This window comes from Calidris pugnax, unplaced genomic scaffold, assembly GCF_001431845.1.
Source record: "Calidris pugnax isolate Ruff unplaced genomic scaffold, ASM143184v1 scaffold63, whole genome shotgun sequence".
In the NCBI taxonomy this organism is placed as follows: Eukaryota; Metazoa; Chordata; class Aves; order Charadriiformes; family Scolopacidae; genus Calidris; species Calidris pugnax.
In genome coordinates, this window is record NW_015090852.1 from 3,172,842 (window position 1) to 3,242,149 (window position 69,308).

Consider the following 69,308-nt stretch of genomic DNA (forward strand, 5'->3'; position numbering starts at 1 on the left):
CACCCCATCTTCTCATGCTTCCCCAAAATGCCTTTTACTCACCTCTTAGGTCGAGGTATCCAGAGAGATTGGGCTGTAGGATGGGCAAAGTGGATCCAGTGGGCCAGGAGCCAGGTCCATCACCAGCAGAAGGTGACCTCTCCCCGGGTAGATGGTTTCAGGGGCATCCCGGCTCTGTCTCAGGGAGCATCCCATCCTGGTGAGCTTGATCGAGATCTTCCCTGCTCCTACTCTCACGCCGTCATCATTTTAAGACCAGGGAGGCCAAGGCGGTGGGTTTTTTATGCGATTAGCTGCTGAGATGAACGTTAATTAGTTTTCAATTTCCATAAAGTACCCCACTGACAGAAAGATTAGTTAAACCTGCTCACGGCTGCAGAGGATCACTCAGAAATTGGGAAGGAGCAGAGGAGAGGAGAGAGGGGGCAGGTAAAGGGGGGGAGAGAATGGAAAAGGGGGGGGCGAATGGCATCACCAAGGCTTGCAGGGGGGGAAAGGCAGTGGGACTCCGCCAGCTTCTCACGTGCAATGTGAGGGATACAGATATATGATGAGAGGAGGGGCAAAATAAAATCCAGGGATATTTCTGGGCCCAGATCCCACAGAAAAGGTGTGTTGCTCTGCCAGGACTCTGCTGAGCCCCCCTTGCCCCTGAGCTGGACGGGTTGGGGGGGACTGAGACAACTTAACCGGCGACAGCACCCATGATAAACAGAGTCCCCGAGCTCTGGGGATGGGGCAGTCACATTTCAATGCTTTTGTGCGTTTTCCCCCTTCCCAAAACCCCCTCTGAAGTAACACCACCCCCCGTGTGAGGCCGTGCAACCCCGGGGTGCTGCGGATCTGCCACGTGACAGCCATGGAAGTGAATTGCAAATGACATTTCATTAACAGCTTGAATAAAGCTGTTTTCCCTCTTTTCCGCTATGCCCAAAAGCGAGGTTAATCTTTTGCGCAAAGTGTTCTTCAAACTCCAAACCAACCCAACCAAGCTGGGAGGGGGGAATGTGGGGGGGCCTTTTCTGGCAGGGGTTCTGCCCCCTGCATCGCATCCTCTCCCCATCAATGCCTGGATTTCGGGATGGAACGATGCTCCTTGCAAAGGGGAGGAAAATAGCAGGTGAAAAGTGGCAGACACCCAAAGAGGGGGAGTGTGTTCCCCAGAGAGGGGCAGGAGGATGCCCAAAAGCTTTTGGGGCAGCTTTGGGCTCCCAGAAGGAAGGGAGAGCAGCTCACCTTGGGAAAAGGTGTTCTGTGCTCGGGGTAAAACACCACAGAGGAGCAGCCACGTGCTGTCGGGTCGCACGCCTGGGATGTTCAGCACATGTTTGATGCTGGAGCCTGAGCACAGCAGAGCGGGGATTCCAGGGCATCAGCAAACCCAGCCAGGACCACAGCATCCCTCTTCCCCACTGCTGGGGAGGAGAAGAGGGAGCTCGATGGGAAGCAGTAAGCACCAGTGGTTCCCAGGCTGCCTGGCCCTTTGCCGGGGCCGTGCCTGGCCGGCCGGGGGGTGTCGGGGGGTGGGAGGGAGGGAGGGAAGGAGGGATGCTGTGCCCTTGGAGAGCACGATGCACAGCTGGGCATCGTGCGGCCTCCCCACCACAGACCCTTCCAGAGCCAGCTGAGACCCCGGGCGCCTGCTCGCACGCTGCAGCGGGGGGAGCGCTGCCCCAGCCGGCCTCTCACCAGCCAAAGCACCCCCCCAAACACCCAGGATGGGGGTCCCTAAAGCCACCAGTGTGATTTCCACCCCCCCTCTCCGTGCGGCTGCAGGGACCCTACTCTACAACCCACAAGGCCAGGCGGGGGCCAGGGTCCCTGTCAGGGTGAGCAGCTCCCGTCCCCGCTCCCGCCCGTTGACGTTATTCGGCTGGACAGAGGGATGTCTGGGCGAATCATTTTCAACGCTCTTCCATATTCATAATGGGCTAAATATAGGGGAGCAAAGTGGGACCTGGCGGGCAAAGCCCTCCCCATGGTCAGAGCCGATGACTTCTCCGCCGAGATGAAATGCCGGCGTCAGCCCCGCCGCGGCCCCGGGGGGCACGGGGAACCGTACCCCGCCAGCCCCCCGACCAAGGCGCAGTTGTTCAGGGTTGGTTTTGTTGGTTTGTTTTTTTTTTTTTAAGCTCCCGGTGGCCAAATTCAAAATCACGTTTTTCAGCCGGTTGAGGGAGTCAGCAGAGCAGCCCGGGAGGGGGTCTGCCGGCCCCAGCACCCCCCCCACACCCTCCTCCCGGTCCTCTTCTTCATTAAGCGAGAAGGTTAATGATTTCAATTAGGGCGAAGGCAAGCAGCTAAATGAGTATAAATAAAGCTTTTTCTGAGACGCGGCAGGGAATAGGCAGGAAGGGTGTGGGGGGGGGAGCAAGGGCTTAAGCGAGAAGGTTAATGATTTCAATTAGGGCGAAGGCAAGCAGCTAAATGAGTATAAATAAAGCTTTTTCTGAGACGCGGCAGGGAATAGGCAGGAAGGGTGTGTGGGGGGGGAGCAAGGGCTCGTGGGGCCCGTGTGGGGCTCTCACAGGAAAATACCCACAGCAGGAGAAAGTGCTGCCCGTCCTCCCAGCCCCAGGCTAACGTGCTTACAAAAAATACTAATAAAGTGATGGCTTTTGCCCCCCTGCGCCTCCCCTCCTGCTGTTTCCCAAAGAATAAATTCTCCATCAGTGGGACCCTGGATTTCATCCAGCCCTGGCAGAGTCCCCTTTCGCTCGCTGGCCCGAGCAGTCCTGAGCTGTGCCCTTGGCTGGAGCCATCCTCAGCTTGATTCACACTCACTCGCTGGCCCGAGCAGTCCTGAGCTGTGCCCTTGGCTGGAGCCATCCTCAGCTTGATTCACGCTGCGAAAAATTACTGCAGAAAGTTAAAACCAGCTCCACGCCACGGAAAAAGGTACCACCAGCTCCCTGCAGTTTCACAGGGCCCTTGCAGCTCCAGCAAAACTGGCGCCTGCTGCACACAGAAACAACCCTGAATAATACTGAGCTCGGCAAATAGTATTTGTAGTATTATGGATAACTTCTAAAAAAAGTTTTTTCGCAAGTAAATCTGCTGCTCTCTTTTCACCAAGGTGTCCCTGCCAGTTTGTGGTGAGGCGTGGAAAGGTGACCCCTGGGCAGAGCATCACAGAGGGGGGTCCCACTGTGGGAGCCCTGGGGGCTCCTCCTCCTTGTCCCCACCGTGTTAAACACCGTCACCAATTTTTGGGTTAGACAGCAGCTCCCATGCTGGGGTTTTTCCAGCAGGTACCCACAAACCTGCAACATCTGGTTGGTGCGATGGCTCCTGGGGACAGAGAGAAAGCCCAGGTTTCAGCGAAGGTGGGCAGAAAAGTCCTAGTGTCCTGCTGTGAATTTGCAATTCGGTGTGAGACGAAGTGAGAAAAAAAAATTTAAAAATGGAGGACGTTTCTGTTCTGGGGTTTAAATTAACATAATTTGGGGCATCTGGTGTTCAACTAGCAAAGTGTGTCCCTTCCAGCACATCTAGATCAGCTCCTGCACTGAGCTGGCTTAGCAGAAATTCAGAGCTTATGCTTAATAAGAGCAGTTTCACTGAATGCAAATCAAGAAAGGTAGAGGAGATTGTGTGTGTGTGTGTCTCCTTCATGCCACAGCACAGAAACCCAGGCACAAATGCCCAAACCTGCTAGAAAGCCCACCAGTCCCTTGAGAAGTCTGGTGCAAGTAGGTTTGCTGGTGCCTCCAGGATCCCAGAGCATCTCTGCCTTCTTTTACCCAACCAGCACTCACCAGCAGCAGATGGGTCCTGGTTTAAGAGTGAGGAAAATCCCAGACTTGGCTCACTGTCAGGGGTGGAAATGGGCAGTCAGGCTGGCATCAGCCACCAAGGCTTTTGCAAGGCCAAGGGATGGCAGCAGCAGGAGGACAACCGGGCTGCTCGGCTGCTGTGGTGACAAGTCATGCCCTTGGTGTCCTCCAGTGGGGGGGGAGCAAGGGCTCGTGGGGCCCGTGTGGGGCTCTCACTGGAAAATACCCACAGCAGGAGAAAGTGCTGCGGGCCAAGGGACGGTGGCAGCAGGAGGACAACTGGGCTGCTCGGCTGCTGCGGTGACAAGTCATGCCCTTGGTGTCCTCCAGCACATTTTCCCCTTGTGAGAAACTCAGCAGTATCTTTTCCCTGAAAAAAAAAAAATGTATTCTGTGACTCATGGAAAAGGCAAGATGAAGTGCAGCCCCCCACGCACTTGAATAGATAATGTGGCTATTTTAATAGATGAGGTAATAAATAAACCTGGTAGAGATTTTTCAAGTTTTCATTCATTTTTGATAGAGAGAAATGATTCCTTTTCTTCCATAAATATAAAAAAAGTTCCCACCTAGAGAGCTGGGAGCTTCCAGCACAATTTCCAGGACCCCCAGCTCCACCCCTTGGCACCCAAAATGTCTTTTAAAGCCCCAGCTCCAGGAACTGAGGGCTTGGGTGAGAATAACTTGAATTAGAAACCAACCACAACAAAGTTTCCAGCTGCCTGGTGGGAGAAGAAAGCCAAGCACCCTAAATGCCCCCAACCCTGGGAGGATTTATTTTAATTAGGTTGATTCATTAACAGCATGCAGTCTGTAAAAATAAGCATTTTAAGCCAATTTCCTGATTTCGGAAAGGCTGAGCTCGGCAGCACGGGGTGGCCATGCCTGTCTCCTCTTTTAACTGTCAAACTAAGAGGCATCTCGAGAGGCTCGGGGAAAGCAGCTCTCTTCTCCACTGCCCTGCTAGCAAGAACCTTCTCAGTGTTGGCCACAGCACGGCAAAGTCCTGAAACTCATCCCTGAACCTCCAAAATGCCTTTCAGTTCACCTTTGAGATACATTTAGTAACTCGCCTTAATATTGATGCCCTCCATACGCATCGCCGCAGAAGGACTCTCGGCCTTGGCCAGCGTAATTATATGTTCAATATTAACAGTCTTCATCTGTCAGAGCTCACCAGTGTGTGCCCGTCCTCGTCCTGCAGGGCTGGGTGAGCTCTCCACCACTCCCAAACACCACCCACCAGCCCTCAACAAACCCTCTGGAGAAGAAGCTGAGCATGGTTTTGAGACCATCTTCCAGCTCTGGTTTAGGGATTAGACCAGAACAGGAAGGTGCCAACCCCTCATTCAGAAATGCTCATTTCTCTTGATTCTCTAGCCTCCTCCCACCTGACGGACCTAGGAAGCACCAAGGTGGCCAGACCAAATGAGACTGACACAATGGCTAGAAGACCCGACCAAAGAGGATGATGCAGCTAAGGACCTGGAGCCATATCTCAAGTGGCAACAGGAAGAGGCAAGGAGCCCTTCTTGATGTGGCATGCTGCAGGCTTGGGAGACCTCTGAATAGCTGCAGATGGCCCCAGCCATGCAATCCAAATTTATTCTTCCCCAAAACCTCCAGCTCCACAAGACCTCCCTTGTTTTGAGACAAACTTGCTGAGCTCATGCAAGGACTGAGCAGCGTGGTGGCCACAGAGAGGAGCCCAAGGGCTCCTCCATCCAATACGTGAGTCCCTTGCATTCACAGAGCTGTGCCAGTGACCTTGTCAGGGGAAGTCACACCATCACCAGATCATGGGCAGACTGGTGGCACAAACACCCCCTGCACCAGCTGGGACCCTGACCCACTGCAGAGGGTCCAGCACAGGCTTGGGGTGGGGGCTGCAGTTCCTGGCACGGCAGTCTCCATGGGGATGGCGAAGCAAGATTAAAAAGGTTTTTTTCCAGCTGATCCTTTATGCTATTAGGGCCTTTTCCTCTGGGTAAGCGTGAAGTCTGCCTCTTTCCTGGCTGTTATTAAAAGTCAGCGCTAAAATCCCTTTGGGAGCGGGGAAGGCAGATAATCCCTGCTCCTCCTGACCTTCTTTCCCTCCTCGCTTTGCAAGGTTATTGCAACTCCCCAGGAGTAGCTGTTCTACATGATATACTCCTATCCCCTCCAAAAAAACCCCATCGCATTTGCACCCTGGGAGCCCTTCAGCCAGAGCCGACTGCCCCCCGAGCGCCCCATCACCCATCCAGCCCCTATGGTTATTCCTCACCCCTCCGTAAAGAGCAGCTACTGAGTCAGCTGGCAATATACATCCTAAACCTGCTAGAAAGGCAAAAGAGGAGGAAAAAAAAAAATAAGAAAAAAAAAAATCGCCTTAAACCACCAAACTTCTATCCTCTTCCTCCTCTGCAGAATAAATAGCTAAAAGCGGTTTACTCTTCTCTTCTCCAGTGTCGCAGACATCTGTCCCCAAGGCTGCGAAGCCGCACGATGAATTCCAGCAGCAAAGGGAATTTTCCCCTCTGCTTTTAAAAAGCCCCCAAACTACGGAGTTTACACCAAGAAAGCGCTGACGCAGCCTTCGCCGCCGCAGCTCTCGTGGCGCGGGGGATGCGGGGATGCAGGGAAGGGAGAGCTGTGGACGAACAACCTCCTGCGTTGGGATATACGCCTTTAATGGCAGGCTAATCACTTCTATCGATGCTGATTTAGGGCTGGGGATGTGGAAATCCCAGGGCTGTTGGGCGGGTTGTGCGTGGCTCCAGCTACCTCTAGTGGAAAGCGGACAGAAGCGTCCACCCTCGGCTGCACAACTTCCACATCAAGGGCTTAATTTACTCCAAGGGGCTTCTCATCCACCTACTTGGAAGTCTTACTGCAGTATTTAGCTGCGAGAAACACTTCGACCCATCACTCTCAGCCCAAACATAGATGTATACAACTAAGTCTAACAACTGTTTTGATTTTGGGTGGCTTTTCTCTTCTGAAGAGGCCAGGACCTGCTTATCCTGCATGGTTAGGCTGGGTGTAGAAGCTCCATATTGTTTAAGACCTCAGCAAGCTGTTCCTGACGGCCACAGCATCTTGGGCATCCCCTCAGCAGAGCAGCCAGGGGTTTTTGCAAGACCACATTTTCGCAGTATGTGGCATGGCTGGGAGGATTTATTTTAATTAGGTTGATTCATTAACAGCATGCAGTCTGTAAAAATAAGCATTTTAAGCCAATTTCCTGATTTCGGAAAGGCTGAGCTCGGCAGCACGGGGTGGCCATGCCTGTCTCCTCTTTTAACTGTCAAACTAAGAGGCATCTCGAGAGGCTCGGGGAAAGCAGCTCTCTTCTCCACTGCCCTGCTAGCAAGAACCTTCTCAGTGTTGGCCACAGCACGGCAAAGTCCTGAAACTCATCCCTGAACCTCCAAAATGCCTTTCAGTTCACCTTTGAGATACATTTAGTAACTCGCCTTAATATTGATGCCCTCCATACGCATCGCCGCAGAAGGACTCTCGGCCTTGGCCAGCGTAATTATATGTTCAATATTAACAGTCTTCATCTGTCAGAGCTCACCAGTGTGTGCCCGTCCTCGTCCTGCAGGGCTGGGTGAGCTCTCCACCACTCCCAAACACCACCCACCAGCCCTCAACAAACCCTCTGGAGAAGAAGCTGAGCATGGTTTTGAGACCATCTTCCAGCTCTGGTTTAGGGATTAGACCAGAACAGGAAGGTGCCAACCCCTCATTCAGAAATGCTCATTTCTCTTGATTCTCTAGCCTCCTCCCACCTGACGGACCTAGGAAGCACCAAGGTGGCCAGACCAAATGAGACTGACACAATGGCTAGAAGACCCGACCAAAGAGGATGATGCAGCTAAGGACCTGGAGCCATATCTCAAGTGGCAACAGGAAGAGGCAAGGAGCCCTTCTTGATGTGGCATGCTGCAGGCTTGAGAGACTTCTGAAGAGCTGCAGATAGCCCCAGCCATGCAATCCAAATTTATTCTTCCCCAAAACCTCCAGCTCCACAAGACCTCCCTTGTTTTGAGACAAACTTGCTGAGCTCATGCAAGGACTGAGCAGCGTGGTGGCCACAGAGAGGAGCCCAAGGGCTCTCCCTCCATCCCATACGTGAGTCCCTTGCATTCACAGAGCTGTGCCAGTGACCTTGTCGGGGGAAGTCACACCATCACCAGATCATGGGCAGACTGGTGGCACAAACACCCCCTGCACCAGCTGGGACCCTGACCCACTGCAGAGGGTCCAGCACAGGCTTGGGGTGGGGGCTGCAGTTCCTGGCACGGCAGTCTCCATGGGGATGGCGAAGCAAGATTAAAAAGGTTTTTTTCCAGCTGATCCTTTATGCTATTAGGGCCTTTTCCTCTGGGTAAGCGTGAAGTCTGCCTCTTTCCTGGCTGTTATTAAAAGTCAGCGCTAAAATCCCTTTGGGAGCGGGGAAGGCAGATAATCCCTGCTCCTCCTGACCTTCTTTCCCTCCTCGCTTTGCAAGGTTATTGCAACTCCCCAGGAGTAGCTGTTCTACATGATATACTCCTATCCCCTCCAAAAAAACCCCATCGCATTTGCACCCTGGGAGCCCTTCAGCCAGAGCCGACTGCCCCCCGAGCGCCCCATCACCCATCCAGCCCCTATGGTTATTCCTCACCCCTCCGTAAAGAGCAGCTACTGAGTCAGCTGGCAATATACATCCTAAACCTGCTAGAAAGGCAAAAGAGGAGGAAAAAAAAATAAGAAAAAAAAAATATCGCCTTAAACCACCAAACTTCTATCCTCTTCCTCCTCCGCAGAATAAATAGCTAAAAGCAGTTTACTCTTCTCTTCTCCAGCATCGCAGACATCTGTCCCCAAGGCTGAGAAGCTGCACGATGAATTCCAGCAGCAAAGGGAATTTTCCCCTCTGCTTTTAAAAAGCCCCCAAACTACGGAGTTTACACCAAGAAAGCGCTGACGCAGCCTTCGCCGCCGCAGCTCTCGTGGCGCGGGGGATGCGGGGATGCAGGGAAGGGAGAGCTGTGGACGAACAACCTCCTGCGTTGGGATATACGCCTTTAATGGCAGGCTAATCACTTCTATCGATGCTGATTTAGGGCTGGGGATGTGGAAATCCCAGGGCTGTTGGGCGGGTTGTGCGTGGCTCCAGCTACCTCTAGTGGAAAGCGGACAGAAGCGTCCACCCTCGGCTGCACAACTTCCACATCAAGGGCTTAATTTACTCCAAGGGGCTTCTCATCCACCTACTTGGAAGTCTTACTGCAGTATTTAGCTGCGAGAAACACTTCGACCCATCACTCTCAGCCCAAACATAGATGTATACAACTAAGTCTAACAACTGTTTTGATTTTGGGTGGCTTTTCTCTTCTGAAGAGGCCAGGACCTGCTTATCCTGCATGGTTAGGCTGGGTGTAGAAGCTCCATATTGTTTAAGACCTCAGCAAGCTGTTCCTGACGGCCACAGCATCTTGGGCATCCCCTCAGCAGAGCAGCCAGGGGTTTTTGCAAGACCACATTTTCGCAGTATGTGGCATGGCTGACTCAGTCCCTTGAGGTCCGGCAGGGCTCCGTGACCTCCCTGTAGGGACACCCAACAAGGCTGGACACAGAAGTTTCTCCTCGACCAGTCACTGAGACACATTCTCAATTAGCATGGAGAAGGAAGCCCTTCTACTGGATTTTCTATGTGTGACCCCACAGGAGACCAAACCAGCTTATTGCTCCCTTCCACCCTCAAAACCTATTGTGTTTTCCTCATGCACTTCTGCTGCCACAAGGACTAAGGTGATTTTTATTTCAAAAAAGCAAGCAAAATTCCTCACGTCAATCCAGGAGCTGGTGTTTTCCAAAAGGTCCCCAAATAGACTGCCCTTAAAAACAACAAAGCAGCAAGAGGAGGCGACAGCTACAGTCCCAGCAGGGCCCCCACTCCTTGGCTGTCTAACACAGCACTCCTGCACGCAGCAACAGCTATTATAAGGTACACACTGCCTGCCTAATTATGGCTATCACCCATAAAGTAACAGAAATTTTTTTTCAGTACCTCCAGTGAGCTCTGGCCTCCCAGCCTTGGGATCTGCTGGGAGAGACCTCTTGCGACAAACCTGGGGCATGCAGATAGAAAGAGCAGCAGCTAGTTGCACCCAGACCAAACCTCACTTTTTCATACTCTTCTTTGCACCATCACCCAAATGCACGGGGAGGAAGCAGTGCCATCTCCCCCCAGTTTCAGAAGTCCCTGAAAACACTTGCAAAAAATGGTTAACAAGCTCCAAGTGTCAGGGACAAGTGGGGCTGATGGGAAGGATTAGACATTAATGAGAGCCATCTTCCAAAGCATCCATCACTCCCCTTTCATGAGTTTCTTAATGTGGTGGGAACTCTGCCATGGCTGGATTCCTTTTATTTAAAGCAGAGATAAAAAGCTGGAGAGGTATTAATATTAATTAAGAGACAGACATTTGCAGAAACTTTCTTTACCCCACGTCACACCCAGCTCTCAGTCCCACTTCAGGGAACAACCAGATTTTTTCCAGAAAGTACTAAATTGTTCTGCAGAATTTATGAGCCTTTGTCACTTCTTCTGGGACTTTTATCCCAAAGGGCAGGAAGCAAAAGCTGCACCAGATGAAAGCTGCTCAGAACCCAATTCTCTGTCCTGGGGCTTGTTGCAAATGTTTCCATTTTTCTTGAAATTCCCTGTGGAATTTCTGAACTGGGAAAAAAAAAAAATCCTACCCTGATGCTGAAATAAGGTCTTAAATTTTGAAAAGCAAGAAAACAAAAAAAGTTGGAGGGAAGTGCCTTTGGTTTGGGGGCTTACCTGGGGAGATGCAGTGAGGAGGAGCTCCAGGTGTGGGGCAGGTGCTGCAGGACTGAGCCCTGAAGTAGTGGTGGGGCCATGGCTGGTGGGACCTCCACCTTGGGAGAATTCCCATCGGGACGTGGTGCTTGGCTTGTTGCAAGTCACCCCATGTCCCCCATAGTCCTCACCAGATGTGGAAGGGTTAATCCCCAAGACCCCCAGGACACCAGGGTTTTAACTGATGGGTGGCAGCCTTGCCCAGCCCTGGTCAGCAGCAGGCTTCGCTTTTCGCTGCCGTTTGTCTCTTTCGCTTTTTGTCAAACTTTGTCCTTGATCTGTGCAAAAACGGACTTCTCAGCCAAGCGCTGTCTCAGGCAGCCATCTCCAGATGACAGCGGGCAAAGTGATGAGCTGCAGCTGGGAATTGTTTAAATGAAATGACGCCGCGGAAGCACCTGGGCAGACGCGCCCGTACCTGCGCCAGTGACAACAGATGGGGGAAGTGAGAACCAGGAGAAGCTGCTTCTCCAGGAGAGCACCACGAGACCCGGGTTACCCCTCCTGATTTTCTGTATCCAGCTTAAAAGAAGAAGGAAAGCAGAAGGCAAATGCTGAGGTTAGCATAGTGTCCACAGGGCCACATGGGTGTCCTCTACCTAATCAGGTTTGCCAAACCTGGAGCCAAGCCCCACAAAATCCATCACAGGGGAGAATTAGACTAGAAAGTGGGTAGCATCATGGTCTCCTTCCCCTGCGAGTGTGGTCAGACAGACACTCCTGTTTGGTGTGACCCATCCTGACAGCCACTGAGGTTGCCCAACGCTGTCCCCAAGGCCAGCGCAAATCAGCCCCGAGAGGGTCACACAGCGCAGATGGCCAAGCCAGGAACAAGCTGCTCTACAAAATCTGCCCCATTGCTTTAAAAAAATAAAAGAGAAAAAGCTAGACAATTCATTATTTACATGAGCTGATGATTTTAGGTGAAAAAACTGCTAGATACTGTAAGGCAGATCTAGTCCCTGTATTAAGTAAAGGGGTTAGAATAGGCTGGGGGAGAAGTAAAGGGAGAACAAGGTCATGTGAAATGGGGAAACTGAGGCACACAGGCCTGGCTCACCCTGACGCTAACAGGGTCAGCATCCCACACCCTGCTCACGTCCACATTTAAGGGATTAGAGAGCAGGGAAGCAAACGTTGCAAGAGATTTGGATGTTAAACATGATGTGCAAATCCTCACTCCATTCCTGATGGCCCCAGCAAGGTCCAGCAGAGCCTGAGGGGACAGGGACAAGTTGCTTTTTGCTGGTGGAGGTCCCCTGTCTCCTCCAGTCCCTCAGCCAGGGATCACACACCCCAGGGAGCAGGGAGAGGACTGGTGATGCACCGCTGCCTAATTTTACCCCAGTACCTCCTCGGTTGCCTTGAGTCCAGCTTCAGAAATAAAAATTGGAGGGGAAAAAAAAAAGAAAAAAAAATCTTTATAACCTTCTGGAAAAGTTTTGACTGCCAAAATAATACAAACACAAAAGAGATAAAGAAATAACAGGGTGGGGGGCGGGCAGGGCTCGAAGAATTTTCGGTGAGGGAAAGCTAATTTTAGGGTCAGTGATGAAGAAAAGGGCTGTGGGTCAGTGCGGGTCCTGCCGCAGCCCCCGAGGGGAGGACACGTCCCCGGTCCCCGTCCCGCAGCCCGTCTGTCGTGCGGGACTCGGCCACGAGGGGGAGGCTTCTGCCCGCGTAGAGGAACCGGGGCCACCCCGCAAAGGTCCCAGGCCAGTGGTGGGGTCCCCATCCCCTGTCCCCCATCGCTTGGGGACACGCCGGGGCTGCTGGGGCACTGCATTGGGACGTGGCATCCGAGCATCCCCGAAGGTGACTGCGATATCCGTGTCCTCTGTCCCCAAAGCCAGGCCAACACCAGGATTTGCTGCAAAAAATCTATTTGTTTGACTTCGCGGAAAGCTGGAGGAGGCAGATAAGAAGTGTAGTCTTCCCCCCTTCCCCAGCGCCGTTGCCTTCCCTGAGGGCAGGCTGGGCAGGCAAAAGGGGGTTGGTGTGGCTGACCTCCCCACGAGATGCTCCTGGCTGGAGCAAAGTTGCCAGGAAATAAGGTCTTAAATTTTGAAAAGCAAGAAAACAAAAAAAGTTGGAGGGAAGTGCCTTTGGTTTGGGGGCTTACCTGGGGAGATGCAGTGAGGAGGAGCTCCAGGTGTGGGGCAGGTGCTGCAGGACTGAGCCCTGAAGTAGTGGTGGGGCCATGGCTGGTGGGACCTCCACCTTGGGAGAATTCCCATCGGGACGTGGTGCTTGGCTTGTTGCAAGTCACCCCATGTCCCCCATAGTCCTCACCAGATGTGGAAGGGTTAATCCCCAAGACCCCCAGGACACCAGGGTTTTAACTGATGGGTGGCAGCCTTGCCCAGCCCTGGTCAGCAGCAGGCTTCGCTTTTCGCTGCCGTTTGTCTCTTTCGCTTTTTGTCAAACTTTGTCCTTGATCTGTGCAAAAACGGACTTCTCAGCCAAGCGCTGTCTCAGGCAGCCATCTCCAGATGACAGCGGGCAAAGTGATGAGCTGCGGCTGGGAATTGTTTAAATGAAATGACGCCGCGGAAGCACCTGGGCAGACGCGCCCGTACCTGCGCCAGTGACAACAGATGGGGGAAGTGAGAACCAGGAGAAGCTGCTTCTCCAGGAGAGCACCACGAGACCCGGGTTACCCCTCCTGATTTTCTGTATCCAGCTTAAAAGAAGAAGGAAAGCAGAAGGCAAATGCTGAGGTTAGCATAGTGTCCACAGGGCCACATGGGTGTCCTCTACCTAATCAGGTTTGCCAAACCTGGAGCCAAGCCCCACAAAATCCATCACAGGGGAGAATTAGACTAGAAAGTGGGTAGCATCATGGTCTCCTTCCCCTGCGAGTGTGGTCAGACAGACACTCCTGTTTGGTGTGACCCATCCTGACAGCCACTGAGGTTGCCCAACGCTGTCCCCAAGGCCAGCGCAAATCAGCCCCGAGAGGGTCACACAGCGCAGATGGCCAAGCCAGGAACAAGCTGCTCTACAAAATCTGCCCCATTGCTTTAAAAAAATAAAAGAGAAAAAGCTAGACAATTCATTATTTACATGAGCTGATGATTTTAGGTGAAAAAACTGCTAGATACTGTAAGGCAGATCTAGTCCCTGTATTAAGTAAAGGGGTTAGAATAGGCTGGGGGAGAAGTAAAGGGAGAACAAGGTCATGTGAAATGGGGAAACTGAGGCACACAGGCCTGGCTCACCCTGACGCTAACAGGGTCAGCATCCCACACCCTGCTCACGTTCACATTTAAGGGATTAGAGAGCAGGGAAGCAAACGTTGCAAGAGATTTGGATGTTAAACATGATGTGCAAATCCTCACTCCATTCCTGATGGCCCCAGCAAGGTCCAGCAGAGCCTGAGGGGACAGGGACAAGTTGCTTTTTGCTGGTGGAGGTCCCCTGTCTCCTCCAGTCCCTCAGCCAGGGATCACACACCCCAGGGAGCAGGGAGAGGACTGGTGATGCACCGCTGCCTAATTTTACCCCAGTACCTCCTCGGTTGCCTTGAGTCCAGCTTCAGAAATAAAAATTGGAGGGGAAAAAAAAGAAAAAAATCTTTATAACCTTCTGGAAAAGTTAAAAAAAAAAAGAAAAAAAAATCTTTATAACCTTCTGGAAAAGTTTTGACTGCCAAGATAATACAAAAACTCAAGAGCAAAAGAAGGAACAGGGCGGGGGGCGGGCAGGGCTCGACGAATTTGCGGTGAGGGAAAGCTAATTTTAGGGTCAGTGATGAAGGAAAGGTCTGTGGGTCAGTGCGGGTCCTGCCGCAGCCCCCGAGGGGAGGACACGTCCCCGGTCCCCGTCCCGCAGCCCGTCTGTCGTGCGGGACTCGGCCACGAGGGGGAGGCTTCTGCCCGCGTAGAGGAACCGGGGCCACCCCGCAAAGGTCCCAGGCCAGTGGTGGGGTCCCCATCCCCTGTCCCCCATCGCTTGGGGACACGCCGGGGCTGCTGGGGCACTGCATTGGGACGTGGCATCCGAGCATCCCCGAAGGTGACTGCGATATCCGTGTCCTCTGTCCCCAAAGCCAGGCCAACACCAGGATTTGCTGCAAAAAATCTATTTGTTTGACTTCGCGGAAAGCTGGAGGAGGCAGATAAGTGTAGTCTTCCCCCCTTCCCCAGCGCCGTTGCCTTCCCTGAGGGCAGGCTGGGCAGGCAAAAGGGGGTTGGTGTGGCTGACCTCCCCACGAGATGCTCCTGGCTGGAGCAAAGTTGCCAGGAATTTCAATGAGACATTCACAGCAAAAAGAAAAAAAAAAAAAAAAATCAGGTTTCAGCAAAATTGTGACTCTCTCCACTCGGGACTTTTTTCAGCTGGCTAGCAGGGAAAATAGGAAAAAGCAATCTGGGTGGGTGCCTGCTATTCCTGGGGCTCTTGGGTGAGCAGAATTGGAGCAGCAACGCCTGGTTTCTGCCACAAGTGATAGAGCAAACAGGAAAATACCCCTAAAGTCCCTTTTTAACCAACATTTTCTGCTCGCTCTATTATTTAGAAGTTGCAGGTCTTCCCCTGGGGACCCCTTTCCATGTCTGTCCAAACCCCTTCCAGCTGCAAGCACAGGGACCATGCATCTTCTTGTCTCCCAGGGTGCAGGTGAGGTGCCCAAGTCTCAGGGTTCCCCATTTCCCATGGGGTGCTCAAGCTGGGGTGGTGCTGAGGAGAGATCTCATCGATTTATAGGGCAGTGATGTCTCTGCAAGGGGTGACAAAGCAGCACCCTGCCTCTCCAACCTCTTTTTTGCAGACGCCAAAACCCAACAACATTGAAACATCCTGGTGGAGTCACCCACCATCCCATGGATGGGATTATGTGGCTCAAAGGGACAGCAGAGGGACAAACACCCATCACCACCCTGGCAGGGCCACCGCACCCCTCGCGTGGGGGAAGGTGCCATCCTGGCTGTGGGGTGGAGGTGATTAATTAGCGGCATGGCGGCAGCAAACATGTGTCGGCCTCCACATCTGCCCCTCGACAGCAGGGTGCCATAAGCGAGGTGTCACCGTTTTCCTGCTCACCTTCTTCCTCGACGTAATTGGCTGCGACATCCACACCAGCTGCTCCGAGGCACGAAAAAGCCGGCCAGTCCCTGCCCAGCACCTCAACCACAGGCAGATCCTGCCACAGCACTTACGTGGGTGCCTGGAAGTGGGTCCCCGTGGTCAGCTGTGGGGTCAGGGGCAGCCAGCAGTGACACCTACGTGTCCCTCTCAGTGGGTCCCTTACACCAAGGCAGGAGGGGAGCAGAGCCAGGTGAGCAGCAGCCATTCCACAGCCCAGTTTGCAAACCTTTGGAGGTCAGAGGAGTTCGGTAATACACTGGTTTCTCTTGCTGCATTAGGGATTAATACAAATGTTAATGGCATGCTGGGGCTGATTGGCTCTGCAAAGCAGTTTGCAGCTGCTGTTGGATGAGGTGGGACAATGAAAAGTGCCTTTCAGCCAGTGGTCTGGTGGTGCTGGTGGGACAAGCCCTGCCTTCATTATCCCCTCGCGAGCTCCTCCATCAGATGTACTGGGATGTCACCACTCCTGGGCATACCCTGTGAAATCCCATCCTTCCCCCAGCAGAACCAAAGTGGGAAAACCCCCAGTTAAGCATCATTATCCAATTTCCTGAGTTCAATCTCAGGAAGGGCTTCCCATGAGCTCTCTAAGCAAGGCAGCCACCATTCCCTGGCTCAGACTCCCCATCAGGAGCCTTTCCCACCGCAGAAGCCCTCATCACATCCCTCTCCTTTGCCTGCCTGCTTTCACAAAACTTGTAGGAACTTAATTATCTTTGAGACTTCTCCCCCTGTCAAACCAGGCTGCAACGGGCCAGAAACGTTCAAGAGATAATAAAGGGGACGGACAGGTGGTGAGCATGGGAGCACTGTCTCCTCTGCAAGGAAGGTCAAAACCGTACCACCCTCCCACCGAAGCCCTGGGCCAAACCCAAGCGTGAGGTTGGGGCGATCCCTTCCTCCCTGACTCACTGCTCCCGTAGCCACAAGTGGGAATTGGGAGGACGAAGAGGCGGGAGATGCTGGTGCCGGCCATCAAGCAGCAGGCCAGTAATAACCTCATTATGAGGCTGGAGATGCCGGAGGCCGGGAGGGGGGCGGGGGGGGGGCAGATGCCGTCCTTCTGCCGCCCGCGTGCCACCAGCAGCTTGTGGAGCCAGTAAGTTGTCAGCCTGTCTCCTGCCTCTCACCTTGCTTCTCATTAGCTCCCCGCCGCGCTGCCGTGCAGGCAGATGGGGCAGGTCCTGCGTCCGCCTGCCGCCGCAATGCCGGGGAGGCAGCAGGGGAAGGGGGGGGAGGCCAGGAAGCACCAGCTTCTGCACCACTCCCTGCCATGTCCCCTCGGTCTCTGCTGCAGGCCAGAGATGCTCTTCCAGGAGCTGGGTGGGGGCACGGCTGGTCCACATAGTGTTTCCCAGGTTGCAGACGGGTGGCTGCGCTTGCCAGCTGCCCGGCCGAGTCAACTCCACTGCATCCCGGCGTGTGATCCCTCTGCCGGGAGGGCGAGCTGGAAGCAGGAAAGCTCTCACGACTCCATGCTCAGTGGTCCTCGCAGGGCCAAGATGCTCAAAGTGCCTGGGCAGCTTCACCCAGCATCAGGCAGCCAGGCTCACACCCTAGGACGAGGGGACATCCCACTGCAAAACAGCCTGGTGCTGTGTTTTGGGTGCCCAGGGTGTTGAGTGCAAGTCACCTTGGGGACCAAAGGTGCTCTTGGGCAGTCCAAGCCCTTACCACATACAGGAGGTGTTCCCTGCCAGAGCAAGGCAGAGACATCCTCCAGCTATAGCAGCCAGAGCTCTGGGATACAGCCTGCACAGCCTCAAAGGCAGGAGAGGGACCAAAAGAAACATGAGCCAAAGCCAGGAGTCACCAGCAAGGACCAAGCCAGGAAGGACACACACATTCAGAGGGAAAGGGCTGTTTGGCCAGTTGATCATTTCCTTCTAAATCCCATCTCCAGAAAAGGGGCTCCTGCACACCCACCCCAGTGTCCCACACACCCCACACCTTTCCAGGGCAGGAGACACAGCTCATGGAGACACAAGCCTGTGCTTTCCACAAGAACAAGAACTACACTTGTCTGTAATGAGCAACACTTCCAAGCTGGATGGATATTCCCAGCCAGAGGTGTGTTATCCAACAGCATAGCGTTCTCTTGAGGACAAGGAGTCTCCCATTTATTATCTCAGTATCAAATTGCTTAAGCATCACTAGTTATGATGGTTTCTGCTCCCCTCTTCCTACAAGGCAAAGGGCTCCTGATACCGTGCCATGACCCACTGCAGCCATTCTGCCAAGGTGACAGTGTAAGACCCCCCAGACCCACAAGCCATGGGAACAAGAACCTGCAGAAAGCACAGATGTTCTGCCCAAGCCTAAGCTCCCCATGGTGCTTCTTCACTGTCGTTGAGGACTTGCCCCAATGAATGGAAGGAAAAGCACTGAGCAGATCCTGGGTGGGAGGGAGCTGCAGAAAGGTGATAGTGGAGCCATGTCACCAAGGGAAGAGATGGTCCCATACATTCTTCTTATCTACATGCCCACAGCCTGAGCAAATTTATCATGTTCAGGATATCCAGCCATACTGACACCATCTTTTGTCTTGGCTACCCAGAACCACTGGGATCAGAAGCACCAAAATATTGAATCAAGGTGTTGATAGAAGGGCAGGGAGCACCCCTCCACACCTCTGCTGGCCTTCCCACCTTCTCCTGTGCCCAGCTTTTTCTGCCACAGTCCAAACCAGAGACATCCAGCACTCTTCCTAACCGTAACAATTTATTTCTCTCCATGGAAGATTTGTGTGCTGCTCCCACAGCAGTGACCCACACACCCCAGCACCGCTTCCATGGGTTCTTGCATCCCTCCCAGCCTTGCGAGGGCTGGCTCTGCTCTTGCTGCAACCATATCGGTGTCTCTGCTGAGAGTAGTGGCATAAAACAGGGATCCTCAAGCTAATACCTGCTAAAGCAACATACAAGCTTCACCACAGATGAGCCCTGTCAGTTGTCCTAAAGCAAACTGGGACATCTCCACACCAAAACTGCACTGGCCCCAAGAGCAGCCATCTGCCAAGCTGTGGCTGTTCACATCAGGGGAGAACCTAGCCATGGAAATTGGATTTATTTATTTTTTTCTGATGTTAACATGCACCTGGATGAAGCCAGGTAGCCATTTTTTGGAGGAGAAGCGCAAATTCCCCTTTGGTGCCTTCCAGTTCCCACACATGCAGCCTGCAAAGCTAACTCAGCCCTGCTGGCCCCTCACCTCCCAACAGGCCACCACAGGGATGTTCCAACCACCAGCAGAGCTGAGAAAACACCTCTGCCCCAGAGCCACCACATTTACTGAGGTCCTCAACCCCACAGAGTGGGGGGGCAATGAGCCCTGACTCAGTCCAAGGGCCAGACCCCCAAACAAGCAGCATTTCCACACTAATTGGGGCAAAACAGGGCTTTATTTCAACTCCTTTTGTCCACTCGGGCTGCGATGCAAAGGAAGGAGCTTTAAAGGCATGTGGTACCTGCACGAAGCGGAGGGGGTAGGGGTGTGTGTGCAAGCGTACAGAGCTATTAATTAAAATTGCTCAGTCAGATGCTATAGAGAGATTAGTTGTCACATTGTGTTAATGGCAAGCTTGGCAACGCCGCAAGAAGGGGCAGGACTGCCCGCCGTCCCCTCAGCTGTTCAAGTGCCACGTTTATACCCAGCCAGAATGACTAATTGGCAGGTTTTGTCGAACAGAAGCCCCCTTGTTATTGGGAAGAGATCAGTGCCTTAATGAAGGAGAGGGAGGAAGGGGACACGTGGGTACCGAGCTGCCACAGTCACCTCTGAGATGGAGATCCCAAGGGGAGGGACAGCTGCAGCCCCATCCTCACAGCAAAGGGGGCACGGAAAGCCCAGGGCCACTGGGCAGCTCAGCACCAAGGTCTTCACCAGTGCTGCAAACCCCTGGTCATTCCCCAAAGCCAGACCCCAGTGAAGAGGTGGAAACATCCTCCTGGACCCACCAGCCACAGGGAATGAGCACAAGGCAGGACCCCTCAGCTCTGCAGTTCATCCTCCTTGTCAGGGAAGCAGATCATCTCTCCTTGGATTTTCTCCCTGCCTCCCTTTTTCTGCTACAAGGAGAAAGGAAGCACAGAGAAAATCTTGGGGAAGCTCCCTAGTGGCAGCTCCAGGAGAGCATGGCAGTCTTGGGTCTCTGGAGGATACTCAGTACAGGCTAGGAAGAGCAGAGTCCACCCTGCCTTGCATCAGGGCAGAGGGTATGAGGCCCCCAGTACCTGCTCTATCATTTCTCCCCTTCTTCCCCACTGGAGTCCCCTTCCAAATTTCTAACCCACAAAATTTACTCCTCTATGACATGGGCAGAGCTCCTGGTCTGGGCCCTCTGTCCCTTCCCCACCAGCTATAGATAAGTGCTGAGCTCCATGCCTGGGCACAGCCCCTGGCAGAGGTTTTTGATGAACACAGATGGTGAAGCAGGAAATCCCAGAGATGTTTGGTATTAGTACCACAGACTTCAAAAGACTCAGCTGCAGTGGACAATGCTTCTGCCTTTTGATGGACTGCCCTACACCAAAGGAGTAGTTGTCACCAGAGGAAAACACCCTTTTTTCCACTTTACAGAGGAAGGAAACTCAGATATGGAACCACAAAGCTATATAGGTGTCCAGCACATTCAGATCCTACAAGATTTATGCACCTTCAGATCTTGTCCTCGTTGATCTGACAAAGTATCCCTTGGAAAACTGAGGTACAGCATGACTGTGCTACCAACCCCAGGGACTTGCATGAGGTTCAAGCATATTGTGTGCCCAGCAAAACTGCAATTGCTGCCTAGTAGTTATTTTACTCTAAAGCTAAGTTTGACATGAATTGAACTTAAAACCAGAGCCAGGTTGAGTCATTTCAGCCCAAATCTGAGCTCTGTGCTGCTGTACCTGTTTATTGCTACCCAGCTAGGCTCTCCTGAAGTTGGCTCAATTATATCTACCCTCCAGCCATCAGGAACCTCAGCTGTGTTTCACAACCATGACTGCAACCTGACCATTTCACCCAGCCTCTAAGCTGTCTGTGTATGAAGATGAGGCAGAGGTCACCATCAACACCATTCGCTTCCTCAGGCCCAGAGGCCAGATTTGGGTAGGGTGATATGGTAGCTGGAGATGCAAAAGCGCCCTCGGCACTGGTGTTGTTCACACCTTCAAACAGCCTGGCTCTAAACAGTTTTTGGGTTGTCACTGCAGAATGCCTATGCAGTCCTGCAAGTCATTTTCCTTGGCTCCAGGGTCTACTTGCAGATGACCAATCAGCCTGGTGCATATTCCTTAGCACTGCTCCAAGACAGTTCACAAACAGAATGCATACCTTCTCCATATACTTCCCCCTACTGCTAGTTTCCTGTTATTTCACTTTTTTCTAACTTCACCATTCCAAAAGTTCTAAGCAAATTTCTTCAAGTTACTCATTATCCATCAGCAGAGACAGTAAGGGAATGCGTCCTGAAGACTTTGCTTCCTTTGCAACCGAGACTTCTGCAAACCTATACTTCATCTTTTGTTCCCAAGATGTCATACTGACCTGAATAGATGCAAGCAAGAAAAGCATTGCTGAAAAAACCACCAAAACCCCAAAGTGCTGGAGCCAAACTATTGTTCTCTGGTTTTGACCACTTTAAGTCATTCACTGCCGTCTCCTGCACAGCCGTTACCTGTCACAGAAGACATTTTGTTCATGTATTTGAGGCCAAGTTCTAATCACCAAATGTAATAGGGCAAGATGAGTGACAGATTGACACAATTAATTTTCATGTTCCCACTAGTAACATTGATTTTAGGGCACTCAGTCTTTACAAGTCACTGAATGCAAGGGAAAACTTGGCTCTGATCTTTTCAGTAAAGGTCAAAAGGGTGCTCAGATCTTCATATGGGACCTCAACTGTTCAAATGCCCTTCAGGATTTTGAAGGCTGCCCCACTCACGTGAATATAGGAACTGCTGCTCTGATTGCATTTGCTCAGGGAGGACCCACTGAGAAGGTCGTATGGACACATCTGTGGTAGTACTTGAACACTCAAAATTTACTTGAGCCTGTCTACAGAGTACACGTAGGGCTTGAGTTGATCACTGGCTGTTGATCTTCTAAAGACAGGTTCTAGCACTAAATCCTTTTCAATCTTGACCTAACCAGGGACTGATGGTGACCAGCCCTCTGATTTGTTCCTGCAGTAATAGCCCTTTCACCACACCAGCAGCTCTCACTAGCAGGATATCTGTCTACCCTTACCATCCCAAAACAACTGAAAGGACACAGGTCCCACACTGCTGGAAGATGCTCAGAAATGAACCAGTCAGGAGGAGTCTACTCTAGCTCTGCTTATGGGAACACTGGTTGTGTCCTGGCTTATGGTTTGGGGCTTCCAGTTTAGGACCTGGCCTGATTTTTCTCCAGGCAGAGAACTCCACAGTCCCATGGTGTTCAGTGAGAGACCAGAGAATGTAAAATGTTACTAAAGCAGCCTATGAGGACTGGTTTCATGGTTCACATCAGGTAAGTATATCTCAGCTTCAAAGAAACTGAGGACAGAGAAATAACAGCCTAAGCCCTTCTGAGGTGAACTTTGATATCTGACATACCCTCCTCAAGCGCACAGTCTTCATGACCTGTATTTCTCCAACCCTTCTTTCCATGAGCCCAGCATGGAGACCTGTTAGGACAGCCCCAATCCCAAACACATGACTCACCAGCTCCTAATTTCCCAAATCGCCATCTATTTTCTGAGCCCAATTGCCCTCTTAGCCTGCTGACTGTGTGCCTTATTGACAGCTATTTCCCACATCTCATTTTCTACACAAATCCATCATATATCTCTTTTGAGACAGAACAGCTTCGCAAAGATCTACTTTCTTCTTAGTGTAGACATGCATGCAGATGTTCTCCCTCCAACACACCTTTCTGAAAGCAAGGACCCCAGGTGAGGAGACCAGAGTGTTTTAGATACACAAGCAGGGTGAGTCCAGTAACAAATAGAGAAGCAGATTATTTTCAAATCCAGCCTGGTTCCCTTCTTGGAGCATCCAACACAAGGTGCTGGGCTCACCAACCTGCTGGCCAGGGATGCTCCCTGACTCTGTATCCCCCCATGCATCCATCCCTGAGGATGCTCCCTGACTCCATATCTCCACAGAACTTTCTCTGTCCCCAAACCGCCCTGTCCTGGCCCCATCCTTTCCTCTCCACCCTTCCTCTGTACCCTGCTGTTAAACAATGCCCATCCTAAGAAAACCACCCCACAAGCAGGTGAGCGACCGCAACAAAGCAGCCCTGCTATGCGCGGCATCCCTGCTCGTGAGCCAAGCTGGGAGATTCACCTGTGCGGCCCAGACAGTGAAGAATTGTTTGGAGCAAAACACTGTGCAATCAAGTGGAGATAGCAGAGGCAATGGGGTCAGGCAGGCTGCCTGGGGCATCTTTCATCTCTGACTTGGGGAGGTGGGGTGTAAAGTGCACGCTGGCCAGGCCCGAGGCAGGCTCAAAGGCAGCCTTGTTCTGCCAGCTATCTGCCATCTCTCTGATGTCACACGTTTCATTTGGGCAGCTCACTTCAAAGGCCCCCTTCTCGTGCTCCCTCCCTCCCCTCACCCTTTTCTCTCCTCTCTGGGTTTGGATTTTGCTATTGGAGGGATAATAGCCCAGCTTTCCAAAAACTCTTTTGCTGTGTGATAAAAAAAAAAAACAACAAAAAAATCAAAGATGTTTAAAGAGCAGCTGCCCAAGTTAACCCAGTTCAAGGAGGGCAGGGCTGGGATAGCCACCGAGAAACCAAGGTCTCTCACTCTCCTTCCCTATCATGCTCAAGCTCTCTATAAGCAGCAACAAATCTGGGCCTATCCTGGCTTCTCCAGCACCCCAAATCCTCCTCAGTTGAGTAAGGGGGGTCCCCCCCGTATCTGCATCCACCATACATGTGCTGTGGGCACCTCTGCGTCATGGCTCCTGCCCCAAGCAGAGGTCCAGTTGTGGCCAGAGTTTCTAGGCTAACTGTAGACCTTCACCTTGACCCATACCAAACACCACCTTGGCATACTCAAGGCAGCAGGGTACACAACACCCAGCTCCACAGCACTTGCTGGGTGCCTTGAGGCACATCCTGGAGGCAGGAGGCCAAAATATCAGCCATGATGTGCTTGCCATGCCAAGACAAGACATCTTGCTCAGCTGCAGCCTCTTGTTGAACAACTGTATCTCTGCCAAGCTACACAAACTTGTCCAACGCCGCACAAGAGAAAAATGGCATTTCAAAAGGCTAATAAGGCTCTGGATGCAAGTTGCCTACTGGGAGAACGTGCATCCCAGTAAGTGAAACCTAAAGAGCAGAACGTATCCAGATAGAGTCAGAAAGAGCCTGGCCAAAAACCATTTCCAGTTTTTGTCTTAAGCATGCAAAAAAAATCATATGCCCTCAATTACATAGTAGGTGACTTCTGGTTTCTGAGTTTTGGGAGTTCATCAAAGGCAGTTTCAAGCTTTTTTTCCACAGCTGGAAGCTATCCAGTGTAGCAAATATCTTCCTGCACATACCATGCTTCCAGAAGCTGGGGATTTAGAAGTTGAAAAGAAAGCTGCAGGAGGAAAAGGGAGTGAGAAGTGTGCTGGTACCCAGCAGGGCCCAGGGATCCTGGAGAGAAGCTGTTGAAGTTGCACCACCATACAGTCACCCACATCAGAACACCCACTGTGGGTGTAGATAGAAAGTCAGGACACCAGCATTTCCTTTTTGCCCTGCCACTGCTGCATGCTGCTCTTGCCATGTGAAACCCATTTCTCATCCCTGCCTTTGCTGTGCTCCTCCACGGACTATTCCCATTTCACCATGGGGCTAAGGAAGCAGCACCCACTACAAGCTGTCACCACCTTCTGCCATGTACCACCCCCTTCACATGGCAACCACTTCACCACATGGACATTTGGTGGCTATTCCTTGGCTCATGACTAGACTCATGTTATTATTTCAGTTTTGGTGACAGTAATAGGAAAAGGTGCATCAAAATTCAAATAGAAAGATGTGAAATTCAGTCTAAGGAAGAAGAAACACACCCACTCCAGACCCACCAGACCCTTGCTCAGGGCGCATGGACCACAGGCCATGACTTCTCTAGATCAAACCAAGCCTGCCTGAAGGGCAGCTAACAGCTTGTCTCCCATGGGTGATGCTCTGATCCTAGCCATCAGACTGCACAGGCAGCAACCCCTGAGGGTCGCTCCCCAAATCACCCTGGCTTCACACCCCAACACCCACCCCCCGGCCAGGCAGGAGATGAGATGTGCTGCTGCCCCTCCTCCAGCCCCAAGCCCCATCTCAGCAGCACCTCACCCCATGGGAAGAGGGCATGCAATTCGCATCAAGGGAGCCGTTTTGAGGCCTTGGGGAACAGAATGTCAGAAATCCCTAGAGGTCATTTCTTAATGCTGACAGCTCGGGGAGAGGCGGAGGTACCCTGAATACCAGCCGTGTAAGCAGCAGCCTTTTGCTCCCCAACCCAAGCATCCGCAGGAGGATTTAAGGGACTCGCAGAACTTACTGGCAGGTATTAAAAGTTCACTGGGGCTGTAATAGCAATCTGTCAGCGTGCTGCTAATCCATCTTGACAGAAACTTTATAAGAAGTTGAAGCGTGTTAAATAGTCCCGGAGTTTAAGCAGAGCAAATGCAAGGAGGGTGGTTTAAAGTGAAGGCTGTTTTCCTTGGACCCCTGACCAAAAGCCCAAGGGCCAGCTGAGGGTTTGACTCTCTAAGTGGCTTCTCTCCCGGAGGAGGAAAAGGAGAGACACTTTTAGAAAGCCCCATCACCCAGACAGCACGGAGCAACACCATGAGCACCCGGTGGGCTGTCCCTGGGGCAGCCGGTGCGTGGGGAGCCATGCACAATAGCAGCTCTGTGCGCTCCCCCGGCCGCCCGCGCCGCAGGAGGTGGGGGACAGCGCGCCAGAGGGGTGCTCACAGGGACCATCAGATGCACCTGCGCTCACCTTGGAGTCAAGAATGCAAATAATTCACATCTGCAAATCCTGGGAAACCCATTAGCGCTGAAACTGGATCCATCCACCCTGCCAGGGAAGTTTGCCCAAGCCCAAGCGCATCACGGCGGTTTCGAGGACGGTTTTATGGGCTGGTTATCACAGAGCCCTCAGTCTGGGCTGCGTCACACAGGTGGTGTGTCGAGAGCGGTGTTTTGTGTCCTCCAATCCATGGATGTTAACAGACAGGACAACCAGGTGCAGCCTCCTGGGAAAAGCAGCTCAGAGGGTCTCTCCCAGGACGAGCGTGGCACACCAGTTACCCACCAGTACACAGCCCACCAAAGCCCACAGCTCAGACTAATGGGACTGCAACCTGCCCAGCACTGAAGGACAGCTTCCCACTGCTCTCCAACAGGGAGGTGAGGTTTCCAAGTGCACTGTAGGTTTTATTAGGGACCAGCAGCTGAGATGCCACATCCAGTGGGTTCCCACTGAAGGGCAGCTAACAGCTTGTCTCCCATGGGTGATGCTCTGATCCTAGCCATCAGACTGCACAGGCAGCAACCCCTGAGGGTCGCTCCCCAAATCACCCTGGCTTCACACCCCAACACCCACCCCCCGGCCAGGCAGGAGATGAGATGTGCTGCTGCCCCTCCTCCAGCCCCAAGCCCCATCTCAGCAGCACCTCACCCCATGGGGAGAGGGCATGCAATTCGCATCAAGGGAGCCGTTTTGAGGCCTTGGGGAACAGAATGTCAGAAATCCCTAGAGGTCATTTCTTAATGCTGACAGCTCGGGGAGAGGCGGAGGTACCCTGAATACCAGCCGTGTAAGCAGCAGCCTTTTGCTCCCCAACCCAAGCATCCGCAGGAGGATTTAAGGGACTCGCAGAACTTACTGGCAGGTATTAAAAGTTCACTGGGGCTGCAATAGCAATCTGTCAGCGTGCTGCTAATCCATCTTGACAGAAACTTTATAAGAAGTTGAAGCGTGTTAAATAGTCCCGGAGTTTAAGCAGAGCAAATGCAAGGAGGGTGGTTTAAAGTGAAGGCTGTTTTCCTTGGACCCCTGACCAAAAGCCCAAGGGCCAGCTGAGGGTTTGACTCTCTAAGTGGCTTCTCTCCCGGAGGAGGAAAAGGAGAGACACTTTTAGAAAGCCCCATCACCCAGACAGCACGGAGCAACACCATGAGCACCCGGTGGGCTGTCCCTGGGGCAGCCGGTGCGTGGGGAGCCATGCACAATAGCAGCTCTGTGTGCTCCCCCGGCCGCCCGCGCCGCAGGAGGTGGGGGACAGCGCGCCAGAGGGGTGCTCACAGGGACCATCAGATGCACCTGCGCTCACCTTGGAGTCAAGAATGCAAATAATTCACATCTGCAAATCCTGGGAAACCCATTAGCGCTGAAACTGGATCCATCCACCCTGCCAGGGAAGTTTGCCCAAGCCCAAGCGCATCACGGCGGTTTCGAGGACGGTTTTATGGGCTGGTTATCACAGAGCCCTCAGTCTGGGCTGCGTCACACAGGTGGTGTGTCGAGAGCGGTGTTTTGTGTCCTCCAATCCATGGATGTTAACAGACAGGACAACCAGGTGCAGCCTCCTGGGAAAAGCAGCTCAGAGGGTCTCTCCCAGGACAAGCGTGGCACACCAGTTACCCACCAGTACGCAGCCCACAGCTCAGACTAATGGGACTGCAACCTGCCCAGCACTGAAGGACAGCTTCCCACTGCTCTCCAACAGGGAGGTGAGGTTTCCAAGTGCACTGTAGGTTTTATTAGGGACCAGCAGCTGAGATGCCACATCCAGTGGGTTCCCACACCAGCAGGACGGCAAACACATTGCAGGAACAAGTTTGTGTGTGTTGGCACCACTCTGAATATTCCCCGCAGTCAGTTCGCTCCAGAGCAGATGGCAAAGTTTCATCACCATCTCTGTATTTCACTGCTCTATTTCCAATGAACTTCCCAAGCCTTTTGCCTTTTAGCTGAGGGTTTTGCTTCCTCACCGAAGCATCCTACACAGCAGAAAGCCCCACCAGGAACAGTTATCACTAGAGAAACTCCAGACATCTACAAAGATTTGCTTCCTCACTGAAGCATCCCACACAGCAGAAAGCCCCACCAGGAACACAGTTATCACTAGAGAAACTCCAGACATCTACAAAGAAAGAAGCTTGCACGCTGTTAAACTCTCAGTGAGAGCCTCCAGAGGAGTCCTTCAGCCTCACACTCACTAAAGCTCACTGCCAAAAGAGGGATGGAGAGCACAACCTTTAGCTAGAAAGAAGACTGAAGAACTTTCTCTTATGACCCTGCCAAGACCCCAGCCACCTGGATCAGTGGCTGATAAACAGCAGCATATGCCTGACCCATTTTGGCTAGGTCTCCCAACAGAGGGAAGGAATGAGACAGTAGCAGTAATTCATCTCCACCACCACCCCAATACATCACGTGTACTCACAGGTCTCATCTCAGCTAAGGAAAACTCATGGGGTTTCTCAGGCAGAGAAACCTGTTGGCCAGAAAGACTGAGTAGCAGCCCTGCTACTGGGAAGCCTGACCTCCCATGGCTTTCTGCATCCCTTTGGTGGGCAGCCGTGAGCCCTGCCTCACATCTCAGCTGCAGGTGTGACACAGGGAACACTGTTCACCAATGCAATGTCTGAAGTCCTGCAAGGGCTGTGCTGGACCACAGTCTCCCCCATGGAGGGGGAGGGAAATAAGGGACAGATCTATGAACCTCTTCAGCATCCCTTTACACAAGACCCACAGAAACCTTTTTTTTTAACTTGCCAAAATTGGCAGAAATTAGACAACAGCCCCAAAAATTATTTTGGCAAGGAGATGACAGGCCACATAATTGCATAAGCCTTGTCAGAGCAAAAAATCAAGGTAGAAACATTTACTGGGAAGGAAAGAAGAGCCACCACCAACCTTGTTGCAAATGCAGAGCGGGACCTGTAATAACAGCTAAAAAGGACACAGCAAGTATCCAGGGCTGGGGCTGTGGTATAGCACAGCACACTCAACGCAACATTGAAGATGTCAGCAAGAGCAGGTAGATGGCAGAACAGGTAATCCACTACACAGCCCTTGCATGCAGGTCCTTAGGAAGCACCTTGAAACAATCCCGGAGGAATTCACAAACTGGCATTGTCTTTTTGTTGTGTTTTTTTTTGCCCCCCCCAAGCCTTGCTTCCCCCCAGCACATTGTCATCGTCTTCCCCAGAAGCAGAGTTGCTCCCAAGTAACCAGATCCCCCTCCCCAGCCACAAAGCGCCTACTGTATTCACCCTGATGCTATCAGGAGGGGCTACCCGGGTGCAGGCGAATAAGGGACAGATCTATGAACCTCTTCAGCATCCCTTTACACAAGACCCACAGAAACCTTTTTTTTTAACTTGCCAAAATTGGCAGAAATTAGACAACAGCCCCAAAAATTATTTTGGCAAGGAGATGACAGGCCACATAATTGCATAAGCCTTGTCAGAGCAAAAAATCAAGGTAGAAACATTTACTGGGAAGGAAAGAAGAGCCACCACCAACCTTGTTGCAAATGCAGAGCGGGACCTGTAATAACAGCTAAAAAGGACACAGCAAGTATCCAGGGCTGGGGCTGTGGTATAGCACAGCACACTCAACGCAACATTGAAGATGTCAGCAAGAGCAGGTAGATGGCAGAACAGGTAATCTGCTACACAGCCCTTGCATGCAGGTCCTTAGGAAGCACCTTGAAACAATCCCGGAGGAATTCACAAACTGGCATTGTCTTTTTGTTGTGTTTTTTTTTGCCCCCCCCAAGCCTTGCTTCCCCCCAGCACATTGTCATCGTCTTCCCCAGAGACAGAGTTGCTCCCAAGTAACCAGATCCCCCTCCCCAGCCACAAAGCGCCTACTGTATTCACCCTGATGCTATCAGGAGGGGCTACCCGGGTGCAGGCGGTCAGGCAGCACCTAAGCTCGGGTGGCCCAGGGCTGTGGGATGAAACAGGACTCTTCTTCCTTCCCCCAGCACACCACAGCTTTAAGGCCATCCTGGGGAGGGCTGAAAACTTAGCATCTCCTCTGCTTATTTGTATACAGTGGGGAAGCTCTTTCCCACCAGCTCCAGCCCTGGCTAATACACTCTCCACCAGGTGCTTTGTGAAAAGCCAGTGCTGCCACAACCATTTGTTAGCTCCTCACGAGCTCCTGGCTGGAGGTGAGCTGGTCACACCAACAGCAGATTTTTATTTCGAGAAAAGGAAAACACAAGCAAGTCAGGGAAACAGCTGTTAAACTGCAGGAATAATCAATTAGAAGGCAATTTCATCATCTTGAGGAACCTTGCTTGCACTTAAAAGCTTTCTGAAGCAAGTGATTAGCCTCTAATTGATGGGAACTGGAAAGCCCAGGAAAGAGGCAAAGCAGCTCAGTTTGTACAACGATCTCTGGGGCACAGCAGAATGCAACGCAGCGCCCTTGAGGACAGCATCTGCCTTCGTGCAACTTCATGGGTCCAACTCCTTGCCAAAGACTCACTAATACTTTTCTCTGAATTCAGCATCCCCTCCCTATGTCATGCTCCCAGGTAACCCAGCTTGTGGTGGCAAAGACACTGGTCAAACACCAACCATGCTGCTCCCCTTCCCTGCAGAAGCCTGGCCACACTCAGCAGACTGGTGCTGAGAATTGGCCCATTTCTCATACCTTAACTTTGAGGCTCAAAACAGGTTTTCAGACAGTCACAGTGTCTCTTTATGCCTCCTGGTCACCCATGGCAGGGCTGCTCCTTTTGTCCTAACAAGGAAGTGACAGCCCCATCCTCCCCAACCATCCTGGTCCCACCTGCAGCTAACATCCTCTCTTTTAGATGAGCTGCTCTACCACATTTGCCACTGTCCTTTAACCACTGTGTCCTGTCTGAGCTTCTCACTCTATCTCCAGCTCTCCCACCCCAAAATTTGTTGAAGAGCTCCTGGCAAAGGCAGTCTTTGGCCCATGGGATGAGGCTTCACATGCCCCAGGCCCCCAGGTCTTCTACTGGCAGTGCTGGGATGTCACCACTCCTTCCTCACCCCTCCACCCACTCCAGGAGGAGATAGAGCAGCCAACAGTCGGTTATAGCTTCTGGCAAGCTCCAGCTAATCCTTTTGGAAGAGTTTCACCAGTCTCCTCTTCCCAAACTCCTCAGGGGCTCTCCAGTTACTTCCCAAATACCTACATGCACTCAGCTGCAGAGCCAAACCCTCCAACCCTGGGACACCAGCTCAGGGTTGTCAGGACAACATAATCAGCCATCCAAGGCACAGGCATTGCGCTACATCTCTAGTTCCATGATCTCATGCTATATTTTCCATACGGTCCCTGCCTCGTTCAGCGAAAGGGGTGGTTGCTCACTGTTTCCCATCTCCTCCTCACTTTCTGTGTGCAGCCTCGGGGCCCTCCATGCTCACATATTATTTTGAGCTTGTGTTGAGCACAGACTTGTTTCTTTGCTGATACTCTTGGGAAAGCACAGAGAAGCCTGAGGCTCCATGGATACCTCCTGTCACAACCTCTCCTCTCCAAAGCAGATATTATTGCACCCGTACCACAAGGAGCAGAGGTAAGAGAGGAGAGCCAGAGCTGCTGGTGGTCAGCCAGTTTCAGAACACCAAAGCTCAGCTCTCCAGAATGCTAATCCTGTCTGGGCTCTTTAAGAGTCCTAAGTAAGATTGGTCAAAAAGGATCATTAGTTCTTTGCCCCACTTGAAGCCACCATATTGATAAGGATCCCAGGGCACTTCTTGCTGGAGTACACCAGCAGCTCCCCATCTCTGTGCCACAGGGTCTGCCTGCCTCCTGCCACAGATTTACTTTGCCCTGAGACCATTATTCAATCCACCAAGCATCCCTCTGAATGAGCCCCCTGTTCTCAGGGTCATCAGAGGAGAAATCTGATCTCCTCTCTGAAGCAGCAGCTCAGAGGGCCCGAGGCGGTGGGAATCTGCTGTTCTTCACCGAAAGTGCTGTCGGTATTTGATCACTTGGAGTGTTTTGACATGGTTTGCAGTTGGATACGTTCGTCCTCAGCCTGTGAACTTATACATGTCAACCAGCAAGTACATGTCAGCCTCCACATCAGTATCTAGGAGGTCTACAGCTGACAAGGTAACCTTTTCATGACCAACACATTGCCACTCAGAGGAACAGAGACAAGAATTTGGTCTGATCTCCAACCAGATAAGGAGCTATTATTCACCCTTTTACACCTGAATAGGTTCTAACCTTTTTCCTGCCTTTCCATTGCAAGTCTTTGCCATTTCACAAAGCTTTTCTTAAAATGAACTTTCCACACAGATGATGAGCAGTGGAAGAAAAGACTTAGTAAATGCAAGTCACAGATTTGGACAGCTGGTGTTACCTGGGATCTTGCTCACAGACCTACCATAAGGCCAAGGCACTCATCCTCAGTGGTTTGAGCCCTATCATGTGTCACAAGACAAGCGATTTCTAATGATGGGTGACATTTTGTGCTCAGAACAGCATCAGTGTAGATATCGGACATCTGGCAAATTATTTCACTCTGGAAAGGCGACAGAAGCAATCAAAGCTTTGGTCTTTTCCCACCAGAAAAGCTACATTTGCTACCTCACATATCCACTTCCAGGGAAAGACCCTGCCTGTGGCTTCCCTGAGATTCATGCCCTCTCCACCTCAGATATGTAGAAAGACAACCCAACTCATGTGAGTACACAAGAAACTCTCCTGCAGGCTCCTTTTGTATATGAGTTCATGCCCACATCACACAAGAAAGCAGCCCTCACCCTGCCAGACCCTGTGCAGCAAGGGGTTGGGGAGATGGCTGTGCACCGAGGTTCACACATGGGCCTCCTCACTGCACCAAGCTCCTCTCTGCTGGGAAGCTGTCTGCTTAGGTGTCTCTTAGTGGCCACATCTCAGCTGGCAGAAGCCAGCACAGTTCCACTGACTTCAGTTGAGCCAGGCCATTTTGAGCAAGGCAAGGATCCAACTCTTCAACTGGAGGTAATTTTCCTAGACAGCATCTGCTACCAAGGTGACATGCTTCCAGGAAGGTTGCTTCTTCCTGTGTCTGTGCACTACAAGAATTCCCACAAATACCATCAAAGTTTGTATCTCCAAATAAAAACCCAGGCAGACTTGGCCAATACCATTTTGAGTTTCACTCCAGTCTGCATCTGCCGCAAGCTCCTATACCATCCATTCACAAAGAGCAAGTTAATTAACATAATATCACTCAGAGCTAGCTCTTTCCTGGCTATCAGTATCATCTAATCAGTGTCCTCAACTGAAAAGTAATCTCTGACTTGATCTTTCCTTGGCCACCAAGCAGTGCCTGAACAGAGGGGGCTTTGTTTTGAGTCACTAGAGACATGAAGGTCAGCTCCCAACCCTTTCCTGGCATTGCCCTTGTCTTGGAGAGCAAGGTAGAGCCTGTTTTCATATCAGACCTTGTTCTTTTCTTCCTGGCTTTGACAAGAAGGTATCATTTGTCCCAGGGAGTTGCTCCCCAGGCCGAGTGGGCTCAGACATGGACCACAATATGGCAGAGCAGCACCATGAAAGTACATCCCAGGGCAGGGGGGGGCAGTCCTGAACCCACCACCCACCCAGAGACATAAAACAATCCACCCAGCCTGACAAGGAGTCATCTGCCATGCAGTGACTCCACCACCTGCAGAAGATAAGGCCCAGCCAGCTTTTGCTTTGGCAGGATCCATCCACACCCTGAAATAAGCCACAACAGAATATGAAATCCAGATGACAAGAGGATCCACATCTGCTCCTGCATTGCACAATTGCAAGCTGGACTTGTGTTTGGGTTGTACCAAGCACACAGGCCAACTTGCAGGAGGAGGACAGCTTTTAAGACCATGAATTCTGCTGATTCTACGAGATAAGATCTACCCCCTTCCACAACACTCATCCTTCCCCCAAATTATATACTATATTTAATAATTTCATACATATATACACACACATACTTTGAGACACTGTTATTATAGCATGTCATTACATTTTCGCAAGATTTTAAAAGTAGGCAATCAGTCTGTATGACATGGTTTTTATGGGGGCTTTATTCTGGGGGAAGTAATTTGGTAAGTGTAAATTGATAGTTAGGCTGATGAAAAGCCAGACTGATGTAGGTGAACATTTTTCAAATAGGAGATAGCTGTGGGTGGGGAAGACAAGCCTTTTATCTTTAACCAATTTTATTTTATTTTTTTTAAATTTAAACACAACGTTTTAAGAAGTATCCAAGTGAGGGGAATTTTAAAGGCAATTTTAATAACAACTAATGAAAACATCCATTTTTCTATTGCAAGCCTGGGCAGTGTTAACCCAGCTATTACCTACAGCTGGATCCTACAAATCAGACTCAGGCTGGCTTCATGGGTCACAGCTGCTCCTCCACACCACATGGACTCCACCTCCCCAACTCTGCCCCCTTTCCACAAGCAAAGCTCATCACCACCTCCAGCCCCCAGCGACCATCAACCTCACCCCTCCACTCCACTAGCACCAGCCAGCATTTCTCTAAGACCACCAAGCCCAGTGACAGAAAAATCCCAAGACATAATTTCCCCAACAGGTCCAACCCTTTTCTTTGCTGCTGTGGAGCCCTCCTGTGCCAAAATCCTAAACTGAAAGATAGGATTTTGCCTTTCTGTGTTACCCATCCCAAAGCTGGGTTTGGAGACAGCCAGCTAAAAACCTATGCTTAGCCACCATTTTAAAATGCCAGCACTTACAACAGGTATCAGTGTTGTGCTTTGCCAGAGAAAAGTAAACAAACCCCAAAGTCTCCACAAAGAAATCCCCCAACAAATAATTCTCTTAGAAAGAGCAAAGGCTTTAGAAACACAGCAAATTTTGCACACAAGCACCTACCCTGCTGTCCTTCACAAGATCATCTCAAATCAGGCCAGGCAGCTTCCTAGGGCATGTCTTCCCACCTCCTCCCAAACCCAGGCAACCTGTGAATCCTGCTTATATAGGGCTTTACCCTCCCTCCTGCAACACCTTCACCTGGTGACTAATTACATCCCTAATGAGCAAGCAGGCACAGGTGAAACTACTTCTACCGGAAGAGAAGACCTTGCAGCTTAATATAGCTTATTTAATTCTGCATGGAAAGCCTTCTCCTACATCTGAGGCAACAGAGACAAAATAAAGGCTCAGAGAGGTTTTGTAATCAAAATATTATTGTTGAGAGAAAACAGAGCCTGTTCAGCGTCTAAAAATAAGTCCTTATTTTGGGGATCAAGAGGAAAAGCTGGGCTGCAGGGTGACCAAGAACACAATCCCAAGTAGTTTGGGCCAGGCAGGCTGCCCAGCACCCTGTCCCAAGATGTGATTCAGTGACTGGAACAAACAGGACGCTGCTGGGCTGGGGCTGCTGCAGGGCTTTGCAGCAGTTGCCATTCATAGGGTCAGGTGCCACGCTCTTCTGTCCTGAAATAGAGCAAAATCCCAAACCAATCCAAGAAATCCAGGCTGTTCCTGGGGAACTACAACTTGCAAAATAAAAATCACATGTTTTCTTCACACTATTTTAGAATATTTTTTTCTGCAGGTTGGACTTGGAAAACATTTTTACAGCGCAGGAACAGCGGAGCAGTGACTGATGAAGGGCAGGAAGAACACCTTGTTTTGAACATCTCAGACAATGAATTGTGGATCCCTGTCCCCAGTTTGGTGGCATCAGCACATACCCCCTGAACATCTCAATGTCAGGGAGCTGTGATGAGAACAACTTCTATTGGGAAATACCCACTTACATCTTTTAGACAGTCCTAGTATGGAGTTGCCCACAGCCCTGCCATGGAGGGTTAGGGTTCATGGTGAAGTGCTAGTCCAGATGAGAGCACTTATAAGTGTTTTCTGTTAGTACAAATACACAGAAGCTCATGCAGAGACCTGGCAAACACAGAAAACACTTTTTTCTCTTTTTCTCCCTCCTTTCTCCACCGTTCCAACCCCCCCCCCCCCCCTATAGAAAACACTTTTTTCTCTTTTTCTCCATCCTTTCTCCATTGTTTCCTCCCCCCCCGGCCTTGTTGTAAAGAAGATTGCCTGGTGTCTCACCTCCTTTTTTCTTTTGTCGTTTTGGTTGGGAGTCCTCTCTGCTGCCTACAGATGTCTACAAATTGGTTGTTCACAGCTGAACTAGTTCTGCACAGTCCTTCTGCGCTTGGTAGAGAGACCCAGCAAGTCCCTCGCTGCCACCTCGGATGGGATCCAGAGGTGTGTCACCTTCCAGATCCACCACTCTCTGACCCTCAAGGGCCAGTTTAGTCCCAGACCAGAGAACACTTGACATCAAAACCTCAAAGAGCAAAAGCTTCTCCCATGGTCTACGCTACTGAACACCTTGCCAACTTTGGAGATGATTCAAACACTTCCCTCTGAGTCAACAGGACACCCCACGCAAGAAAAGACCAGGCTTTCATTACTTTTTTTCAGAGATTTTTTTTTGTCTTTTTAATTGCATCTTGGTACGTGATTTCTGACAGTGTGTCAGCATCTCCCGCCGGGTCAGCCATCTCCAGACCTTGCTACATTCAGTGTCAGATCGTACGGTGGCAATGAGCCAGTGTTCTGAGCCTCACAGCCACTTGCATGTCTTTATGGGTTGTCGCTTACATCATTTGTGAACAGCAGCACAAAAGGACACAACGCATGAAAACGAGAGTGGGGATGAGGTGAGGGTCAGCTGAAGGCTCGACCCCAAGGAGAACTTTCCCCAGGTTCCCACAGCTCCTGCAGGGATGAACCCAAGCATGAAGTGGGAAATGCAGGGCTCTCCCTCCTTCCTCCTTCGCCCAAGTGGTGGTGATATGGGCTGCGATGTTCTCCAGAGCCAGGACAGCAGCTCACACTGGTCTAGCACCCATACTTGAGGGTATGGGACAGGGTCGCTGGCAGAGGCAGGCTGGGTCCTGCCATGGGAAGAAGAGAGGTGATGCAGAGAAGCATGGCTGAACCCGCATGGGCCAGGTAGTCCACCAGCTCCAGCAGTGTTGTCCACTCCACACCGACCTCCTGGACACATCCAGCGATATGAACAGGACCTGGCCACTGTGCTGTCCCCATCGATCTGCAAGCGGAGGAGCAGGTCCCTGGAGCTAGCCCTGCTTTGGGTTTCAACTGCACCTCAAAACCAGTGCGGCAACCTGAGAGCACCAAAAATAACCAACCCCAAAACCCAAACCTATTGCCTGAAGTGAACTGATGTTCCTTCCCTGCCACTGGGCTTTTGCAACCTAAACATAACGTTTATAAAAAGTAAATTATTTCATCTTATAACTTAAGTGCATTGAGTATTTCCTTAAATATGGTTCACGCTGAAAATAAAGTTACTTTTGCTGTACAGTAAATTTCTGATAGACTTAGAAATAAACTTTGTTGATACAATCTGGCAGGTGTGGCTGTGCAGTGCATCACCCACAGCCGCACAGCTCTGCACACACACACGTGCGTGCCCACACACACACACATACACACACAGAGCCCCATCTTCGGGGACGGGGACGATGCTAGGGGTTTCTAGCTTTCTATATTTGCATGGGAACATCTATCTTAAAAGTCCCTGTGTTTAAACAGCGAGCACTCAAGCTGGTTGAGGGAACAGAAGGAAAACCCCACAGTGAAATTTTCCCCATGTTTCCCCAAAGCGTTGTCAGCTTTTCAAATTTCAAAGCCCAGTTGAATCTACGGGCTCCCCCCTGTGCAGATCAGCAGTTTGCTCATTCCACTGCTCTGACCGAAGGTGGTGCAGAGGGGATATGGCACTGGGATGCTCCTGCGGGAAGGGTTTCCCCCTCCCCCTGCCTTTTCCCCCTGCTGAAACGAGAAATTTGGTTCCCCGTTTGAAATTTGAAAACCCACCAGCCAGCTGCAAAAACCACTCCTGTCCCTAATCCTAGGCTCCTAAGAGAAACATGAAACTATGCAACCCATAACTTAACTCGCTCCTTGGGAATCCCAAGCTACAACATATTGTTTGAGAGCATCCCAGCAGTGTCGCTTCCCCCTCCCTCCCAACCCCGGGGGCTCTGCAGCCCCTCCTGAGGCAGCGTGGCGGCATCGGCTGCCCCGTGCCGGGGACCATGCCGTGCTCAGGAGGTGAAGTAGGAGTTCTGCATGGAGTAGAGGTGGTCGATGGGGTTCCCCACTCCTGCCTGGAGCGGCCCCGCACCCGCCGTGTCGAGGAAGCAGTCGCCCAGGTTGCTCAGTGAGGTATCATCGCTATCCAAGTCGTGGAAGAGGGGCTCGGCACCTTTGGAAGCAGGAAAGGAGGAGAAGGCCTTCAGATCCTGGTTTCTCCTCTGGCACCTTGACAGTGTCCAGTACCCCCAGCTTTTGCAGTGTGAGGATTTAGGGAAGAGGGAACTGCTCTCTTCCCAGAAATCACTGCTTCCCTCAAGCATACCCCCACCACACAGCCCCCCCCCGGCCATGGCCCAGCATCTCTTTGATGGATAGGAGGCAAGAGGCAAACCCTGGAGCCTTACCATAGGGGTGCATGTGGTCTCCAGGCATCTGCGGGGGGGTGAGCCCTTGCCGGAAGGGGTCGGAGCCGTAGACACTTTGCTCCATGCCCAGCAGCTGCTGGGGTGGGGGCAGAGCAGTGTAGGGGTTCAGCATCCCCTCCAGCCCCGTGCTGCCACCACCATTTGTCTGGGCTGGAAGATAAGAGCAAGCTGTCAGTGCAGCCGGGCTGCTGCTTTTTTGCTCCCTTGGGAAGCCTGGAGAGGGCTGGAAAATGGGAAGACCCCGAGTGCGGGGAGGGCTGGGTGTGAGGGGGGTACCTGAGCTCAGGCGCTGTGTGTTTTGCTGATCCTGCTGCTGCTGCTGTTGCCTCCTGGCGAGCTTCTTCATCTGGGAAAAGGGAAAAAAATTGGGGTGAAATCATCCCCTGGCCGGAGCGAGGAGAGAAGAGAGTTCCGGCACCGGCTGCTGGTGATCAGCTGCCCCCACAGAATCACAGCATCACAGAATCTTAGTGGTTGGAAGGGACCTCTGAGATCATCGAGTCCAACCACAAAAAAACAACAACAAAAAACAAAAACAAAAACAAAACAAAACAAAAACAAAAACAAAAACAAACCACAAAAAACAAATCCACACAAAAAAAACCCACGCGCCCACCTTTGCTCGCTGGTTCTGGAACCAGACCTGCACCACACGGACACTCAGCCCCGTCTCAGCCGCCAGCGTCTCCCGCACCTTGGAGAGAGGAATGACAAAGGTGTCTCAGCCCCCTGAGCTTTTTGGGGGCACTTTAGGAGGATACAGAGCAGCCGGGGCAAGTACTTGCCCAGAATCCAGGATCCCCCTTTGGGGGCTGGAGGTGGCTGAGAACAAGCTCTTCTCCCCATACCTTCCTGCATGGCTTGGAGGAGACCTCAAAGGATGCCTTGAATGCCCTCCGCTGCTGCGTAGTTAGGATTGTCCGGGGTCTCTTGGGCCGCTTGTGATCCTTCCCATCCTCAGCACCCTTCCCCGACGCTTGGCCCAGTTTGCAGACGCTGTCCTCATCATCACTTTTGCCTAAGGGAGGGGAAAAAAAAAAAACAGCAGGTCCTTCACAGACAATGAACCACATACATCATTTTCCAAAATGATCTGGGAGACTTAAAACAAGGGGGTGTTGGTGGGGTTCTTCTTGTGAATGTGTGTGAGGAGCTGAGGTTTGGGGCTGGCTGACCCGTGGCAGCTCAGACACGGGGAGAGCTGCTGTGACAGCTCTATAACTCTCTATGGTTTGGGGTTGCTCAGCCAACAGATGTGCTTTTTGGTTCTTCTTTTCTCCAACAATCCGAGCAGCTGCAATATGAAACTCTGGGACACCTGATTTTCCCTCTATCAGCCCCAAATCCCTGCCTGCTCCACAGGGATCTTCTGCCAGGGCACAGCCTGGGATACATCTGGAGAGAGACACACGGGTGACATCCACATGAGGGGACAGCAGCCATCAAGGACTGCTGTGCTCCTGGGGCTGTCCCCCAGCCCAGCCAGGGACCAGGCATTTGGTCCCTCTGCCCAGACATTCCCGGCTGGGGGAGGTCAGGCCAAAGGGGGAGCAGAGATGCTCAGAGAGGGCAATGCATTAGCCAAGACCTCACAAACCCCTCCTGGTTTGCCCTACTATGGAAGTCCACTCCATCCAGAGCACGGAGTTGTAACCACAAATATAAGTGGCACCTTTCCACCTCCATTTCCCCCCTTCTGAGGAGTTTAAATCTCCCTGGATAGAAGCCCAGGCTGCTTCAAGCTTCACCCCCTTGGGTACTCGCTGCAACGTGCTGCTCCGTTGTGTTCCCAGGCACCGATTTGTATCTCCTCGCTGTTCTCCACTGCTCAGGGCCACGGGGCCTTGGGGCAGGAGCCTCTCCAAGAAAGCAGGCAGCGCTGCCCTGCCTCTTCCCAGCCCTCCTCATTTACCGCATCACTGCCGTGTCCATGACCTTGCTGGCGTGGGAGGGCTGTAATGCAGATTTGACAGCACAGGTCCTTCCCTCTCACAAGCCGTAAATCACTTACAGCCTTTTCCAGAAAAAGCTCCTCCACCATCCTTTTGGGAATCAGCAACGGAGCTGAGGTGCTGGTTTGATGCAGACGCGGACTGGAAGGCTGTGCTTGGCCCGAGTCCCATCCCGGGCTTGCCACGTCTCCGAGAGGTGGGGATGCACCAGGGGTTGTGAGCCTGGCCCAGAGTAATTAATGGCTAAAGCAGGTCAGGTCACACCCCTTGACAAGAGCTAATCATGGATAACACAAAGCAAGTAAGCGTAAATTCAACAGCAGCCCAGCTGGAAGATGGGGAAAGACAGGAGCAGACTGGGACGAGGGGAGGCAATGGTTTCTGCAGAGGGGCAAGGATGCTCTTGGGTACCAGTTACCTCCTCCTCCGTACTGCTGGGCTCTCTCCTGGTCTCACCAGCCACTGTGGAGACCTTCCCTGTGGTGAGGGCTGGGACACAGAGAGACGTCCACCTTGGTGGTCCCCAAAACAGCCTGTAGCTGGGCGCTGGCCTCCAGGAGCCGGTGCGCTGCTTCTGCTGCTCACCCACAGCACATCCATGGCACACCACCAGCAGCAATGGCAACGGGAAAGACAAACTGCTGTTTTCTTGCACGTCCCAATGTGAGAGACATAGTAATCCAGAAGTTCTCCAGCTCCAGTGCTGGGGACCCCCCGGGGTGTGGAGTCTCTGAGGCTAATGGGGCTGAGCAGCGGATGCCTCTGTCTCCTCCTCAGTGCCAGCACAGGCAGGGTCTCTGCTTGGCTGAGCTGCCTGCTCTCCTGAAACCTGAAGGAGTTTAATTTTGACGGAAGGGTACAGATTTTTTTACAAATACTGGAGGGAGGAATGTCAACTGATGGAGACATTTCAGTTCCTGAACTCCTCTGCACCTTAACGCGAGGTTAGCACCCGAATTCCCCCTCGTCCCACAGGGACAGAGCCCAGCAGGGGGAGAGACAGAGGCTCACGGACTCTATCAAGTAAAAGATGCTCAAAACCAACACGAAGGGGGACTGGGACACAGAGAGACGTCCACCTTGGTGGTCCCCAAAACAGCCTGTAGCTGGGCGCTGGCCTCCAGGAGCCGGTGCGCTGCTTCTGCTGCTCACCCACAGCACATCCATGGCACACCACCAGCAGCAATGGCAACGGGAAAGACAAACTGCTGTTTTCTTGCACGTCCCAATGTGAGAGACATAGTAATCCAGAAGTTCTCCAGCTCCAGTGCTGGGGACCCCCCGGGGTGTGGAGTCTCTGAGGCTAATGGGGCTGAGCAGCGGATGCCTCTGTCTCCTCCTCAGTGCCAGCACAAGCAGGGTCTCTGCTTGGCTGAGCTGCCTGCTCTCCTGAAACCTGAAGGAGTTTAATTTTGACGGAAGGGTACAGATTTTTTTACAAATACTGGAGGGAGGAATGTCAACTGATGGAGACATTTCAGTTCCTGAACTCCTCTGCACCTTAACGCGAGGTTAGCACCCGAATTCCCCCTCGTCCCACAGGGACAGAGCCCAGCAGGGGGAGAGACAGAGGCTCACGGACTCTATCAAGTAAAAGATGCTCAAAACCAACACGAAGGGGGAAAACCACACTCCCAGCAGCACCCCCCTCCTCCCCAAACCCTCCCCCCCAACACCTGCTCCCCAAATCCCTCCCAGAGTCAAAGGGAAAGAAGGAAAAGCGAAGCCGGATTTGGCAGGGTATTACTTTTAATTAACTCTCCCTTTCAAGCCTTTCCCCACCAAGGAGGGGGGAGAAATTAATGAGTGTCTGGGGCTGCCCCTGACGTCACCTGGGAAGGGGCCGGGGCGATGGATATTGTGCGGCGTGCCCTCGCTCCGACCCGCCGAGCCCGCATCCCGCCGCCGGGGCCAGGACATTCCTCGCTCGAGAGGATTTAGGGAGAGGAGAAACGTTAGGACGCTTTTAATTGGAAAGCGGGGTCCTCTTTCAGAGGGGCTTGTTTACTTAGGCTGGGCGGCGGAGGCTCGGGGGAGGCAGTAATTGAAGCAAGGGTTTGGGAGATTACAGGCAACATATGGCTCGCTTTTTATCTGCACTTTCTCATCAAGTGGCCTTTGGTGAGCAGCGGCCAGGGGGAGGGAGCGCAGGGGGCTTCAGAGAAGCAAAAAGGGGACTGGGGAGAGGCTGGACACGCACATCACATGCTCCTGGTGAAGGGCATCCAGGACCAGCGCTGGAGTGGGGACACCCCTCTGCATCCCCCAGCGTGGTGGTGGGGTCCCTGGGGGGAATGTGGCAGGAGGGAACAAAGCCGTGCCACCCTGAACATCTGCACGGGATGCACACCTGGGGTGGTCCCTGCTGTGCCACCGTCCCCAGAGCCACGCGCTGCCCTGAGACAAACTGTTGGTGGCCACCAAAACCAGGCAGGGACAGCGGTCGGGCTAAGCTACGTGGTCTGTGGGGAGAGGGGAAGCGCTGGGACTCCTCAGCCAGGGGTTGCCAGGGGTTGGGTTTCTGACCAGCCTAGGGGTTGTCGTGCCCTTTTGATCCCACACTGGCCCTTCACGTCCCTTGGGTCTCAGCTGGAGTTTCCACCGAAATAAGTATTTCCCATCGAGGTTTTTACTAATTGAAGCTCTCGGTTTGGCCAGAGCCCCTGGCAAAGGGGCTGGACCATGAGCCAATGAGTCGCTGGGGAGACCACACTGGCCCTTCACGTCCCTTGGGTCTCAGCTGGAGTTTCCACCCAAATAAGTATTTCCCATCGAGGTTTTTACTAATTGAAGCTCTCGGTTTGGCCAGAGCCCCTGGCAAAGGGGCTGGACCACGAGCCAATGAGTCGCTGGGGAGAAAAAGCTCCCCAACCTTTCCCAAACTGCCCTTTTCCCCCACTAGGAATAAACCCAAAACATTGTGGGACCAGAGGCCAATTCACTTTTTTTTTTTTTCCTGCATGATATCTCCTCATTGGTTCCTATTTTAACTGAAAGAGTTTGTATATCCCATAAGGAAAGAATAATAATTCTTCAATCAATTAAGGATTTTCCCAGGGCTAAGGCCAGAGCCAGCGTCAGCGTGCCGGATCCTGCTGCCTTCCTGCCCCTCCAGCTCCTCCAGCGCTGGACCATCACTTACTGGCTCCCTTCAGCCGCCTCCTCCCATGGCCTCACTCTTTATTTTAAAATATCATCACCGCTGTTCAGGGTGAGGATTTTCTCTTTCGAGCGAGCTGGGCTGCAGTGCTAGGACAGAGCCAGCTGCAAAGCAGCCGGGCTCTAGCTGCTGAGGAGCATGATATTAAAGAGAAACATGGGTTTTGAGCAATTTTGATTCCATCCCCACCAACGTCATCCCTGTCCCTCCACACACCTTCCCCCAGCGGCAGCATCACCTGTGCCTGCTGGTGAGTGCCAGGCTTTGCCATGTCTGTGACCTGCCCCACTTTGCACCTTAATGACATCTCCCTAAATGCTCACAAAGCTGATTTTTTTCCCCCCCTTTTATTTTTTTTTAAATTCAGATGCATTAATGCAAGGATTTCTGCTAGCAGATCATTTTCACCACCACTACCACCCATTGCTGGGTTTTCTTACTGCCTGGTAAACATTCAGATTCAATTTGCATTGACTGCAGATACATATTTTAATGCTGATCTGAGGCTCGGGGCAACCTAACCCAGCAGTGACACCCTGGCTGGAGCTGGATGCTCCAGCAGGGCACATCTCCAGCTATGGTGCCACCTCTCCTGCAGCCCTCCTTGCCTCAGCAGCATCCCCACAGCATCCCCACGCCTGGTCTGCAGCCTGGCTCTGGCCATCGACTGCCTGGGAAGCCACTGGGGACACAAGATTTGCAGGTTCCCTGCCCCCAGCTCATGTTTTAGTTCCGTGCCTCAGTTTCCCCTCTGTATTAAAAAGGGTGGCTGCAGCAGAAGCAGCTCACTTCTTGCACTCAGCCTTTCCAGAGTCCCAGGCAGGGACAGTGAGGCACAGGGGAGGGACACGGAAGGTTTAGCCCAAGATAGTCTGTGGGATGCTTGGGACCGTGATTTATTTTTTTTTTTAGGAAGAAAACTCTCATTTACAGCGTATTTATACCCAGGGCAGCCCCTTTGTTTTCCTGAAGCGAGAGATGGGAGATGTCACCTTTGTCCAGCACTGCTCTCCCTCTGCACCTGGGGAGCTGTACACCCCTGGGGATGGGGTGCTGGTGCCCTGCACAGGCCAGGAGCAGAAACCCTTATAGCAATGAGCCTAATGAGATGGGATGGTCCCCAGAGCATCCTCCAGCCCTGCAGCCTCTCTGCTGCCAAGGTCCCTGCTCACACCCTCGCTGCCGAGGTGGGAGAGACTCTGCCTGGAGGATGCAATGGTGTTTATAGACCTTTTCCCTTTGGCCCATGGGGCAGAGGTTCAGGGCCGTGAGCCCAAACCTCGCCTCCAGACAAACCTTGCCTCCAGACTCCACCTTGGAGCTGGCAGGGACCAGCCTGGGAGACACCGGGTGTGGGTGGCCCCTTACCAGAATGCGACAGAGCCGGGCTCACCAAGCTCAGCAGCTCCCGCTCCTTCTCGTAGTCGCCCTTACAGAGGAGCTGCCCCTCCTTCAGCACGAACTCGTCTCCCTTCTGCAGGCGCCGCTGGCAGACGCGGCAGCAGAAGCAGCGCAGGTGGTAGACGCTCTCCTGGGCGCGCATCACCAGCTCGCTGGGCGCGATGGCCTCCAGGCATCCGGCACACTTCCCCGCAAAGAGCCTGGGGGAGCAAGAGGAGACCCCGTCGGGACACCTGGTGGCACGGTGGCTGCACCCAGCAGATGGCACAGCACTGGGGACATCATAGTGGCACAAGGCCACCGTGTCATCCTGTTGGTGCTTGATTGCGGCAAGCTTGCCCTGTGCCAATGGGGGATGCTGCCTTTGGATCAACTTGAGCGGTTTTGGTTGACGTGTTACCAGGTGCTAACCATGAATGCAGTCAAGGGATGAAAACCCCAACGTCTGGATGCTCCGTGTGAAAAGCAAACAGGCGTCAAACCCAACAGTCCAGTCACCACCACCACAAGACATAGGACACAGCACATCTACATGAGTTTTATCAAGCAAACCCTACACGTCCACCTGCCTCCAGATCATGCCTAGGCATGAGGACATAATGGAGATGCCAAGGGGGCCAGCGACCTCATCCATGCCTCTCAACAAACATCTGCAGAAAGCACCCACGCTGACCGTTACCCACAACCACCCAGACCCTCTGGCCTCGGTCACTGGAACAGCTCCGTTCCTGCTCGCAAACACATCAGGAATGTCTAATATATCAAATATATCATAAAAATCCCCACGGCAGCAAGTGTTGGGTTAAGGCCGGTGACAGACTGAAGAGTTGATGTGTCAAAAGGAAAAGAAAAAGCTCAGCTTGTTCCTTGACAGTGTTTGAGGCATCCCTAATTGTAGGGTTCCCAGGTTTCAACACACTGGCTTTCTACTTAAAAGCTGATAATAATGACGACAGCAATAGCACTTTAGGTTGAAACAGAGCTTTTCTTTCTCTGACTTTAAATGTCCTTGCTGAGAAGCTCAGTAGCATGATCAATGATTCACAGCTGGGGACACTAAGGCAAGCAGAGTGGAGGTGATAGCACCAGTGTTGGCTTGAGAGGATTTGGAGGCACCTGGAGCTAAACCCTGGGCTGGATGTTTTAAGAGAACGGGATGTTTCCCCCAGTAGAAATGTTTGAAGGTACCAAACCAGAACCTTTTCGCCACCCCCAGATATCTGTTTTTTTGGCTTGGGCCCCATAATGAAAAAAAAAAACCAACAATGTTTACCCAGCCTCATCCTAAATATCTGTGGGAACTGGACATTATTATTCCCCTGTCTTGATGACTTTGGCCCAGAAAGAGAAATCAGAAGTCAGCACACATCCTGCAAAGGTTATCTCCGAGCATCACCCATGTCCCAGACTGGGGATGCTCCGGGCACCCACGTGGGGAGCACCACATCCAGCCCTCCACCGGCCCCTGATGGGTCCCACCTCCGTGGTCCTCATCCCTTGTGTCCTCCCCGGGGGGGACCCGTGGGGCCAGGGGGCTGCAGGGCCGGGGAGGGGAAGGGCCGCCCTGCAGCCACCCGTGGGCTTTCAATCCTTCTTTTTTTTTTTTGGCTATCACGGAGGAAATGAAAAGTGCTGAGTCAGCCACATTCCAACAAGGAGAGGAACAGATGTACACAAAACCCTTGCAGCAAAACCGTCAGCAAATGGGAAAAAGCTCTAAAAGTTTCTGCGATGAGCCTGATAGCTCATAAAACAAGGAGACGGGGGGACAAAGCACGTGTCTTCGTGCCTCAGAGGTAGCTCCCAAGACAAAGGTGCCCATAAGGACAAGGGGTAATGGTTTTAAATTGGAAGAGGGGAGATTTAGATTAGATATTGGGAAGAAATTCATTACTCTGAGGGTGGTGAGACACTGGAGCAGGTTGCCCAGAGAAGCTGTGGATGCCCCATCCCTGGAGGTGTTTAAGACCAGGCTGGATGGGGCTTTGAGCAACCTGCTCTGGTGGGAGATGTCCCTGCCCATGGCAGGGGGGTTGGAACTAGATGGTCTTTAAGGTCCCTACCAACTCTGACCATTCTATGATTCTATACCACCAGGGATGCTGCTGAACAAAAGCTCCCCAGCAGCAAAGGGGCATGTGTCTTGCTGCAGCCCCCACACAGCCTCTGCTCCCGTGAAATCCCAGCCAGGCTTCATTTCACCCTTTCCATTTCACCACTTCAGTCGCCCAATAGCCGATAAACGAGAGGGTCAGCTGTGCAAGCTGCCGGAGGGGGACAGGCAGAGAGCCCAGGAGAGCCGGCAGCAGCTGGTGGCATCTGTGCCCATCTCACCAGAGATCAGCGCTTGCCTGCATGAAGCCAGTGAGCCCCAGCAAGGCAGAACATCCCACCGGTGCCAGGAGGGCAGACACGTGCAGGAGTAGAGGATAATGCCCACCTCCCCGCACCAACGGGCAGGGTCAGCCACCAACACCACCTCCTGGTACCCCGTCAGCATCAAGCTTCGGAGGCAAACAGCTGCATGCCAGATGTGCACACAGCTGGCAGGGTGACGGGGCACACTGTCACCCTCCAGCGGTGCCCACCAGCCTTTGGGGCTGGGTGCCAAGGGGCTTGAAGGGTTGGGTCCCCCAAAATGTAACTCCCGTTACTGGCGTTGGCTCCTTCCCAACTTGGGGTCCTCCCATGGACACTTCACACCGGCACATGGGCCATGCCCACTCCCTCCCGGGTTTTCCCAAAATGGTGGCATTGAGCATGGGGAGGGGGTGCGTCACTCTCCTCGTGCCAGCCAAATCCTGGGTGCCTCAGCAAATTGTAGCCAGCCTCAGCCCAAGAAGTAGGAAAGGGGTGTGATAAAGCTTTTATGAAACGCTCTTGTCGCTACAGAAAGGGGAAAATCATCACATAAAAGGTGGGAGTTAGGGAGTTTTTATAATTCCAGATAATGCCATAAGTAGCTTTTATTTTTGTACATTCAACTTCTATTTCCCAGGTTTACATACAACTGCCTGTCTCTAAGATATGTCTCCAACCTCTGCCTGTCTCCAACCTCTCTGTGACTGCCTTGGGAGAAGAAGGATGTATATTCCTTTGAAAGTATCCCTTCTGAAGGGTCATTTTTTTCTTGTTCCACCTCTGAGAAACACAGGCTTGTGATAATATTTCTGTAGTCATTTCATCTTTAATTATGTCTCTTTTAAGTCAAAGTGGAGGCAATTTGTATTCATCTGGTAACACATTCTCATCCTGTTTAAATGAAGTTTAAGCCCTACCTGTTGGGATTACTAACTGCTCTCAGTAATAAAATATTGATAAGCTATTATGTTACTGCTATCTAATCTTTACGAATGAATGTGCCCAAAATCTCTACTTCCAGGGCACTGATTAGAGAGCCATAAACCTTTGCCAATTAGGCACAGCAGCACCAGCCGAGCGATGGATGTTTCCAAGCCCAAAGCACGTTTTAAAACAGGAAGGTGTGAGATTTACGTTAGGCTGCCTAATATTAGACACTTAAAGCCGTACTTAGGTCGCTGAATAAATGACTTTATTTCCAAACTGCTGAGTTCCCAACAGCTCCCTCTGAGGAACTCCAGACAGACCAGGCATCTTTCACTGCCCAGTGCAGGACTCCCCCATCCGTGGGCAACCTGAGATGCAGAGAAATCCCCGTAAAAGCTCTGCCACAGTATGAACCCATAAAAAGCCACAATAAACCCAGATTTTAGGCACTAAAAGGTCACAGACGTAAAATCTGCAGCCTGCCACAGGTAGTAATGGGGAGAGAGCAAAGGGCATCGCTGATGTCCCAGATCCCTACAGTCCTGGACAGTACCAGCTCCTCTACAGGGACTGGGGAGGAAGAGCATACATGGATAATCCCCCCCATACACACATATAATCCCACGCATGGGTAATCCCACTCGGGAATAACCCCACACAGAAGTAACCCCACTGAGAATAACTCCAGCATGGATAACCCTTGCATGGATAACCCAACTGAAACACCCCTGGTCAGCCCATAATGGGGCTGAAAGAAAATTTCGTTCCAGCACCAGATCTAGCAATTAATTTAACATTTTTGCCTGAGCAAGACACACCACCCTGGATCCAGAGATGTTTTCCTCCATCTCTGGGATCTCCAGCTCTGTGCCCAGCTCGCTCTTGCTGCAAGCAGCAGAGCAAATGCCATCTTTTCTCCCCTCTCTGCTTCTTTATGCCTTCCTGCAACTACAAAGTTGAGATTACGTTTCTTTACAGAAGGATGCACAGAAAAGAAGAAGGACGAGCTCTGCCCAGGGACTTCCAACAGGTTTTAAACCAAGAACAAGTTACCAATCTCTAAATTGCAATGTGAGCACCTTAATTTCTGTCATCCTACAGATGCTGCGGGCTTTAGTTCTTACTGATTTCTTTTCTCTCTCCATAGCTTGAGGTTCAAAAGCTACATAAGGCCTGGCTGGCAGCCTCTGGGTTTGTTCAGCCACATACAAAGCTGGCAGGAAGAGGGCACAGGACGGGGTGACCCGCTCGGTGCTGTGATGCTCGGAGGAAACCCAGCTCAGTAAAAGCCTCAGTGAAGCACTGACAGAGAATATTTGGAAATGAAAACAAACCCGCTCAACTTAGGAAGAATGGGCACAAAAATACGGCGATGCAAGCAATTTTTATCACAACATTTAGATGTTCCTATATTGATTAATCCGCATTAAAATATTTTTTAAAAAAATTTAGGTCCCTTTTGAAATGACAATCTGCAGTTTTGAAACAGAAAGGCGGTGGTGATGAGTTTCAAGAAAATCTTGAAACAAAACATTTTGCCATTTCCAAAAGTGCAACATTTCTGGTGGAAGACCCCCGAGTGAGGTCGCCGGTGTTACAGACATCCCCCCCCCTTTCCCCTGGGACACAGTCCCACTTCTCTGCGCAATTCCTTTTCCTCCAGAAAGCCAGCCCAGACCTCCGCTTCGGGGTCTCCCATCCACGCAGCATCACTAAAAACTAGAAATTTCGACATGTGGCTGAAGCCACCTTTGGGGCGGCGCATCCCATGTCCCTTCCTGCCCCGATGGAAGGGGAGCGGGGCGGGCAGCCCCGGCTTCCCATCGGAGCCACCACCCCCTCTTTCTCCCTTTATTTTGAGGTGACAGGCTGAAAGGGGCCATGATTGACAGGCGCTTCCCGGCTGCTGTCTGTCTGCGTGCACAGCATACAAACACGGCCCTTCAGAGCCCCCCCGGGGGGCAAGGAGGAGGAGGGGGGGTGCGACAAGTCAGGGATGCTGATATTAAATACTGATGGACCAATCTCAAACGCCACACGGAGCCCTGGTTCACGCAGCGGGTAAGGCAAGGCAGCTCTGCCCAGCTGAGAGATGCTCTCCTCCCTGCCTGCGCCAGCCTGGCCCAGGGATGTGGTGAGAGGGGCAGGGGCAGCCCCCCCGAGTGACCCCCAGGCCAACTCATCTCCTGCTCTCACCGTGGCCCAGGAGGAGATTAAGTTACGCCAGGGGAGGTTCAGGCTGGATATCAGGAAAAATTTTTTCACCGAAAGGGTTATCAGACATTGGAATGGGCTGCCCCGGGAGGTGGTTGAGGCACCTTCCCTGGAGGTGTTCAAAAGACGGGTTGATGTAGTGCTGGGAGATATGGTTTAGTGATGGTGTTGCTTTTTTGTTTGTTGTGTGGGTGTTTATTTTTGTCAAAATTAGGTTGACGGTTGGACAAGATGATCTTTAAGGTCCCTTCCAACCTAGAAGATTCTTCTGTGATTAAGCAGACCCCCGACTGATCCATCAGAGGGGCAAGGAGCTCCAGCCATCCCCAACCGACAGCTCTCCGGGGAGCAAAGCCATGATCCTCCCCTGGAGCCACCACCTTGGTGTGGAGATGAGCTGATGACTGTGCCCGGACTGAGGGGAGGAGGAGGTGGGCGCCGGCAGTGAGATCATAGGCCTCTGTGGGGAGCGGGGATGCCGGATTGAGTTGTTTTGGCACCAGCTCATCTTCTCACTCACTGTCACTCGTCGGAAGGGGGGGGATGGCAGCACCAGGTCGCTGACGGGCTGGCAGTGGAAAAATGCCAGTCGCTGTCAGTCCTGCACCCATGGCTTGGGAACGAGTTGCTCTCCTGCTGCTGCTGGGCTCACATCACCCTGTCCCCTCCTCCGGCCCTCGTGGGACAACAGGGTGAGGCATGGGGCATGGATCGTGGCCGAGCAGGAAGGGGGATGAATGCAACCCCCCCAGCGTTGGGGGGGTTGATGCAAGAGCATCCCCCGGCCGCAGCAATGGGGGGATCACATTGATCCTCGGCCCCGGGCAGGAGGGGTGCAGAGGCCATGGAAGCTACTAGGAAAGGGCTGAGTCCATCTCAGCACTGCAGAGAGGAGGCTCACGTATCCTGGGGATGAGAACATTTTGGAGGGCAACCCAGCACCAGCAATTCCTGGGGACCTCCAAACCCACCCCAGGTCTCCAGGCTCCCAAGGCTGTCAGAGGAGAGCACCCACAGCCACCCTTGCCTTCCCTCCCCACACATCCCAAGCTCTCAGAGAGCTCTCTGGTGGGACGGAGGAGGGATGTTTTCCCTGGGGCTGTTCTTCTGACCCTTCCTCAGCTCCTGGCTCCCTCCCCCCGAAGCGGACAAGTGTTCGCTTTACTGCCTGGCAACGGGGCCGGGGCTAAGCTTGCTAAAATATGAGTGTTTTTTGGCTGGAGTACCAGAAGGCTGCAGTCCTACAGAGAGAAAAAAATTGAGCACTCCATGCCATGGCTCCAGAAAGGGGGAGAATTAGGTTTCACACCGAGCAGGCTGGACCATGGCATTCTTTAGTTAATGCTTAACAAACGCCCAAACAAAAGCGGCCAACTTCGCTGCATGTTTGTAAAATGTATTCTCAGCAGATTCGGGTTTATTGGAGAATTCGCTCACTTTGCAGCAAGTGGCGTTTTCCTTTTTTTTTTTTTTTTTTTATTTTCCCTTCTTCAGGATATTACTTTGTATTTAGTCTTCTACAGCAGTCCATACCATGAGCACATACGGTCCAGACTGTCAGATTAGCTAATGGTGCAACCCCTTTGCAGCAAGGGGGTTTTTCTTTTTTTTTTTTTTTTTTTTAATTTCCCTTCTCCTCCCCCCCCACCCCCTCCAACCCCGGCTCAAGCCCTTCTCATTCCTGCTGCCTGAATGCATCTTCCGACGTTTCAAGGGGACATGGCAACCGGGCTGAAATGGGCTTATTTCATCCTGGGGGCTGATGTGAACTCACCTCCATGGCCCTGGGGCATGAGTTCTCCCTGGAGTCCAGCCGAGCCACTGCTGGCAACCGGGGATGGGGACTCTAAAAAGTGAACCCTTGGCCTCTTGCAAATCTACCCCTGAGCAGTCGGCCAGTGGCTGTGTTCTCTAGGAGGCCAGGGAAAGCAAGGAAGGGAGGTGAAGCCTGAGAGTCCTGCTTTTCACCTTTCTTCACCCAACCCAACTCTCTCAGGGTCCAAACCCAGAGGTCCTATCCCATCCAGCATCCCATTCTGTCACGCACCCCAGCCCTGCACACTTTCTGGCCTCGGAGAGCCTGTCACAGTAGTGAGATGCCAACAAGCACAGCTTGCTTTTTGGAGTCACTGTTGGGGATTGCGGGGCATGGAGGAGGGGACAGACCCGTCCAAAGACTCTGGAGGCTTTGGAGGGCTTAAACTGGAGGAGTCCATACATGGGCGTCCTGCAGGAGCATCACTAAATGAGCTCCTGCCCTTGCTCACTGGCACCTAAGCAGCATCCATGACCCCTCCCGATGCCTGGTGCCATGGCAGAGGATGCTGGTGACAGGAGAGTGCTGGGGAGGTGGCAGCAAAGGAGAAAGGGGGACAGCAGAGGAGGAGGCGGCAGGTGCTGGGCTGTTTAACCCTCCTTCTGCCACACACGAACCATCTGAGCCTTCCCAGGAAAGGGCACCTTCATTCTTGTCTCCTGGACAAGGTCCAAAAGTGGTCACTTAACACCCCCCGGACACTCCAGAGAGACCACACGGGACACACGGGGGCACTGCGAGAATGACAGGGTTAAACAAACAGACAAACGAAGCCTTCCAAGCAAACAGCCGCTGCCAAAATACACTAGCAACCCTCAAGCCTTCTCTACACCAAAATAAAAGGTCAAGCAAGTGCACGGCTTCTAAAGCTGCTTTAAGTTGCTCTATTTCTGATCAAGGATATACTAAGAAGACTTTCACCAACAAGGTCCTATAGGAGCTGATGGCTCTGAGTCTCCTCCAGGCCATCGGAGAGTCTGATAAAAACCCTCTACTGACTTCAGGAGCATCCCAATGGACATGATTCAAGGATTGGTCCCAGCCCATGGCATGGCAGTTCTGCATCCCAGCCGATGCATCTCCCACCAAGCCAAATTTCAAGCAGCGACCCCCTCCTCCCACACCATGCCCCCAAGAAAACAAGGATAATTGAAAAACCACAATATCACTAGTCAAATTTAATATTGAGAGTGAGTGAGCGGGAGCCAGAGGTCAGAATTAATTACACCCCACCATATTTCAGCACGCTGCCGCGGCTCCATGTCCTTTCCTTGGGGAGCAGTGCTTCCACAGAGAGGTCGACAGACATTATTAGAAAGGACTGATTTAAACGTACCCCCAGGAGCTTTTCAGCTTGTCTCTTCAGAGCCTTTGTTTGTACTGAGATTAATGGGGAGGCAAATGATGGAAAAGCAGAGTCACCAGGAGCAAGAGGATGTGCCATCGCCGCCACCACCCTGATTTGGCTGGCTTTTAAGCAGGTCAGGAATAACTAGGAGAGAAGGAAATGCTGTTTGTGTCTTTCATTTTGTGGATAAAACGTGATGATCTTGAAACTTTTTTTTTTTTTTTTTTTTTTTTGGCTTTACAAGAAACAGAAATCCTGGCTAAAAAATCCTGCAGGCTGGTTTTCCTACCCCTTTGGGGATTTTATACACCTGCTGTTTTTTCGATGTGCTTTACCACTGTGGGGGGAGGAACAATTTTCATTCTGTTCCAGCTTAGGGTACCCCCTCTTACAAGTCATTACATTTGCCTCTGATTTTTTTGTAAACCTCCTGTGACGGAAAATGAAAATAGAAAGAAAACCAACAATTAAAATCTTTCTATTTTCCATTCCGAATTTCAAAAGGTGGGTTACAAACAAAAAAAAAAAAAAGGAAAACAAAGTGCATTCAGATCAAGTGGAGAAGTTGTGAAATCTCCTTCCTCGGGGATAGCCAGCACTGGACTTGCCTCAGCCCTGAACAATCTGATCGAGCATCCAAGCCAGCCCCGCTCCCAGCAGAGGAAGGGCTGGGGACCTCCAGTGATGCCATAAATTTATATCCACCTTATGCCAAGTTCAAAAAGGGATCAGGCAAATCCAGGGGACCAAGTCCACATCCAGCCTGGTCCCACCAGTCCGACCTCACGCTCAGGATGATTCAAATCCCCAACTGCCCAGGGCAGCACAGGCTCCCTTGGCTTTTGGAGGGCTTTCCCGGAGCATCACCATCGAGGTCGGTACGGGTGGATGTGCACTGGGTCCAGCCCTGACGCTGGGGCTCCCGGCTGCTCTCGAGTCTCCTAGGCTACTACCAAGGCTTGCCTTTTCCTTTATTAAACAGAAAACCCAGGTTCCCCCCAAGGGCTCCGGGGATGGGGCCGCAGGAGAGGCTGTTTCCCAGGCGTTTAAAATTCACGGGGCGTTCGTGCCGACGTGCCAACACGGCAAAACTCTCATTAGGAGGCCACCAATATCCTGTCGAGCTTCCCGGCGCTCCGGTGGCTATAAAAATCGCTCGGCTGTATAAAAGCTAAACAGAGCAAACTTAAGTCGGACGCAGAGACCAGCTGCTTCAGCCCAGCTCGGCAAACAGAGATCGGCGGGAGCAAACCGGGCGCTGCCGGCGGGGAGATATCAGTCTCCCGGCTGGGTTATTTCTTGCCTTATCTTTTATTTCCCTGTGCCCCAGCTCACCCTCACGCAGGGTTCTGCATAAATATCATCTGTGCGTGTTGCCAAGTTGTTGGGATGGGGTTTTGTTGTGGTTTTTTTTTTTTTTTTTTTCAATAGCATTTCCACAATGGGAAGCAGCTGTTGCGGTTTAACGGGCTGCTCCGGAGCAAAAGCTGCGCTGCACATCGAGATATCTCAAAAGAGGCATCCTTCATTCATAGCTCCGTGCACTAGAGAGCACTATAACATGTGTTTCGATGAAGTTTGTTAACTACTCAGCTAAACAAGAGCGCTGGAAATGCCAGAGGAATATGCTCTGGAATGAAGGGAAATATTCATCTAAAAAGACATTAAATTTAAGCCATCTTTTCCCCCCTCCGCCTCCTCCACTGAGTTCATGTTGCAGCTCTCTTCTAGCGTGCGCTCTTGGGCTGAGGTTTCAGGAGAAAAAGAATGCTTGGGGCACATTTTGTAACCTCGATGGCACTCAAGACAGGGCTGCACTAACAGATGACGGCGCACAGGGGGTTTTCTCATGCCATCGGTGGCCCAGGGACGTATCGGCAGAGTCAGCCTGGCAATGGGCAGCCAGGATGGGCAGCTCATCGACAGGGATGCCAGCAAGCCACTTGCTCCCAAATGACATCTCGTGTGGAGATGCGGAGCTGCTCTGCCTTTCCTGGGTCTGAGCATCAGCTCCCCAAAGGTATTGAGCATCCTAGAGGAGCTCAGTCTCTTAATAAGCAGGGATAAAACCTCAGAAAAACTTACCAAGTGTTTAAAATTCACTTGCTTCTCTAGAGGTTTTTCCTCCTCGGTCTGGGGAAGTTTGGGAGGGAAGCCCATGTTTTTAGCCAACGTTCTCTTGAAAATTCAGTATTACACCAATGCAAATCTAAATCTCTTTTTGATTTCTGTGTAGTGACTGCACTTCAAGGTGGCTTTGGTAGCCAAGAACATCCCCAAAAAAGGTTCTAATTGATGTCAGTAAATGAGAAGTCCTCTCAGATCCTGACATGAGTAGGAGGGATCAGTATCCATCATGGGGGGAAGATGCTCAGAAGGCTCCGAACTGGCCTAAAGGTGCTCAGTGCCGGAGCTCGTTGGGATTTTTCCCATAAAATAATTTCCCTTCCTTCTACTTGCTCTATTGTTTTTTTTATATATATATATATATATTTGTAAAGACACGTATGTACATGCGTTATATGGGCTTTTTTTCCTGAAAAATCTTTGTTTTCCACAGAGGTTTTTCAATTCAGACACAAGCTCAAGCACATCTTTCTGTTTCAAGTCACTGGGGTACCAATGGGCTGTGCCCAGGGATACTGAACAACCTGAAAAAGAGAAACCCCAGCACTCTGCTCCCACTTGGCAAAAGCTCTGGCTGGACCCCATCTCTCCCTACCCAAAACATTTTTCTGGAGCGTTCTGATCTGAAAAAAACCCTTTGGGGTTTTTTTTTTTCCTTATCCATTTTGATTTCCTCACCAAGGTGCACTGGAATTTCCTTCCAGACACGAACCATTGATGCTCTACCCCATACGCCCCTTGCACCCCACAGCACCCGTGCCCCTCACAGACCTCCCCAGTGTGCTCCCATCACTGGGGCACCGGAGGAGGCTGCGCAGGGATTCAGGAACAGAGACCCCTACGAGGAGAGACAAAGGGGCAGGAAAACCCCCTGTACCACCACCAGGCTCATGCTGCAGTCACTGCTGTAGGGATGTGGGGCTGGTACCCAGCTTGCTGGGCTACCTGAGACGGGTACCAGCGCTGCCGAGGCACCGGGGTGAGCTTTTGATGGATTAGATGGTAAAAGCAAACATGCTTTCTCTAGGAAACAGGCTCCTACCACTCGTCTGCTCGGGGTTATCACAGCGTTGGGGGCAGCAGCCCTTCCCAGCAGCCTCCTGCAGCCGGGGAGGCAGGATATTACTTTGTTGCTTATTCATTTTATTGCTTCTCCTTTCTAAATATTTGCTTGGCAGGGAAAGGATTCCCTTTACACAGTATCTGTTTTTACAGGTCAATTGAATTTCTGGCGCGCTCAATCTCTCTTTCCCTCCAATTGCATTTGCAAAACAAATATTGATTGTACCAATTAGCTGCGAACCCCTCGCGGAAGACGGCTCAACGCCTTCAGCCAGAAGAAGGTTCTCCTGGCCCCAAAACACGTGCTAATAGATGAAGCCCATAGGACAGGAGCCCACGGGGCACCAACATCCAGGCAGGGCTCTGCAAACCTCCAGCAGTACCCTCTGGAACACAACAGCAAAAATGATGCTGCTAAACTTCCCAGCTAGAAAGCACCATCTTTGAAGGGTATTCAATTAAAGCTGGGGAGTCCCTTCATATTTAAGACAAGTGTAAACTACCCCGTGCCTATTGTTCACTCTGGAACCTAATGATTGCAACAAAGGGAGACCGCAAATGCCACCAACGGGAGTAACAAATGTGTCCAGGTAGTAGGTTAGATAATTAACCCCTAAAGCCACCCATCCCCAGCAGAAGTCTCATTTCTTTCACTGAAACACTAAACACACCAGCTGGTTGGGGCAGGGCTGGGGTAAGAAAGACACCCCTCTCCCTGTACTCAGGTGTTGGGCAGTCACTTCTAGCTCTGCTCTTTTGCTTGGTGTGTGATAAGCAAGCAGATTTGGGCAGCAGCGTGGGCACACTTCTCCTGCCTGCCCTGGCAACATTTGCTCTCTGGAAAAGCTGGCAGATGCTTTTTTTTAAGGGATGGACTAGACCCTGATGATAAAGGAGTACACACTGAGCTGTTTGGCCACAGAGCAAAGGACCACCATGACAGCTGCTTGCAAAATCACATCCTTTAAATGAAGAAAAAAAAAAAAAAAAAAAAAGGAAGTTTTTCTTTTTTTTCTTTTTTCTTTTCCCTCAAAATGTCTTTAGGGTTTGCCTGTGTAGTGCTGGGCTTTCCCAAGCTGCCTCACCAAAAGAAATGGGCACGTCCAACCTAAGCACCACATCACGCTTTTTCACACTGATTGCATTGCTCTGGGTTATATTTGTGGTTTCCTTGGGAGGCTTTGTCAAAATCCTCATTGCCACAGGGAGCAAGGAAAGACATCTCAGAGGAAAAATCAGTCAGTGTTAAAAACTTGCTGCTCTTTGCTCCGATGCAGTCTAAATAACTTTGAAAAAAACCAAATGAGAATACTGAATCACCAGTCACGGTGAGGATCCTTCTCCCTGCACATGGAGAGCCACATCAGCTGTTGGTGGCTCTTACCTGCCCCTGGCATCTGCTGGGACGAGGGTCCCCTGCAATGGCTGGGATGGTGATGCCAGCTCTGGTGTCACTCTGGCAGGAGCTGTGACACAGCCCCACAGCTCACAACCCTCTGGATCACCACTGGCGGAGCATTCAGAGCACACTGCTAAATGTGTCCTGCCCGTGTCAAAAGTCACAGCCCAAGGCAAAGACGCAGGGGGGGCGGTAAAGGGGGGGACTGCTGGATTAGCCACCAAGGTGGGAGTCCCCATCTGCAGTCTGCTGGGGCCGAGACGTGGACTTCCCTGCTGCAATAGTGCAGGAGAGACGCTGAGCATGGCTAGCGACCAGTCCACCCCAGAGAGGACTACCAGGCTGCCAGGGACGCCCAGCCTGGGAAAAGCCTCTTTATCCAGCTCTCAACCTCAAAACAATGCTGCAAATCCCAGCAAACAGATAGTCCACAGCCCTCTCGATACCCTCGAAGCTTAGGGAAGGCGGGTTGCCCAGCACAGCCCAGGAGTGGCCCAGCATCTGGAAGAAATGCTTTTTCCCCCAAACCATGGGGTATTATTTTCCCCCCATTTCCCTGAATCTCAGCCAGGGGAATTCATAGAATCATAGAATTGCCCAGGCCGGAAGGGACCTCCAAAGATCATCTAGTCTGACCTCCCCGCAGTCAGCAGGGACACCCCCAACTAGACCAGGTTGCCCAGGGCCTCGTCAAGCCTCTCCTTGAATATCTCCAGGGAAGGGGCCTCAACCACCTCCCTGGGCAACCTGTTCCAGTGCTCCACCACCCTCACAGTAAAGAACCCTCTCCTAATCTCCAATCTAAATCTGTTCCCTTCCAGCTTGAAGCCATTGCCCCTCGTCCTGTCACTGCAGGCCTTTCTAAAGGCCTTTCTAAAGGCCTTTCAGGCCCCCCCCTGCAGCGCTGGGGGAAAATGAGACAAGGAAAGAGACAGGCTGCCCTCCCATAGCCAGACCTGGGGCACAGGGTCTGGTACCCACAGGGGTGCTGGGTCCCACCCCCCCCCAAAATGAGCTAAAGCCAGGACAGAAATGTTGATATATAAGGTGTTGACATACAAGATGTCAATATATAAGCTGGTCCCATCCGATGACAACACGCACACATCCAGTGTCCCGGGGCGGAGGGCGGGAAGCAGATGCCTGGTTAGAGAAAGGAGGGACCAGCCACAAACCGCTCACGCTTGTCTGCAGCTTGGATGAGTACGAGGCCATTTGGCTCCACGCTTTGGGCTCAGGCCCATCTCTCCGGTTTAAAGCAGTTGAACCAAGCCCAAAGGCTCATTAAGTTGGTCTGCCTGGAGCTGGTTCTGCCGCCAGGACATTTCATCCCAACGTGAAGGCGATGTTTCTCTTTGCAGCTACAAGGGCTTTGGGGCAAGCAAGAGGAGGCAGCCCCTGTGGCTGGGGCACTGCTGCCAGCTCCTGGTGTTCAAATAAAATGGGTGACAGCGGGTGCTGGAGGCCCTGTGGCCACCCCCTGGGATTGGGGAAGAATCCCGCCTTTTCACTATTTCCCCATTATCTCCTCCCATTTTAAACCGATCTCCCAGGGCTGCATCAGGGATGGGCTCTCAGGCCAGTGAGTCCCACAAGCTCAGAAATGAGCAGGCAAAGGCGAAGAGGCCAGTATTCATCCTCAATTCATTTCAAATGACATGATGGGAAAACCAAGGTCAGGAGTATTAATTTATTTTGCCAGCCTGTGTCCTGGACATGCAGGGCAGAGGCAGCCTGAGTCCCCCTCCCTCGCGTCGAGCAACACGTGCATCCATTCCCTCCTAGTGACATCCCTAAGAAGACGTCACCGTGTCACCTCCCAGCCATGCTGAACCCTCTAAAGGTCAGCACTGAAGGCATGTCCAACCACATATGGTTATTAGTTCTCCGTGGGTCTGTCCATCCTTCACTACAGCTGGGTGAACAATTCACAGCGCATAAATTTATCTAGCAGATCTCAGCCCACGTGCTGTTTGCTAACAGTCTGTAGAGAGGCTATATTTTATCCCTTTGGGTTTCTTGGCCGGCATTCAAGCTCCTGACCCTGATTTATTCGCAATCAGTCAAGAGCCACATTTCATCTCCATAGGCCACGTCTGCACAGAGCTATTCGAAGCACGTGGCTCGATGTCCCGCAGCAGCGCCGCGGCACTTCGCCATAAGCTGGTCCTGGTTCTTTGTGGCACCTCCAAAAGGTAACCAAAGGGTGCGTGTGTGTGTGTGTGTGTGTTCAAAAATAGGCTCTGCGGGGGCAAACTTTGCCTGATGAGAGCAGCTTGGCCGGAACAAACTGCACCTCTTCTGCGCACGAAGGCGATGAGAGCTCCAGATACCGGCCAACGCTGGCTCGCCGCCTGTCTTCATCCCATCTCACCATCTCTTTGCCTACCTCTCTGCCTATTTATAGGCATGGAAGACCTTTGCACAACACCCGAGCAGCCAGAGGGTTGAGTGTATAGGCGGGATGGCAAATGTCACTCTTAAACTTTCCAAAGTCCTTTTGCTTCTGCCTCCCAAGGGGGCTGCCACGGAAAGCAAAGCACGCATCCTGCCTTTGAGATGAGACCTTGGGACCAGCCATGAAACACCTCCCAGAGCTACACCCATCGGCAGCCTGGCCCTGGGGGTTTCATAAACCACCCTATGCGGCTTCTCAGCGAGTCTTTACTAGGGGAGCAATCACATTCACACAGGCGTGAGCATCCCTCTGTGAAACCAAACCAGATAAAATAATCAAGATGATGGGAGAGGTACGGAGTATTCTGCAGAATTTAGAGAAAAATAATGGTGTGAAAGATCATGGTTAGTATCAGCCCTATCTGACATCTTCATTGGCAACTGCAATTAGGGACTAATTAGCATATTAATAACAGTAGTAGGAGCTAATAAACTGGACAGGATGGAATAGAGCAAAACAATCTGAAGGGGGACCCTGGAGAGATCAAAAAAAAAAACCAAAACCAACCCAAAGGAAATTCAGCTTGGAAAACCATAGCTTCTGCAGTCCACGGGAAACACATCCAGAGCAGATGCTGTGATGGGAAGAGGAAGGTGGGAACAGGGAAGCAAAGAAGTAGCTTGGTGTGGGAGCAGAGTGTTGGGCAGGCAAAGGAAGCCCACTGGGTCCCCTGCAAACCAAGTCTTGTCCGTGAGCGGCTCAGAGTGGGGCAATCTGCAAGATTTCATCGGAAGAGCTGAAGAAGGACCAGCACCGCACACTGGCGATCTGAAGGTCATGCTGGTAGGGTGGGGTAGTGCCTTGTAGGAAAAAATAACATCCCTGAGGCTCTGGAGCCTCAAGTGAGACAGTTGAAACAGCATGAAACACCCCTTCAGCAGCAATCCTAACCTTGTAATGACAAAGGCAGGAGGGACTTTGCCCATCCCCATGATGTACGGGGTGAACAGGGGAGCTCAGAAAGGCTCACCTGATCTCTGCAGCTCTATTCACCAACAGCTCTTTCTGCCAAAAAAGCCCCAGCAGCTGGCAGAATTGCAAGGAAATGGCCAGGCTTGTTAAGAGCACCCTTCATCCTGAGACGCAACTGCTCTTCAGCCTCTCAGCTGGAGCCCTACACCCCCAAACTCTGATGCCCCATGGCTGGGCATCCTTGGGAGCTGCTGTCTCCTCTCCCAGTGCCCAGTAATTCAGGTGGACCAAGTAGGACCTGAGTCATTGCCACTTGTCCCCACTGCCTGGGGACAAGGAAAGTCACACCAGCCACATCACGGTGGTCCTCCAAATAGCTGCTGCCACCCCTGATGTTGGAGCACCCTAGTTCTTCCCAGGACAGCCAATTAAAGGGAAACCCAGATTTCTAACCTGCCAGGACTGGTGCCAAAGCTTGCACAAGCTCCGGAGGCTCTGGGCTGTGCAGCCGTCCGGCCTCAGGAAGGGGCAGGAGTTTTATCACCCAAAGGGGGATTAAAGTGGTTCCTGATGCACAAGTATCTGGAGGCAGGCAGGGAGGAGGGGAGATGCTTTCCTGTGATTTGTGGGCTGTTCTCGGGCTGTCCTTGCTGCCAGGTCTTGGGCAATTTGATGACTTTTGTTGCAAACTGGAAGAACAGGAGACATATGCGAAGGAGGAAACTCGCATTCCTCTCGTCTAAGAAATCTCTTCTCACTTTCCCCCAAATCGCACATACACCCAACCTCAGCCTCTCCGGGCTGGCTTGGACACCGGCTCTCCTCCCACACCCAGATGACCTACTCATCCAGAAATGGCCAAGGCCCGCAGCCGGGGCGTTATCCTCTCCTCCTTTCCTTTTCCCTGCCCGCCTCCTGCCTGCACAGCCCTGCTGGCGGCTGGGGCAGGCCGGGGGGACCCCTCACCCTCCAGAGAGGTGGAAAATGCCGGATAAAAACAGCCTTTCCCAGCAGCATGAGTGAGAAGGGGACTCCAAGCCTCCAAAACTCGCCCCAGCCCCATCGCAAGCTGCATCCCGAGCACCTCCACACCTCCTCTTCCAGAGTTGTCTTGCAAACATGGATGTTGTGTTTCATTGGTCCTGTTTCCCAGAAGAAAAAAAAAAATCCATGATGGGTGCTCGCTGCCTCTGGGACCAGTGGTCCCCAAAGCTGGGCGGAGATGTGACCCACTGGGCAGGGGTGGTGGGCACATGGCCATGGATGCAGCACACCCAGCCACCGTGCCTTGATTTCTACAGTAAATCCACCTACTCCCTCAGGTGCCTCCACTGTCCCTCTGTGTAATGCAGAGGTGGGAAAGGACTCACACAAAGCCAAGACACGGCGGTGTTGTCACCCCACACCAGGAGGCCATGTATTCACAGGCAGAAAACCAAAGCCTGCACCTGCTCAAGTCCACTGTGAAAGCCTGTGGGGAAGGCACACCCACCAGGAGAAAAACCATCTGAGATGAACAGAGTCAAAATCAAAGCAATATGAAGCCTCTGGTTAGGGAATCAACCACTGAGCAAGTCTCCCTGCTTACTTCCACAGTGTGTTACCACTGAAACCTAATGATGCCACCTGCCAACCCATTGAACACCTTCTGAGCTGATACCTCCCAGGGTGGTTAAGATAAAGAGTGACTTGTGTGTCACCACTGTGGAAAAGTGCCTCTAAGCCACCTCCTGAGAGGGAGAAAGCAGGGGACTTATTTCTAGCACACAGTTCAAAGCAACCTCTCCATCCTTGGAGCCATCACAAGGTACTTCCCACCTCTACCTACACGTCACCAGAAATCACCTACAAGGCTGAGTCAAACTCACCCCCAAAGGAATGCTCCCCACTCCGGGGAGCGTCCCACTGGTGAAAAGGTGAAGCTGAGACCTCACATGTAAACTGTGGGGAGAAACCCGGCAGCGCTGGGTTAAGCAAGACCCTGCAATCCGTCGGCGGGGCGTTCTCCTGTGCAATCTCGGCTCCGCAACGGGTTCGAAGGTCCATTAAACAAAGTGAGACAGAAAATTGGACGCCGGCGCCTGCTCCGTGGAGCAAGAGCCGCCCTGCTTCAAACCCATCTCACTGGGGCCTCCTGAATTTCTTTTCCTCCCTTTCTAATGGAGAATAAAGACAAACCTCAAGCTCAGACCCAGATCGAGCACAACCTCACACGTGCTGGGGAATGACCAGCACTGGAGTGAGTGGTAGGAATGAAGCACGGTCCTTACACGGACCTTTCCACCCCCATTTCCACACCCAGCTGGATTTAGGGCTTCTCAGCTGGGGTGGGACCCTTCTGGGTAAGAGGAGAAAAGGCTCCAGGGTGGATCCTGCCATTTCCTATTCCAGGAAGGCCAGAGCCCCTTTGAACTCTGTCCTTCTGCTGGAGAAAGTGAAATGTGGAGATGCAAAAAACACACACAAAACCAACGCTAATCTGGATCTACACCTTCCCTGGTGTCAAGCACTGTCATCCTGAAAACATCACCGACCCAGACATGTGCCAGGCAGCCCCAGGACAGACGGACAAGCCGGACATGATCTACTACACCGACATCAACAGGCAGCCAAATATCAGCCACTAGATTTGATCTTTTAAGCACCGGTGCCCTGCCCCAGGCAGCCAGCAAGACTATTATTAGGGCTCGAGGCATCCTGGCCGCTGACTGCTTTCCCTGCAAGCGCTGCCCCACGAAAGGATGCGCAATTCCCACTGCAGGACTCCTCATTGCATAGATATTGGATTTGGGAAATACTTTTTTGCCTCAGGCGAAACACTTTTTTTTTTTTTTTTTTTTTTTTCCCCATGCCTGCCCTCTCAAAGGAGAGCGGTTTAACGCTGTTTGCCCAGCTCCCCGGTTCTTTGCAGCAGGCACCATCTCCAAACGTCTGTGGAAAACCCAGCACGTGCCCCAGATGATAAAAGCAGATCTGTCACGGGAAGCCACCAGCCTCCCTAAAGCTCACCCACCCCCATCCCTCCAGCACAGGGCAAACCAGAGGAGGTAGCAAGCAAATGAAAAGCATTGCTGGAGTGGGGAGGCAGCAAACAGCCCCACGCGCCAGCATCTCCCTGTGAAATAGCTCAGCGGCCACATCCACGGGCTGGGGAGCTGGCGGGGAGGGGGCCCCCTAGAAACCTGCCAACAGCTTTAGGACAACTCATGGCAGGAGCAGAGAGTCAGACATACATCAGGGTAGATTATGAAAGCATGATAGGACACCACCTCCCTTGCTATAGCCACTAGAAGCCCCCCCGAAGTGGCTCCCTAAGCTGGGGTGAGCTCAGCAGGGGCACAGGACTGCTCAAGACACCCATGCCAAAGCTGCAAGGTGCCCAGGAACTACTGCAACGGGTGCTGGGTCCAGCGGGCATCTTCGACCCAGGCTGCTCCTCCAGGAACCGCTGCGGCTTTACAAGGCACCTTTGGATGTAACAGGGCCCCGTTTCGCTCCCTAACGCCGCTCGTTACGGCGGTGTGTAAAACCAACCCTTCAATAATCTCGTTTTCCAGGTTGTAAACTCACTCGTCGGTTGCTGGGAGAAGGACGCGCGGGGGCCTCGCCTCACCACGCTATGTTTCTAATGATCTCAAGATCCTCAATGGGGAATCGTGCCCGGTTTCTGCAAACCATTATCTAATCTAATTCCCTCCATCCCATTATTTAAGGATTTACAACACACAACCTCCCCTGAAATGGTTTCTGGTAAATTCTTTGAAAGCTCTTTCTGGTCCTCACATCATCGTCAGGGTCAGCCACGCATTAATGGCAAAGCATTTATGCGCTGGGTAACTCGTTCCCTGGCAAGCGAGTTTGTTTATGCTTTTTAAATTCAGGAAGCAATTAATAGTTGCCACAAAAGCAATGTGCTTCTCTTGGGTGAGGGCCATAAAGCTCTGACTCGCCTTAGGGAATTCAGATGCCTCCATCCCAGCAGACACCTTCTATGAGCGTGGTGGTTGCAAAGTAAATCCTAAGGCTGAATAACTGATGCTAGGAAATCTTCATACACTCGCTAAGCAGGAGAGCAGTGACTCCGGCTTCCCAAGCCGGCTCAAGGTGACTGTCTCAGGAAACAGCACTGCCAACATCAAGAAGTCAAACAACTACGAAACCAGAGCACCTTCCAGCTTTCCCTGTAGCTAGAAAGCTGGAATTGCTTCCTACTTCATTGAATCCCCTCAGTGTGGGACCTTTAGCTTTAAAAACCAAAAAAGCCGCAGATAATGCTGTGGATGAAGCCAGACTCCCAGCGTAATCTAGAGATCTGATGGGACATCCTGCAGAAAGCTGGTAAACCCTGGTCCCTGGAGCTCAGCATCCTCTGCTCACACCAGAAACCTCAGTTCCCAGAGCCCAGTGTCCTCTGCTCACATCAGGAATCCCCGTCCCCAGAGCCCAGCATCCTCTATTTACACCAAAAAAACCCAATCCCTAGAGCCCAGCAACTTCCACTTAGACTGAACAACTGCAGCACCTGGAAAGCGGAGGCAGAAGCATCCACCCCACGATGCTTCCTCCTTCCCAACCAGCACAGACACCTCTCAGGGAGAGAGGATCCACTCGCTGCCTCCCACTAAACACATCGGTCGGCTGCAGAGCTCCCCAGGTTTTAAGAGACAAACTCCTTTTCCATGCTGGCCCCCTCACAGCCATCAGAAAGCAATGATTTCCAGGCTTACCCCTCTGCGCTAGACTTCAACCAGCTGCAGACAGGCCCATGCATATCCTCTTCCTAATCCTTCATGCACGATCCCTAGACAGTCCCTGGCTTTTATTATTTTCTGGCAGGAGAGAGCACCATGTTAACCCCGGTGCGCAGGCTGCAGCCTGAGCATCTCTCAGCACATCCCAACTTGGGTCCAAATCATAAATGAAACATTTGTGTAACAAGAGAACTGGCAAGGGCCAATTGCCTATTAATATTTTAAACCCTGGCTAATTCTTATTTAACGACCTGTCCAAAAAATCCCTTCTAATTGCTTGATACAATGACAGGCCTAAAACATTTATTTATTGATAAAGACTGTGGGAGACTCTTCCCACAGGGATGGCCATGCTTTCCTCCGAGGAAGGCAAGGGACAGGGCAGGCAGCAGCATCACTGTGCTGGTTGTCCACCAAGACAAGAACCCTGCACTTCCCTCTGCCAGCCAACCCATCCCTGCATAGCGGTTCTCCTCAAGGATACAAGATGAAGTCCTTACCGGGAGGTATTTTAAGACACTAAGAGCAAGGGAATATCATCTATGTGTATGTTGGAAGCTCCTGTCCTTAGCATGATGCTGTATAACTCTGAGGGATGGAACCACACCTGATGCACAGGCTCTGGCGAAGGGGACAGTGGTTTCCAGATGTGAAGACAAGCGTGTCGGCAGCACACCAGGAACCCTTCATGGGGTTGCAGGACAGATGAGGGCAGGGTTTGCATCCCAGCACCACGCTGATTCCAGGAGCACACCCTGCAAGGGGAGATCCCAAGACTCAAGAAGCACCCTCACTGGCTGGGAACAAAACAGCCTCTGTCCCCAAGCCTGAGTTCCTGAGGCTTTATCCAGGAGGGAGAGGAGCCCTATGGGATGGCTTGGTGGCCAGGCGAGGCTGCAGCCAGGAGCTGCCCCTCCAGCCCCTGGCTCAGTGCTGACCTTGAAAGGCAGGGCGGGCGGCTGCCATCGCCGGCATCATATGATCCGTTACAAAACACGAGGGGCTCTACTTAGAGGTTACACGCCGCAGGACAAATTTAACACCCGAGAGCGTTCCCAATCCCACTGGAGGAATTCCTGGCAGGGGCTCAGTAATCGCCCACCACTGTAAGTGGCCAAGTGCCATTGCATCGCTTCGGCTCCAGATACGCGAGGACCTCGTTCCTTACTTCTGATGGGAGAGATGCTACAGCCGACGGATGACACCATGTGAGATGATAAATTCCCCAGCGGCAGGTGGGCCTTGAAGCAGACTGCAAAGGGAATCTGGAAAAGATGCTGTTCCCAAAAGCCTTCACTCGTTTGAGAAAGGTATTTAGGGGCCGCAATTAAAAAGTTGCATTGAAGGCAGCCTGACCACACAGCTAGGAAGTCCACGAAGAGGTACTTAGGGAGAACGATGCTCTGGTGGACACCAGAAGAACAAGCAGATGGAACGGAGGCATCCTCAAAGGATGCCAAATCCACAGAGGCCAACGATTGGGGATTTCCTAGCCCAGCCACTAGAAAGAAAGACTCAACGCCTGGAAAAATTGTCCCTGCTGCCTTCAAACTGGCTGTACACAAGCTCTTCCAGAGCCACGCTGGCTGTTTTCAGAGGTGGAGCGGGCGGATGTTGCTCTGAAGCAGAGCCCAGGAAAGGCACAGGGCAGGCGGGGTGGGAGAGCCTCTCCCAGCAGCAGATCTGGTCCCAGCTCAGCAGTGAGCCAGACCCTGCCGCTCCCTCCTCCTCCTCCTCCTTTCTCCTTCCCTTTCCTTTCGACTGGCCCCAGCCCCGCGTTTCTGGAGCAGCAAGAGTCAGATCTGCCGATGCTGCTAAGGGGCCCTGAGCCAGCTCTGGCTATAACCTCGGGATGAAAACATCAGCTTTGAAACACAGCAACGGGAAAAACAGACAGGCGGACACATGTGCACGCATGAGGACTCCTGCAATCAGGAGAGCCCCGATGTTCGCAGCGAGGTTTGCAGTCACGAGCACCTTCCTTTGAGCCTTGAGGGAAGGGGGATGCTGTGCTGGTTCAGAGCAGGCTCACAGCGAGCAGGATGGATATCATAGAATCATAGAATTGCCCAGAGACCTCCAAAGGTCATCTAGTCCGACCTCCCCGCAGTCAGCAGGGACACCCCCAACTAGACCAGGTTGCCCAGGGCCTCGTCGAGCCTCTCCTTGAATATCTCCAGGAAAGGGGCCTCAACCACCTCCCTGGGCAACCTGTTCCAGTGCTCCACCACCCTCACAGTGAAGAACCCTCTCCTAATCTTTGCTTCCAGCCCCTGTGAACACCAAAACCTGGGACCTGCTGCTCCCAGTCCGGTTTTCCTTCCAGCCTACACTGAGAGCCCAGCACTGTCCGAGCTGGGATGCTTACAGGAGAAAAGGAGCATCTCTGCACCAGGCAGGTGGGGATGCTGAGAGTGGGATTGCACCGGGTCAGGCTGTGGATGCCCCCAGCACCCGATGCTAAGAAAAGACCACGTCGGGAGGACCAGCGTGGAGGCGATGGAGGCGGGTCAGACCAGTGACAAGACGACAGAAAACATCGTCGGGCCAGTGGCTATTTTTATCTGCAAGGACCAACACTTAATACTCTCCTATCTCCCACAAAATGTCACTCGAGCTCCAGCAGAAAGTTTACACCGCTCGCAGACAAGGGCTGAAACCTGAGCACGTAATCCCTGCCCCAGTCAAAAGTTTTAGTGGGATTCGCAGTGTCTGGTCGGGGGAAGATGAGAAAAAAAACACCTTTTCCCCTGAGAAATGACGGCTGGGGCACAGGAGAGAGAGGACAGGCTCATCCCCTCCTGGCACTGCGTCCCTCCGCAGGGTCACCCCCAGCATCTGCAGAACACAAGGGACCTGGCAAGCTCTAGGACTATGGTATGGTCTCCCCACAAGACAGACTTTAGGTAACCTAAGAGGGTCTTCAGAATAGGGGGGAGCAGGGAAAGTGAGGCTTTCACTACCCTGCTTACTAATCACCATAGCCCCCAGGGAGATGAAGGGCCAAGAGGAGTGGGGTGGGGTGGGCTGGGCAGAGCCTGCAGGAGGGTTCTGCAGCACGTCAGGGCAGGATACCCCATCGAGATACCACTGCCACCCCTCTTGGCAGTTTCTCCCTCTCCAATGAGCAGCTCTAATTACTTCAAACACCATCTCCCCAGCACCCCCCCCCCCCCCC

General features: G+C 52.1%; 2 protein-coding genes across 2 annotated transcripts in view; both read right to left on the bottom strand.

The window, feature by feature from the left end:
- Window positions 1–36,190: 36,190 nt before the first annotated feature.
- LOC106888832 (LIM homeobox transcription factor 1-alpha-like) lies at window positions 36,191–45,389 on the bottom strand. The gene is made up of 7 exons (XM_014943337.1): window positions 45,313–45,389; window positions 44,723–44,955; window positions 39,091–39,260; window positions 38,859–38,936; window positions 38,519–38,588; window positions 38,222–38,392; window positions 36,191–37,986 (listed from the first exon to the last, which is right to left on the bottom strand). The coding sequence occupies exons 1-7, from the start codon at window positions 45,387–45,389 to the stop codon at window positions 37,826–37,828; spliced, it is 960 nt and encodes a 319-aa protein (XP_014798823.1). The 3' UTR covers window positions 36,191–37,825.
- An 8,080-nt stretch (window positions 45,390–53,469) lies between these two features.
- Window positions 53,470–69,308, bottom strand: part of LOC106888858 (LIM homeobox transcription factor 1-alpha-like) — a 32,624-nt gene continuing 16,785 nt past the window's right edge. Inside the window, exon 4 of the mRNA XM_014943366.1 lies at window positions 53,470–53,565. Within this exon, the coding sequence (XP_014798852.1) occupies window positions 53,556–53,565 (10 nt within the window). The 3' untranslated portion in view covers window positions 53,470–53,555. The remainder of the gene's footprint in view (window positions 53,566–69,308) is intronic.

Coding starts and splice junctions, on each gene's coding strand:
- LOC106888832 (XM_014943337.1), bottom strand. CDS start 45,389: ATGGATGAGGTCGCTGGCCCCCTTGGCATCTCCATTATGTCCTCATGC. Junction 38,937..39,090: donor CCTCCAAGCCATGCAGGAAG/GTATGGGGAGAA, acceptor CCTCTCTCCAAG/GTGCGGGAGACGCTGGCGGC. Junction 38,393..38,518: donor CACACAGCGCCTGAGCTCAG/GTACCCCCCTCA, acceptor CTTATCTTCCAG/CCCAGACAAATGGTGGTGGC.